This window comes from Chenopodium album, chromosome 22, assembly GCF_948465745.1.
Source record: "Chenopodium album chromosome 22, dcCheAlbu1.1, whole genome shotgun sequence".
Taxonomy (NCBI): Eukaryota; Viridiplantae; Streptophyta; class Magnoliopsida; order Caryophyllales; family Amaranthaceae; genus Chenopodium; species Chenopodium album.
In genome coordinates this window covers 30,761,731-30,832,047 of record NC_137855.1, presented here as the reverse complement: position 1 = coordinate 30,832,047, position 70,317 = coordinate 30,761,731, and the positions used below count along the sequence as shown (strand labels likewise).

The window sequence follows — 70,317 nt, the reverse complement described above, 5'->3', positions numbered from 1 at the left end:
ATAATTCATAATTTAACATAGTAAACAAAGAAAATTTAATCAATAAGTAATTTTCCAATGTGCATAAGTGTAAATAAAACTCCAATATACTATGTTGCTTTGCATTTGGAGGTTTACACTATATTTCATAAACATCACTCCTTCCGTCCCTAAATTACATTCCTCTTTTCTATTTTTGATATTCCAAAATTACATTCCTCGTTTCTATTTTTGGTAAATTTTTTTAGTAAATCAACTCTGTTTTTCTGTTTTATATTTAATGCTTTCTCACTCATCCTTATCTAATCTCACTCATAATCCTTGTGCCAAATTACAATGAATATTATTGGTTAAAAATTTTCAACTAGGAGCATGTGATTGGTATTTTTTTTTGCAAAGGATTGATGACATGTCATGAGTAATAACTAATCTATCTTTGTACTTCCCATTGCATTATCTGATTATTGTTATTTCTTCCCTCCTTAATTCCCGCATAAATTTCCAAACAAGAATGTAATTTAGGGACGGAGGGAGTAAATACTTTTGTTGACAAGAAAAACAATGCACCAATAGCATTAATTGAACAAACATTGCACCCGATATAAATCAAATAAATGAGGATTAATAACATTTACAAAGTATTATTTTTTTTTAAAGTGTGATGAATGATTCATAAATAAAAAGTCATATAACATCTACAAAGAGATTTATATCTAATAAATGTATGACAATTGAATCAAATAAAAATATCATTTCTGCAAAGTTATGATCGTTGTTGCAAGTCGTACATTTTTTTAAAACCTCTTTATATATATATAGTTGTGATTTTCGACGAGGGGTGTATCGATTGGTTGTAGCTATGAAGAACATTTTCGTTTGATTCATCTGTTTGTAATTTAAATATTAACCTCTTTTTCGATCTTGCACAAATCTTTACTCATGAAACAACTAAACTTGAACAAAACCACCATATGAACATTTACTACACTAAACCCACTATAGGGTACTTTTGACAATTAAATGTAATTTTATTGAATTTAGTAACAATTAAATAAAGTAATTAAAGGGAAAGGGAAGGATAATAGCCAAATTTCCGGAAAAAAATTGGCTATTTTTGGCACATACATCAAACACTTATTTTGAAGAACCCTTAAAAGAAAGAAAGAAAAAAAAAAAAAAAAAAGAGAGAGAGAAGAGACGACTAGGTGTATTTATTTATTTATTTTTTAAATTTTTTTTTTTCTTTTACCTACAAGTCTACAACACATTTACGGAGTAAATATTAACATTTCACGCAAACATATTATTTTGAATATCCCTAGAGGAAAATGATTAAGATTTACTGTAAAATAGATATGCACGTAGCTTATTGCTTATTCATATGAAAAGTTGGTGGCAAGATGCCAACATCAAGAATCCAGGGAACAATCTTGCAAACTCAGTTTGACAGTACTTTGTGTTGCTGCTTTCCTTTGTTAATTTTTTTTACTAAATTAAACAACACTAGCTTATCTAAACACCCACTTTTGTGGGACCTTACAGTTTGAGTTTATCTCAAAAATTAAAGTTAGGCCCTGTTTGATTCACCTTAATTTAGCTGAAGTGAAATTATTTTTACTGAACTGAACTTAATTTTACTGAATTGAAATTATTTTTAGTGAAATTAAATTATTTTTATTGAACTGAAATTATTTTTACTGATTTTCTATTATAATTCTTATTTAAGACAACTGAATTTTACTGAACTGAACTTATTTTTACTGAACTGAAATTATTTTTACTGAACTGAAATTAAATTTACTGAACTGAACTTATTTTTACTGAACTAAAATTATTTTTACTTAATATTATTTTTTTAAGGTGAAAAGAACAGGACCTTACAATTAATCTACGCTAATTTGGCATGTGTAACACGATGAGTGGACCACTATATCATTACCCTGTCTTAAATGGAAATTGATTTTGACACACTCTTTATTGATATTGGCACACCTTCATGTTAGGCCCTGTTTGATTCACCTTAATTTTGCTGAACTGAACTTATTTTTACTGAACTGAACTTATTTTTACTGAACTCTTCATTTTACTGAACTGAAATTATTTTTACTAAAATTAAATTATTTTTACTGAACTGAAATTATTTTTACTGATTTTCTATTATAATTCTTCTTTAAGAAAACTGAATTTTATTGAACTAAACTTATTTTTACTAAACTGAAATTATTTTTACTGAACTGAAATTAATTTTGCTGAACTGAACTTATTTTTCTAGAACTGAAATTATTTTTATTTAATATTATTTTTTAAGGTGAAAAGAACAGGGCCTAAGAGGAACATAAAATACTTTGCTCTCACATAGGGTGTGCACAAATCAACTTATGGTGTGCCATTATCAATTACCTCTTAATTTAATAACCTAAGACAAAAGAAGTAGGCAATAATCTTCTTTTTTGGTTGGTAAGATGAAAGAGCGAAGGATCCTAGTAAATCAACGCTCTCTTACAGATTAAGTCAATTTTACTATATAGGTCGACGCTTGATAATAGAGGGGGAGGTAAGGAAATCCCGCATACTCCTAAGTCCTATGCAAATGTACTCAGTGGGAAACTTACTTAATAAAATATAAAAACAGCTACGCAGTATATCATAAAAAAAATCACTTTTTATCCCTTTTTGTTTGTTTCATATTTTTTTTATTTATTGAAAATTATTCTATTACTCATATTCAATTTGGTAACCTTTACCACTTTCAATCTCACTTATTCTCTCATCAGTCATCAGACTTATCAACAATCAACCCTGATTGCAACTCCGCCTGCACAATCTTATTTTATTCCTTGAAATGTGAATTTTACTTTTATGTGATTAATTAAAAAGATGTGGAGAGAGTAATACTTTAATTTTAAATTGGGTCTATTACTTTATTATTGTATTTTGTGTTTGTATTTTACAACATACAACAGACAACATACAAGTACCTTTCAATTGAAAAGTTTTTTTTTTTTTAATTTTTTTTTTTTTTTTTTTTTTTTTTTACAAAAGATTTCAATTGAAAAGTTATGTTAAGCAACATGCATTCGCTTGGCACATGAGTGATGGACAAAAATAAATAAATAAATAATAACCCTTTGATTTGTTGAACCCCACAAATAATTGAATTAGTGGGATTTACTTTATGAAAATAAAGCTTAACAATTTCATGGTGCTATAAGATTAATCCACAATCACACTCCCTTTTATTAGCTCTCTTCCTCCTTGGCTCACGCAATCTATCTTCCAAAGATTTTGGCCACTCTAAACCCTTGTAGAATTAAAATATCACATGAAAGTTATTCAACATGTTAAAAATGTTTGATAAAGTGTTTAATATTAAATTATAGATTAAAGTTTAAGGATGAATGTGTAATGTGTAATCTTGCCAATGTCCTTCATTAAATAGTGTCAAAAGTGCAAATGATGCAATATTTAGAAAACAAAGGACCGGTTATGTAACTATGTAAGTATTGATACACCTGTACTCAAAGTTCATTTGTTTCATCACAAAAGTCATCATATTGTTGCACTATTAAAAAAAACGGGAGATTAATTTAAAGGTATCAATTCAGATGATCGGATCGGGTATGAGGAGGTCGGGTCGGGTCAATTTTTAAAGTTGAGTCATGCTAAATTATTGTATTCACACGAGTCCAAATCTGAATTGGATATTTTTCGGGTCGATTTCAGATCGGATCGGATTAGGTCGGGTGTGGTTTTGACACCTTTAGATTAATTGTGATGGTTAAAGACTTGACTAGACATTTTAACATGTACAATGTATCATGTCAAGTTCTAACACCTTCAACCAAATTCAAACATACAACCAACTTATCTAACTATTTTACATTAACCAATTAACCAACAACAAATTTTATTGTCAAATTTTAGTTTATTTGAGAAAAACCACCGCCAAAGTAAAAATAGTACTTCCTCCGTTTTCTTAGTGTTTGACTTTACATTTTTTGTGATTTATAAATACGATGAAATATAATCATGTGTGATCTTTTTTGAATCGTATACACTTTTTATAATTTTACAATGTTGATAATTGAAGTTATTAAGCTTTAAAAACATGCGGTGACAAGCGTGATAATAGAAAGGTGTCAACTAAAAGAAACAGAGGAAGTATAACAAAATGATCAATTTACTTGCACAAATTCCCTAATAATCAAACATAGGATACAAAATTATAAATAAATCTAATTCACATTATTTTATTGTGGACCTTATTAAGTTGTAATAAAATCTCTAAATCAACACCAATGAAGGATGAGAGTAATCAGAATATACTTTAGTTAAAAATTCTCTTATACGAAGTACTATATTTTTTTTTAAAAAAAAGTACTCATTCACTACAAGCAAATGAATCAAATTTTGGCGCTTTTTGATTGACGTTCTTGGACTTCTTGCCAATTACTCCATTTTATTTTATTTTATTTTTAAGCCAACGGATAAATTTAACAATTACATCTCTAATTATCATTAATAAACACAATTAATAAAAATTTATTTGATGAATGTACTGATTACATTGAAACAAATATTACAAAATTCAACCTAATTATATTTTAATAATCATTTATCACATAACATAGAGTATCTATCTATACTAATATATAAAGTGAAAGGGGGTTTTGGGTGATAAATTTTTCTTTCCTAAAATACCCCTCTCTTCTATTATTTTCTTAAAAAAAAAACAAAAAAAAAACCCCTACATTTTCTTTTTGAAATAACTACCATCAATAAAAAAATAAATAAATAAAAACAACCATTTTATTAAAAAGTAAAAGCTAACTATTCTTTTTATTTTTCATTTGTAGGGAAGTCATATCCATGATTTCATCAATTTATAAAGTCACTAATATATACGTCCTCCGTTTTCTTTTACTTGCAACACTTTTCTAAAAAGGAAATGTCACAATATTTGCAACAAACTATAAAAGGAAAGTTACTTTAGGGAAAAACTATACTATATCCCTTATTTAAAGCACACGGCCCACTAAATTACACTCCTAACAACCACTCATCCTCTTTTAAAGTTTATTACTACCTCCGTTAATGGTTATATACAACTTTAGAAAATTTTATACCTCACAAATAATACCTCAAAGTTGCAGATAACAATTAACGGAGGTATTATATCATGTAAACCCCACATTTTTTAATTACCGCGTTAAAGGGTGTGTTGCATGAAAAAGAAAACGAAGGAAATATATATTTTTTTTAATAGAATTAGGTATATAATATTTCATTAAAAAAAATAAAAAAAAATTGAGCCATATTGATTTCTTATATTGCACACGCAATTTTGCATGTGTCTCATACCTTATATGAATAATGTCAAAACTCAAAACGTGTCTGCTAAAGAAATAAACTACCAGTATATATGGTCTTGGACCGACAAAATAAGAGCCCTTTTCGTCGTAGCTAGCTAGTGGTCCTTGGTGGATAAATGAAAAGAAGGCACGACAAAATCAGATAAGCAAGTGCTCCAATTGCAATCTATAGTAATGAAGGACAACATATCAATATATATAAAAACTTTGTCCTTTGGTGTTGACGACGAGGTGCAATGAAACTACTCGTACTTAATTATTTTAATTAAGTATCTTTAATTACGTAAGCTTCAAATTATTGAGTTAGATATGAGATTATGAGATGAGATGGTTCATACTTCATATCCTTTAACAAGTCCCCATCCTACTAATTCCACTACAATCGATCTTGTACGTAGACAACGTACATGTGTATGGATATACTTTTTCGATTCTTTAATTATTGCACAAAATTATAATTTGGATTTTGTAGAATTATTGATATATGTACTTTATTACTAATTTTGACCCTAAGGGTCTGTTCATATTTATTTAATTTCAGTTCAGTTCAGTTCAGTTCCAATCAGTTCAGTTCCAATCAGTTCAGTTCAGTTCAGCTCTTAATTTCCCTCTCACATTAAATATTCATTTCAGCTCAGTTCAGTTCAGTTCAGTTCCAATCAGTTCAATTCAGTTCAGTTCAGTTCCAATCAGTTCAGTTCAGTTCAGTTCATTTCAGCTCAATTCAGTAAATATGAACAGACCCTAAGTTCTTTTAACCAAAATACAATATTTGATTAGTTTAAAAGTGTATTTTTCAATATTTATTTTATTCTTATTCAACGTCAATTTTTTGTATATTGAACTATGACCAATGTACGGAATAATTACCAAGTCTAGTGGAAAGAGACCGAGTCAGGTGGTTAGAGTTTTCCACCCGATTATAGGAGATTATGGGTTCGATTCTCACACATTCCCCCCGTCCTTGTGGTTCTCTATTCACTAGAAATTTAAAACCAAGTTTTAGTGGAAAATATTGCACCTTTAAACCTTTAGATTGGGGTTTCAATCCCGATTAAGAACACATCAAAATAAATTAGGGATCTCTTACCTATCCCCCCTTCCCCTCCACTCTCAAAGTATTTAATCCATAAATATCAAACCAAAAAATTGTAAAAATTAAGATTTAGGGCCTGTTATCTTCAGATTATTTTCAGTTCAGTTCAGCTTAGTTCAGCTCCAATAAGTTCAGTTTAATTTTTAATTTCCTTCTCTTATAAAATATTCAGTTCAGTTCAGTTCAGTCAATCAAAACAGTCCCTTAGTCAGTGTTCATCGCCAAACCAAAAATGAAAATATACGAAAATAACAAATCACCTCAAATACAAATTAAAGGTGGATATACATGGGGGGTGGGCATGTGTTCCCTCTTGAGTAATTTAAAATAACTTGATAAGTACAGCTAATTGTACCTTACATGATTGATGATTGCATGTGGCTTGATAATTGAGATGAAAAAGTTTAACTTGTAGGTCATAAATATAATCTTTGATGACCTCAATTACAATCTTACTCATTTTAACACACAATCGCTTGGCACAATTAAAACATTCATATTATTGAAATCGCATACAAATCTTCTTTTTAAAGAATTGACTTATACATGATTTCGACTAATCTAATATATATATATAGAGAGGAAGGCTCATGTAAGAACCCTCCTCTATATAAGAACCCAATCTTATATAAGAACCAATCTCAGCCCTTTATTAGTTTTGATCTAACCATCTAAAATGATCCTTTAGTAATGACATTTCTGTAATTTTGAGAATTTCGTATTTAGAACATAAGAACATAGAAAAAAAATTTAGAACATAAGTAGAAAAAGTTTAGAACATAAGCAGAAAATTTTAGAACATAAGAAAAATAATTTGAAAGATAGCAAAAATTTAGAACATAAACAACCAAAAAAGTTAGAACATAAGAAAAAATAATTTAGAACATAAGTTGAAAAAAATAATCATAGCATAGGTAAAAATTGATAACATAATCTGAAAAAAATAATTTAGAACATAGAAAATATTTAGAACATAAGCTGAAAAAATAATTTAGAACATAGGAACAAATTTAGAACATAATCTAAAAACAATTTAGAACATTAAAAATAATGGAACATAAGTAGAAAAAATTAAGAATATAGGAAAAACTTTAGAACATAAGCTGAAAAAATAATTTAGAACATAGAAAAAAAAATTAGAACATAAGCTGAAAAAAATAATTTAGAACATAGGAACAAATTTAAAACATAATCTAAAAAACAATTTAGAACATTGAAAAAATTTTGGAACATAAGTAAGAAAATTTTTCGAATATAGGAAAAACTTTAGAACATAAGTTGAAAAAAATTTAGAACATAGGAAAAAGTTTAGAACATAATTAGGGTTCTTACATAAGAAAGCGTTCTTATATAAGGTGGGGTTCTTACCGGATCCCTCCCCTATATATATATGTATATATATATATATGTATATATATATATATATATGTATATATATATATATATATATATATATATATATATGTGTATATATATGTATATATATATATATATGTGTGTGTATATATATATATATATATGTATATATATATGTATATATATATATATATATGTGTATATATATATATATATGTATATATATATGTATATATATATGTATATATATATATTTGGGAGTTTTCCCGAGATTTTAGAGCGCCACGTAGGATTTTTAATTTTAAAAAATTATTAGAGCGCCACATAGGATTAATATTTTTAAAACGCTACAATAGAATTATGGCACCTAATATAAGATTGGTTTAAAAAAAAAATCCTAATATTAGATTAGTTAACGTGCCACGTAGGATTATAAATTATAGTTTATCCAATAAATAATTCAAGTGCCACATAAGCATAATTGACCAATGAGATTTTAATGGTTACATCAATTAAATACGAAATATTATCTTTTGAAATTATGAATTTTATCCAATATTTTAAAACAAATACGGAGAAAATGATATATTGCGTACAACTAATCTAATATATGTATATCACAAAGTCTTATATGTGGCTGGCCACACCGTATGACAAGTTTTACTTTATTAGTTTAATAGGGGTTACTTGATCAGTGTTAAAGGGGTTACTTCGTCAGTGCTATAGGGTTACTCAGTTAGTGTTATAGGGGTTACTTAATTAGTAGTAGAGGGGTTACTTAGTCATTTTTATATGGGTTACTTTGTTATTTTATAAGTGGTAACACGGTGTGGCCGGCCACACACAAGACGGGCTGTATATATATAGGGGAGTTTTTTCCCGAGATTTTAAAGCGCCACGTAGGATTTTTATTTTTAAAAAATTATTAGAGTGCCACATAGGATTTATATTTTTAAAATGCTATAATAGGATATTATCTTTTGAGATTATGAATTTTATCTAATATTTTTAAACAAATACGGAGAAAATGATATATTACGTACAACTAATAAAATAACAAATGTAATCACATAAATATGAAAAATATTTTTTTTAAAATAAAAGATCGACCCGTGCATCGCACGGGCTTCATCTAGTTAATTCTATTATAATATATACTTCCTCCGTTTTCTTTTACTTGCAACACACCTTTTAAGCACGCAGTTTTAGGAGATGATTAGTGAGGGTAAACGAGCAATTTTATCAATATAATTTTTACACGAAAATTAGAATAGGGTTAAGTATCATTTGTAAAAATTATAATGAAAAATTTGTCCGTTTACATTACATAAACCCGACCTCAAAACACGTGCCACAAGGTTGTGTTGCAAGTAAAAGAAAACGGAGGAAGTATAAATTACAATAATATATCCGTTGTATGCAAGTTTTGCCATTTTTTCTCCAAGCCATGATGTAACGCTCTATGCATGTAACATGCTACATGGGATACCTTTGGTCCTACGTTCCGTTGCAAAGAAATGGCCGACAAAATACAAAAGAGTTAAACTAGTTGATTACCTCATTATTGGTACAAATAACAATTGGACATGTTGTAATTATGCATCATTTAATTGGACAATTAACAACGGTATATAATCTTTTGTTGAAATTGTGATGGGGAGAGTCAAAGCTCTTCCTCAAAAAACAAGATTAATTAATAAGATATTACGAATACTTTTATTTATATTTTTTAATCTCACCGCCTACATGTTTGTTGAAAGGAACTGATTTTTTTTTTTTTATTTTTTTTTTTATTTTTTTTTTTTTGAAATTTGATTAATTAATATAAGATATTACGAGTATTTGAAGAAAATTCTAGCTCTTAGGCGCCATTTAGGTATTGCCCAAGTCAAAATGAGATGTTAAAAGATCATATTATTTGTATAATATAAATGGATGATTAGTAAGTCCTACCACTCCTACGGAGTATTTATTTATTATTAAATGGTTCATGGTTGTGCTAAGGTTCCCATTGTTCTTGATGTTATGTTGTTGCTGTGATTCTTGTAAGGGTATGAGGTTAGTAAGGGCCTGTTCACTTCAACCTAATTTCAGTTCAATACAGCTCTAATTAGATCAGTTCAGTTTCTAATTTCCTTCTCTCATAAAATATTTATTTCAGATCTATTCAGTTCAGTTCAACTCCAATCAGTTCAATTCAGTAAATGTTAACAAAACCTAAGTTTAGATTAGGGTTGTGATGATAATGAAGTATGAAATTATGAATTATCGAAGAAAATGCGAAAGATTGCAAACAAATGCAATGAGAAAAAAAAAACTTCGTATGATGTAGCACACCATTTGATAGGATAAGGCATGATATTGTGATAAGTAAGAACATGATAATTGACTTATAAAAATTTTTTAAAAAAAAAAGTTGTCCGGAATAGTCCCACCTTTGGGTCGTCCGCTAAAAATAATCCCACCTTTGAGTTATTTTTAAATAATACTACCTTTACCCTCCGATCTTTTTTAATGGTCCCAATCGGTCACTTAACTTGCTATAGCAAGTTACTTGACACGTGTCGGCACTCGATTAGTACAAAATAAAGTTACTTGACACGTGTCGGCACTCAATTAGTCCAAAATAATAAAATTTTAAAAAAATTAAAAAAAAGTTTTAAAAAAACAAATAATAAATATTAGAAACCACCCACCAGCCAAACCCTCTCCCCTGCCACCGATCCCGCGGCGCCGACCTCCCCAGCCACCAATTCCGGCGCGCCGACATCCCATGTCTCAAGAATCCGGTTGTCCCACGAATCCGACCACCCCATCGCCCTATTCTGGCCTCGCTGACCTCCCCCCATGGCCCCATCCCCCAATTTCGACTTTGCTGACATCCCCCGCCCCCTGCTGCCGCGTCGAGATCACCCGTCCCCCTCCGGACGCACCGACCTCCCCCATTCCAGCCACGTCGAATTCCCCTGCCCGATTCCATGTTGAACCTTGCCCAGATTCAAGCCGCGTCGGAATTGGTTTGGTGGGTTTTGGCCTCCCTCTCCTTTTCCTGGCTGGAATTTGGCCTCCCTGATGGTTGCTTTTATTCGGCGAGCTCCGATCTAATATTTGCAAGCTCCGATCTTATGGTTGTTGCAAATCGGTGACCGAGTGCGATGCTAGGGCTGGTGGTGGGGTGGCTGGCCAACTTTTTATTTTTTTCAATTTTTTTATTAAAAATTTTGGACAAATTGTACAGTGGCATGTGTACGTCAAACCCCATAAAAAATTACTCCCTCTGTTCCACAATAATGTTCTTGTTTTGAATTTTTGACTTTTTTAAGAAAGAGAGAATCTTCTAAATTTCTCTTAATCTATAAGAATAAATATAGTCATGTGGGATCTAGTTTGATTCGTCTTAGTGAGTAGATTATTAATATCTAACTTTTATAATTTTTGCAAGTGTGAGATTAAAGATATTTACGGTCAAAGTTGGGTCAAAATTTGCATCGATTTACGAAACAGGAACATCATTATGAAACGGAGGGAGTACCTTTTTAACAGGTTGTTGGGTCACCTGGAACCATTGGGAGCAGATTAGGGGTAAAGATGAAATTATTTAAAAATAACCCAAAGGTGAGAGTATTTTTAGCGGATGACCTAAAGGTGGAATTGTTACGGAATATTTTTCCAATAAAAAATCCTATTGTATACATAGTACGAGTACATAAGAGATTATTATAAGAACTTGGAAAAAGATTTGGAAATTGATAATATCCTTGTATGAAAAAAAGACTAGCGACAAGCTTAGATAGTCTACCGTAACAGGACAATGATGCTTTAAAACAAGCAACGACCCTAATTATAAAGACCTACAAGCTACAACATAACACATCTATCAAACCAAGAGAAAGATAAGATACTTTTGAGTTTAGCTCTCATTCATTGACACCCCAAAGAGGAGGAGCTGGAAATAGAAGAAAGTTAGACATTTACAAATGCATAACAAGGGGTATTTATGTAATTATTCATATGTATAAACGAATGCATATTATGGTATCATTGGATGATCAAATAGTACCACTGAATATAAAGTGATACTATATAAGCACAAATTGGTATTATATATGCATTCAGTTGTATAAAATTCATGCATAAATAGTATCACTGAGGATTCAATGGTACTATATAAACTTTCAGTGGAACAATCAACATGTGGTCCCCCATCACGTGATACAATCCGACCAAAAAAAAGGTGGGGTCTACCTACAGACCTCTCTCTTCCTATCTTTCTCCTCTTTTTTCTCTCTATCATGTGTTTTAAAAATATTTTAATTAATGTTATACATTTACAAATGCCTAATTTTCCTCCCTTTAAATTCCTCCCCTAAAGAGTTTAATTTAGAAAGTCCATTGTTTTCGACTTTTCCCAGTGCACATATTTAGGGTTGTCTTCTGCCTTTTCTCTTTCACTTATCCTTTCATTTGCTCAAGGCATAGCTAGGAGATTTGAATAAATACAAAGACACTAGAATGTGGTTTAATTGATTAAAATTGAATAAAAATAAAAGAAAGTTAGATTTAATTGATAGTCAACCAAAAAAATAAAATGATACAGATTGAAATTCGAAGTAAATTAAACCGTTCGAATAACATACTACTTCCTTCGTTAACTATTATTTGTAACATATACTATAAATGGATGCTAACTTTTATGTGCAACAAATGTTTTCTTTCTTTTTTAGGTAATCATTTCTCTCTATCTCTCTCCTCATCACATGCACTAACTTTTTCTTTCTGCATTTTACTCTAACAAACAAATTTTACCTAGAAGTCCGCAAACACCCCCCTTTGTTGCAAATAATAGTTAACGGAGGAAGTATTAGAAATCATTGCGACCTACTCTAGAGAACATCCAGAGCATATAATCAGAAATGCAAGGACACAATAGTGCTACCATTCTACAATTTTTCCGCTACAAAAACAATGTTCAAGTGCAAAAGAGAGCAACATGCATGCCATTTTCACTGGTGCAGTATTGCAGATAGCTTACCACCAGCGGTTTTCAGGATCAAGATTATTGCACAAAAAAATCATCAAAACAAACCCATTTAAATCAAGCATCTTCGGATTTATGGAGTCAATGTAAGGAGCAGTCTTCTGAATGTTCTGATTACGTAGTATCACAGGTACACGCTCATTAAACCGACACCAGCATTCCAGTACCAAACGTAATTCACTGGCCAGTATACAAGGAAAGATTTTGGTGATTGTCCTTACCCTTTCCAATCTGTGAGCAGTGCAGGGGCCTGGTTAAGGGTTATGTGCATTCTACAGCTCGAGTAAGACAGAATTTATAGTTGATCTACTAAAAAGGCTCTGGCTTTATAATCTTCCAGTAGGGTAAGTAGACTAGGACAATCTCAAAATCCTGATTTCAAGCTGTACGTTCGTTATAAATCAGTTTGAGCGCCGATAATAAGTTCCCATCTGTGCAAAAGTACAAACCTACAATCTCTGTATTATATTCTGAAATGAACAAAATAAAACCTTCTTATCTCCAGAAATAATTTTGTAAAGATGGTGTTGGCGGTGTTATGAGGAATTAAGTACTGTATAATGTTGAAGGTGATACAGTTTCAAATAGGGCGATAAAGAAACCACACACAAGGGTTGCATAAAAATTATGGCGTCAATTATGACGTCAGTCAATTAACTTCCTACGAAGCTTACATGCTCGTTGATCCACAAAATAATGCAAAGCTTGCATGCTCACTGACCCATGATAACCCTAATTAAACAGCTTTCTACCAAGCTTATTTCTAATCCTTTCGATGCCTGAATATTATTGTGGCAGCCTTTAGAGAATTGGAGTGTCCACTGGTACCATCCATCACTCAGCCACCCTGATGATTTATTTCTTATAAATAGAGAAAAAAGAAAGACAAGAAATATAAAAGAAACGAAAATAACAAACACCCTCTATGTGCAAGTTGCTGTAATGAAATTGGTACACTAAGAAGACCCGAGAAGCTTCAATACAGAATCACGATCAGGCATGCTTGGAATTGCTCCTTTGACTTGAACACAAAGAGATGCGGCCGCAGCTGAACAAAGGTGTTCAAGAATATTTGTTCACATTTTTTCCAATAGCATGAATAATAATGACAAGAAAAAAGGGGTGCGACTATGTGAGGCAAGTGTCTTACCAGCAAATCTCAAACATTCTTGCTTTGATTGACCCTCAACGAGGGCTACAGCAAAAGCAGCTGTGAAAGTATCACCAGCTCCAGTTGTATCAAGTACCTTTGGAGCTGATATGATGGGCTGCTTGACCGGTTCTTCACCTTCCACAAATAAGGCTGAACCTTTATCCCCAAGTTTGACCAATACCTTTTTTACACCCTGCAAACAACGGCAGCCAATAAAAGTATAAAACAGCTTTTTTTTATCTCTGCAATTAGTTTCATAAGTAATGACTCATAGTTATACATTAAGGGTTGTGGTACAGTTGCATATGAAATAAGTAGCTGCTCCTCAGCTTCAATGAATATGGAAAAATGGACATCAAACATCAGAACAAAAATGGCAAGATAGTAAAAAAGAAATTGAGCTCACCATTCCATAACACTTTGTCACAGCTTGACTAACTTGCTCGAAACTTTCAGTTGGCATCCCTGTCAAACGAGAAAGTTCACTTTCATTGGGACTCAGAATATCAACAAAATTTAGCAGCTCTGGTGGAAAAGGAGAATCCATTCCCCCAGCATCCAAAATAATAGGAACCCCTGCAATTCTTGCAGCCTGGAAAAATTCAGCCAGCAAGAATATTTACAAGTTTGCATAGAAAAATTGTAAATGTAAAATAGGGTTAATATTAAAGGATGAGCCAGCTGAACAGGAAAACACCCAAACACACAATTATTAAATGAAGCTAATTTGAATCTTGCGGAATTGGAATGAGCAGAACATTTCTTGTAAGTTATTGTAAAGGTAGATAGGATATTAAAGGAAGAGCCACAGCTGACAGGAAAAGATCCAAACACACAATAATTCAACGAAGCTAATTTGAATCCTGCGGGTCAATAAGAATGAGCAACATATTTCTTCTACATTTTATGTAAGCATTATATAAAGTCAGTGCCCTGTCCATAGTTAAAAAAGTCTTTGTTGGACCACATTGGTGCAGAAAGGATGTACTTGAATACGGTCTCTTGAGTGGTTAAATTGACATTGCACATACACAATGTTACCTAGCTTGCTTTTACCAGCATCAACAATGTATAATGCACAAACGCAGGTCAAAAGAAATAACTTAAGGAAATTTTTTTTCAAATCTTTTTCAATGTATTTTGCTCACCATGCTTGAAACACACAAACCATATTGTAAGTATAAAAAGGATCAACAAATTATTGAACAAATGGGAAGAAAGAAAAAAATACAAAAACAAACATATAATATAATAACAAGAAGTGTTTCAGAAAATTCCATGAAAAAACACTTCTTGAAAAAATAATTACACCATCTGACCATTGAACTAAGTAACCCTTTAGAATTTGGAATCAAAATAGCCAAAACTACTTGCACCACCAAGACAGATCATCTTATAAACTATATTCTGCACTTCTACGGTTCTACCAGCACTAGGCAAACTACATAGAAAAAACAAAACCCACACTTTCCCCTTTAGTATTAAATTGAAGTGACCCAAATTTCCTTATATTTATCAACACCATTCCATTGTGATCTTTGCTTTCACCTCACCCACGCTTTTAAGCGCACTTAAAATGCATTAATCACAACAAAAGAACTAGGTAACTTTTAGACGCCTCTCTTTGCTAAGGCCTTCCAAAATCCTGATGAGCTCCTGACTCTTGAGATTTTCTTATTCATTGGTACTTACATTTTCTTAAAGAATTCATCTTCATTTGCACCATCTAGAAGGTCTCAAGTGTCAAACAGCCACATCCTCGCCAGATAAGCCTTACATATTTTGATGCCTAGGTATAGAATACCTCTTCATCCCTTGAGGTAACTTATCGCATAATGAAAGGGAGTGGATGGAAAAACTGCGTCACACTCATATTAAATTGCCAAGTGGAACCATCACACTATGATCTTAAGCCAGTTCTTAAACAAGGTTGAAACTATTCAAGAACAAGTGAGAAAATACTAAAAACATTCTCCTCGTTACATATGTTAATACAAAAGTGATGTACTCCATATTAAGAAAAGGGGTACAGCATTATTACTTTATTATGAACCTAAATGGCTATATGTCATTTTCAATATTCCTTTAAGGTAGGGTATACCGGTATAGCAGAAACTTCTATCTTGGTTAGCTTATCATGATTGGATGAGCAGGATTAATTTGGAGAAAACTGCGATGCATAAGCTACATTGCTTCACTGTTTTGCATGTTATACATACGAAATTATGAAAAGCTATGCATCATTTTTGTTAAAGACAGACCAGTTTAAAGTTCTAGGATGAATAGCAGAAGCTCTAGCAGTCTTGGATTTATATTTTTCCTCATGATTTTGCAGATATAACTAAAAAAACGGGGAAGCTAGATATAGTACGTAAGCTGTATTTTTAATACACTGAATTGTTGCTTCTAGATCTGAAGCACATGTGGCTGCCAGTGGCTGGTCTAAGGTGATCATATTGTTACATGTTTATCAAAGTATTCTTCACTTTCCAACCATTGAGCTGCCAAACAAGATGTTCTCACATCCCCTCTCAGGTTGCAAATTTCTTTACACCTTCGTAGTTTTCATCTAAATCTAAAAGCTTACCTATGAAGCGAATAGGATCACGTAACACTGAGGAATTCAGAATAAACCAGAGGGTCTAAACTCTCAAGGAGATACTGTACCAATTTTAGCAATGGACAAAGTTTGATCACTCTTTGATCTGATAAGTGTAGGAAACTCTTCTAAGATAAAACCGAAACAGTTTAATTATTTATTACTCATATACCGCTGATGATTAATAGCGTTGGGATGCCTTGAATCAGCCTAGTTCAGAGTCTATGTTAGGCTACAGGAGAAGCATTGAAACCTGTAGTTCCTCTGCAAGGTAACACCTAGTAATTCTATATAGAACTTTCAACTACTCAAAAATCCTAATATATCATACTCCCCTCTACCAATGGACCGGCATTGTTAATAAATCGATAGTGAACCACATGAAATCTGTGTCATTATTCGATTGTTAAGTTCATTATGTTTCTAGCACCCATAATAACATCACACATATCCATATCATCAAATCAAATCAGTTTCACACACACACAAAATGCACAACATCAAGATCAAAACCCTTAAAAACACAACTTTAAAATCATAATACCAAAAAACAAATAAAAACAGACCTTAGCAACTTGAATATTGACAGAATCTGGAATTTCCCTTTGAAGAAGAACAATCCCAGCATTCCTAACAATCTCCAAATCAGCATCATCAATCACTTCCGGCCAACAGCTCATATTAGCACCACCAACAATGATGATCGAGTTTTCGCCATTCGATTGAAGCATAACAACAGCATGACCAGTAGGAGCACCATTAACATTCCTAAGATGATCAAGAGAAACCCCACCATTTTTCAATTCCTCAGAAATCAATCTACCATTAGCATCTTCACCAATTTGCCCAAAAAAGTAAGTTGGGTATAAAAGTTTACCCCCACAAACTGCTTGATTTGCTCCTTTTCCACCTGCTAAAGTTTGGCCTGATTTTGCTGAGATTGTTTCTCCTTCTTTTGGGAGTCTGTCGATTTCGACGTATATGTCTGCATTTGCTGATCCTACTACTACTAATGGTGGGAGATTTTCTGGGGTTGGATTTTGAGATGAATTTAGGGATAATGAGGGGAAATTAGGGGTTTTTGGGGGGAATTGAACTGGGTTTTGATTGAATTTGAAGATGGATTCATCTTTATTAGGAATTGGGGTGATTTGAGAGGAGGAAAAAAGGGAGTGTTTTGAGTGTGAGAAGCATGAAAAGGCCTTCATCTTTGTGTTTCTTGCTTTTGATCTAGAACTCTAGAAGAAGACTTGTGCTAAATTAATTGACCGAATTTGAAGTGCGTGTTTCTTTCTATGGTCGTTTTATAGATCATGATAAAGACTAATCTAATCTATTTAATCTAATCTAATATTGGTTTTTTTTTTTTTTTTTTTTTTTTTTTTTGGTGTTTAGAGAGTCACAAGGGCGGGGGTGAGAATCGATCTCAGGATCTCCTGAAAACCGGGAGGTAGCTCTAGCCACTTGAGCTATCCCCTCACTCTCAATATTGAGTATTATTACATATATTTAATCTGATTTGGTTTGATCCGCTGAAGTAACAAAGCAATTATACGAGCGCACATATGGTGTCTAATAAGCAAAATTTATACTCTTATTCCAGAGTAACTAACACAGTCAAGTTGGTATACAAGCCAATTCAATAGTTTGATTTAGATTTATAAAATTAAATATTAACAAAAATATACAAAATTATATTATAAACTTTATAATAAATATTAATATTTATTTTATAATTAAATTATATTTTATGATTAAATTTGTTTTTTTTATATGCTAAAAAAAATGATGGGCAAAGTTAATATATTAATAGTGAAAAAAAAAATTCAAACATTATTTAGGACTCTAATGATTATAATTTTTTAATGGTAAAGTTGTAATTTTAAAGCTCTTTAGGTACATATTAATTGTAACTTTAATTTTTTTTTGAAAGACGGTTAGTGCATTATTATATTAAAGTAAGATTGTCAACAAGTACATACGACGAAACCTCGCTTGGGACGTGGTTTACCCAACATTGTTCACGACCTAGAGGCACTAACCTAGCTAAGTGGTGGGCAACAAATTCCCATCACATTTAACAAAAGACCAACAAATGGAAGAAAAAAGAGAACTAGAGAACATAATATCATCAATAATACTATCCAAAACAAAGAGATGTAGAGAGCTTTTCTTGAGCCTTGAGATTAGAATTTCAGAATCTGACTCAATTATCACATCCATAAACCCGAACTCCTTTGCCTTTTGAAGACCGAATAGAGCAGCTCTTCCTTCAGCAGCAAGAGGATCCCATCTTGCTTGGACACGCTTGACAGCAGCAAATAACACCTTGCTAGTGTTATCACGGCCAACAGCACCCATGCCTATCCATCCTTCATCCTTAGTTGAAGCATCAACGTTGATTTTTACAGCACCAATAGGGGGAGGAGACCACACCGTCCTGCAAAGGGGTTGGGATTGGGTGCCTTTCCCATAAATCTTCTCAGTGTACAAGTTGAAATCAACTACGTATTTGCTATGTCGAGCCAAAATAACACTATCATCTTCACTTGTATTCTCAAAAATTAGCTTATTTCGTCTGGACCACAGCAACCAGGTAAGAAACATGCACCTTTGAAAGACCTCCTTACTGGGATTTTTGAACCAATTAAAGAATATTTCACCAAAGGTACTTGCTGCCCCAAAATTAAGAGCATCAGCACAACCACTTCGCACCCAAAATGTATGAGCATTTGGACAAGTTATGGTAGCATGTATGATAGACTCTTTTTCCACATTACACCAGGGGCATAAAGGATTATCAATCAAGTGACACTGCTCAAGCACACCACGAGTGGGGAGAGAATTAGAAAAACACTTCCAAAGAAAATGACGAACCTTTGGAGTTACATTCGTCTTCCATATTACATCCCAAAATTGTTCAAAATGCTCTAGCTCATATGACTGACCGAGGATATAAGCAGACTTCACTTCATAACTCCCATCTTTAGACCACGCCCAAATTAAAGGGTCATCAGGCTGCCTAACACTAATGGGAATTGCAAGAATAAGGCGTTTATCACGCTCGTTAAACAGTTTGTCTAGCTTGCTCATATCCCAATTGTTCTCTGTTGCATTAATCAAATCAGACACATAGATATCCTCAGTCGAAGTCACCTCACTGGTAACAAACCTGCCAGCATCGTCCAGGAGCCATGGATCACCCACAATCTTTATCTTTCGACCATCTCCAACTCTCCATAACATTCCTTCAAGAACAAGAGCCTTCGAACCCCACAAGCTTTGCCACGCATAGCTGGAACACGGCCCAAGAGCAGCATCCAAGACACTACTGTTGGGATAGTATTTTGCCTTGAAAACTCGACCAAGCAGAGATTGATCATTAGTGGCCAGCCTCCAGATTTGCTTTCCCAAGAGAGCGTCATTGAAAACTCTCAAGTCCCTAAGCCCCATTCCTCCAAGCCACTTTGGTTGACACAATAAATCCCAGCTTTTCCAGTGAATCTTTCTCTCCCTTACATTAGACCCCCACCAAAACCGGGCCATAGCAGCATGAATTTCTTGAATGAGAGTTGACGGGAACTTATAAACTCCCATAAGATAGGTTGGGATCGCTTGGATAACTGATTTCAATAGCACCTCGTTCCCGGCTCTTGATAGAAGCTTCTCTTTCCATCCCTGAATCTTCTTCCATATTCGGTCCTTCACAAAAGCAAAAACGGCTTTCTTTGATCTTCCCACAACAGTTGGCAAACCGAGATATTTCACATGGTCATCAACCATCTCCATACTAAGGATCGAGCTAAGGGTAACTCTCGAAGAGAAATTGACACCTTTACTAAATGACACCTACGACTTCTCCATATTAATTTTTTTCCCGGAAGTAGCTTCATATTCGTCAAGTATATAAACAATGATTGAACATTCCTGTCGGGTAGCTCTCGTAAAGAGTAGACTGTCATCTGCAAAAAACAAGTGAGTAATTTCAGGACCATTCCTACTAGCCCGAGCACCATGAATCCGCTTCCTCTCCAAAGCCAACTGTAACATTCTAGAAAGCACGTCAGCAACCAGAATAAAAAGGTAAGGTGAGATAGGATCACCTTGACGAAGACCTCTCGTAGGAATCAAAGTATCCGAGGGCTCTCCGTTTATGATGAAAGAATATTGGACAGTAGATACAAATGTCATAATAGAATCAACCCAGGCTCCAGCAAAACCCAATTTAGTCAATAGCCTCCGGAGAAACTCCCATTCCACCCTATCGTAAGCTTTGCTCATATCTAGCTTCATAGCAATATAGCCACGAAGACTAGTAGATCTCTTCTTCATAGTATGAAAAAGCTCAAGAGCAATCAGAGCATTATCTGTAATTAGTCTCTTCGGGACAAAAGCACTCTGATTTTCTGTCACAATCCCTTGAAGGAGAGGTTTGAGACGATTTGAAACAAATTTCGAGGCTAACTTATATAGAACATTACAGAGAGCAATAGGTCTAAATTGGGATATATATACAAGTAGGATCTTTCACTTTCGGAATAAGAGCCACATTTGTCCTATTAACATGATCAGGAGAAACTCTACCGGAAATAATATTGTTCACAAAATTTGTCACATCATCACCCACAATATGCCAGTATTTTTGGTAAAATATAGCATGTAACCCATTCGACCCTGGAGCTTTACAAGGACTCATTTGAGACAGAGCTGTGAAAATTTCATCTTTTGAATAAGGACGACAAAGAGAAATATTCATACCTTCCGAGACTAAACTCGGCACACTTGAAAGGACTTCTTCCACCAACTGTTCATTGAAATCCCCTGCCGCAAATAAGGAGCTATAATAACTCAGAATGATTTTTTCCACCTGCTTTTTCTCTTCTCTCCAAACACCTTCAGAATCAGTTAGACCCTTGATGTAGTTTCTTTTCTTTTGATGAGAGGCTTTGTGGTGAAAATACTTTGTATTTCGGCCCCCATCTTTAATCTCGGACACTCCTGAACGAAGATACCAATATGCTTCATTTTTCTCGTGAAGATCATCCAAGATACCCTCGAGCCGCTTACATTCAGAAAAATTCGGAGTAGCTCCTCCAAGATTTTGAGCAAATTTGAGAGCCCACTCTACATCCGCTATTTTTTGACCCAGATTATCAAACGTGTCTCTACTCCATGAAGTGAGTTTGGCAGCTACTGTATCAAGCTTTTGAGGCATATTTAAGTGTCTAGAGCTGGCCCACGCTTCCTTGATGACATCTTCAATACCTTCCTTGAGCATCCAACAAGTCTCAAAGTGGAATCTGCGCTTTCGGCCTGATTTTTTTGTTTTTACCCGAGCTTCAGTGTGTAGTAAAATTGTAACATGGACAGACTTGTATTTTGTCAAATGCTGTACATGTGCCTCTTTAAACCAAGAAATCCAACTATCACAAGCCACAAAGCGATCTAGTCTCTCCCGCACAAGAGTTTCCGGAGTAGTTCCTATTTCCCAAGTCACCCAAGACCCATCATGCCCCAAATCTCTGAGGCTACAAGCATCAAGTACCCCTCGGAAAGCATCCATAGCTCTTTTCTCTCTAATCACACCTCCCGACATCTCATCCCCACTAACAATCTCATTAAAGTCACCTCCAAAAACTATAGGGTACGGAGAGTCAATGTAAATCTCATGAATAAGCTTCCAAGTATTCACCTTGAGAGTTTTGTCAGCCCACCCATAAATACCCACAAACCTCCACTTTCTACCACCAACTTCAGTCACATCCCCACATATATGGTGATCCGAGAAAGATACCATAGAAAAATTAACTCCCTCCCTCCAATAAACACATAAACCACCAGATTTTCCCCTACTATCTACTCCTACTGCCATAGTGAAACCAAATTTTGTTTCAAATTTTCTGACCTTCTACTACCAATCATTGTCTCGGATAGAAAAACGATATCGGGGCTCAAAGTGCGGCTCTAATAGCGGAGAGCACGTGCTGTCCGGGGGTTGCCAGCTCTCCGGCAGTTCCAGCACAGTAGTTTCATTTTTGTTCGAGGGGTTGGTGTCTCCCAACTCCCTCTACTCGATTTGCCCCGTCTCCGGCATTTGTACCACAATCAAGCTTTTGTTTTTTCTGCTGTGGGTCATCAATCACTTCATCATCTCTAAGCAAAACATCAAGAGTTCTTTTTTGAGCAGTCCCTGCAGGTGAAGGAACCTCATTAGTGTTGTCTAGCCCCTTCCTCTTAACTCTCCTTTTTCCTTTCGCCAAAGGACTTGTCTCTGGAATAAGATCATGCTCCATATCTGCCACTTCGCTGTAAAAAATGGGCTGCTCTCAACTCTCCCTTTGCATTGATTCCCCACCCATAGTTTGAGAGACATCACCCTCTACTACCTGTTTCAGATGAAGAACTTCTCTGGAATTTGCTTCATCTAAAACCCGTACAAGAACAACTTCTCTGGCTTGAGGAGTAATAGCCATAGATTTTGAGAGAGGCAAAGAAAAAGACAGTTTACAAGCTGCTCCAGGAGGCCCCATCTTAATAGAGCTAGAGTCATGATAACTCGGCTTTCTAGTTCTACGAGAGGATAGCAAACCCTCCTTCACCTTCTTCTCCTTCTCAAAATCTGCCAAGGACTGCCGAGAAATTTTCTTTGGAGAAGACCTAAGCCAAGGGCCATAGTGATATACAATATCTTTGTTGTCTTCCGAAGCCTCATCTTTGAATTTGCATCCATTTTCAGTATGGTCCAAACTTCCACAAAAGAAACAAGACTCCGCAAGACGTTCATATTTCATGGTGACCCATTTCGAAGAAGAATTCCCGGTTGCCAAGAATAGACCTCTTCTTAGGGGTTTCTCAATATCAACTGCAACCTTAATGCGCATAAACTCCCTCCAACCCAAAGGATCTGACTCGTCCAATTCAATGAATCCACCAAGGTAATCTCCAACCTCCTTCATCACTCTCGCATTTCGTTTATTGAAAGGGACGTCAAACAATCTAACCCACATAGGCGATTGCTTAAAATCAATTTCAGAAGGTTGTTCGTTACCAGCAACATCCTTCAGTATAAGTAATTTTTCATCAAAAAACCATGGACAGCCCTCAATTACTGTCTCCTTATCCTCCTCGCACATGAATTGAAAAGCAAACAGGTTTGTATCCACGGTTTTAATAACTACTCTGTCATGTGATCTCCATACATTCGTCAATGTTCATTTCATTGCCTCAACATTAAAGGTTTTTGTAGTCTATAATTTCCCAATCAAGGATAAGGAAATCCGAGTTTGGTTACCCTCCACTTCTCCTCTTCGATCCCTCCACCAATAACCTTCACTTCGTCCTCTGTTAAACAGAACTTCTCGAACTCGTTCAGCAGACACTCTTCCATGGAAGAAAAAATAGGGAAATAGCACAAAACGACAAGAAAATTGGGAATCACAGCAATTGATAGAGAGAAAAAGCATTAAGAAAACTAGGAATCAAGAAATCAAGAAGTAGTGACAAACCCTAGACGAGAGACATACAAACCCTAGACGAGGGACTTTACCTCACAAATATTCCATACTAGAATCCTATTAATTGTAACTTTAATAAATGTGTTGGGAGTGAGAGATTTACAGTTTACTCCAATTCCAAACTCGCTTGTGCACTTACTACCACGAATAATGGTAATTATAAAAATCATAATAGTAAAATTATTAAACATTAAGAGGTTTTTCACTTATTTTCTTTAGTTAATGTGTGTTATGTGTAACCTTGTCTCACAAAAATAAAAAGATATAGAACAACTTGAAGATATTGGATTATTGAAATACTTCGATAATGAAGACTTAACAATGTTATTAGTACACAATCATCATTTGTCAATGATATACTTTTCATTAATACTTTTCAGGGTTACATAATACATTTTTAATTCCCATTTTTTGAAATAAACACATATGACACTAAATTTTATTTATTACAAGTAATAGAAAAACAAATATTTGATTTCATTTTTGATCTTGTTATAAGGATAATTGAGTACTTATCGTTAAATACCAACGGTAAATCAATTTTTTTTTATATATTGATGAGTCTATATATTATATATATATATATATATATATATATATATATATATATATATATATATATATATATATATATATATATATATATATATATATATATATATATATATATATATATATTCCCCGTCCCATGGTCATATTTGTGGTTATTTGAGCTCTACGGAGCTTTTTTTATTACTAATATACGTTTTCTAGTGTTTTTGTAGAGTTGGTATTATTTTGTAGGAATTTGCAGATTAATGTCAATTCCCGAGCTTATTGAGCCACTATAAAGATATTAGAGTCAGATCGTATTTTATGACCGTACTATAAGCCCAAGGTTGAGCTACATAAATTTAGTTTGGTGATTAAGGGCTCGATTAAATAAGCAAGCTACAAAGTTCATGTTACTAGTACGAACCAAACAAGTATCACGATATTTTACTAGATGAGGCAAGTAGTGAATAGAGAGAGGTTTGGGCCTAAAGAAAACAGAAGCCCAACCCCTAGAAAAGTCAGCTGTTGGGCTCGATTGGGCGACCCAATGCTCGATCGAGCGAGCTTGTTGCTGCGAGATTGAGCTGATTTGATTCATCAGTGGGCTTCGTTGTTAAAAGCCCAATTAATGGCAGCCTATGGAGATTGTTGGATAGGCCTTGAAATAAGCTTTCCAACGGTGTCACGACAAAATATCTTCTTCGTTTTAAATTTTAGCACCGTGTCACGACACACAAGCCGCCCGTGATGCGGCATTTAATTAGGGTTTTTTGCGGATCCTTTTCACTTTTAGGTTTCCGTGCTTCACCCTACTCTTTTTTCTCTATAAATACGAACTTGATTTCCTCAGTTTCGGGGCACCAAATATCATTCTCTTTCTCCTTGTACCAAAAATCATTCTATTTCTCCTTATACCAAAATTCATTCTCTCTTCCTCTCTCATGCACCAAATCATTCTCTATTCTCTCTCTCATATTCTGTTGGGAAAAATATTACCGGGTCACAAAAAACCGCAACGAACTTGAACAAATTTCACTTCGAGGCCTGAACAAAATCAGTTCCCCAAAGTAATATTTCGACCCTGATTAAACACACCGGGTATTACGAAATTACCAGGAGATACAACGAAGACAACCACAATAGTGTGTAGTATATTTGTGGTCAAATGTAAAACAAAATTTGTGTAATTATGATGACGACAAAAGTAATCTTGCAATCGTAAATCTCAAGAAAGAAAATGAGAAAACAAGTTTTTCTTCTTGAAAAGTCTCTAACAACATATGTTCCTTTAGAACATATTTATATTAAATGCAAAATAACCAACATTCATGAAGAAACTGTTCAACCTCGATGAAACCAACCGTCACAAATACGAATAGCCCAGATTCGCGCCAGATCGGGCTACCATCACCCGATCGGGCTAATCTGAATGACGATTAATGGTGGCTCTCGCGCCCGATCGGGCAAAATCCAGCGAGATAACTTTTATCATTCTCGTGTTTATCGAGCGAGACTCCATGAAAGACAACTACAAAGCTTCTCTAAACCGAGAATCATGTTTCTCGTTGTTTCTTTGTACTTTCTTCAAAACATTATTTGCTTTTAATAATATTTATTAATTAATTCACAACACCATATCCTAAGTAAATTAATTAATTAACATGTATATTGTCTAAATTCTCAAAATTATTTAACAATCCTCCCCCATTTTGAGAATTAAACTAGACACATTGCAAAACATCATCATCATAAAAAACAATCTCGTGCATAAATGAAAGTGTACAAAGACTTGAACTTCCACTTATTGCAATACACATTCCAAGAATCCGTATCCATTCGGTGTCGTAAAACGATTGAACCAAAAGCAATACATATTGAATTCATGAAGATATTACACACACAAGATAAATTACTTGATTACATTTATACTTGACATGTAAAGCCATGTGTCCCTATCTTTTCATAAGTACTTCAAAACTATGCCCAAATAGCTTCTTGAAGCGGCTAAACTCCGTACTTATATAGGTAGACTTCCAACATGCTCCTGTGACAAAGCATTTAATCAGGATTTCTATTAAGTTTAAAAACAACCTCTTTTCATCACAGTAAACCGGAACTTTACCTTGGATGATTAAACAAGTTCCCAATTACCAAATAAGAAAGTTAATCTTATTGAACTTAAGACCCAACGTCTTATTGGGCGTTAAGTTAAGACTCCCTCATTGGTAATTAACTAGGGCTCCAATCCCAAACTGATTGCCATCCTTTTATTCACATCTCTAGCCAACGACTTGGTGAAACAATCGGCTAGATTGAAATTTGTTCGAACATAATCAATAGTGATCACACTATTCTTGATAAGCCCTTGGATGTAGCTATGCCGCACTCCAATACGCCTTGATTTACCATTATACACTTGGCTATATGCCTTAGCCAAAGTAGCATTATTATCGCAATGTATCACAATTGGCAATATTGGCTTTTGCAACAAAGGTATCTCATGCATTAAATCCCTTAACCATTCTGCTTCTTTACCACCAGAATGTAATGCAATAAATTCCGATGTCATTATTGTAGAGTCAGCAATGCAAGTTTGTTTCTTAGATGCCCATGAAATGGCACCTCCCCCATATAGGAATACCCATCCACTTGTGGATGAATGATCTCTATTTGAGATCCAACTTGCATCCGAATAACCTTCAACAACCGAAGGGTATCCACTATAGCACAAACCATAATCCATGGTTTTCTTCAAGTATTTCAACAAACGACGAATCGCTTGCCAATGGAGCATGCTAGGATTACTAGTGAACCTGCTCAATTGACCAACCGCATAAGCGATATCCGGCCTAGTACTTGTCATGGCATACATCAAACATCCTATATATAACTCTAGCATATTCCAGTTGTGAAACTGCATTACCTTCATTAGGTACCAACTTTATACTAGGATCCATAGGTGTTGAATAAAGAAAAACCGAACTTTCACTAACATTAAACTTCTTGAGCACTTTCTCAATGTAATGAGATTGTGACAAGATCAACTTCCCTTATTCTCTCTTTATTCTTATGCCCAAGATGACATCCGCTTCTCCCATGTCTTTCATGGAAAATTGAGAACTAAGAAAGGATTTTGTCATCTCAACTTGTGACAAATCCGTTCCAAAGATCAACATGTCATCTACATATAGACAAATTATGACACCTTGACCGTTGTCATCAAATTTGCTATATACACATTTGTTAGAATTATTCAACTTAAATCCATTAGACAACACAACCTCATCAAACTTTTGATGCCATTGCTTAGGTGCTTGTTTTAGCCCATACAGTGATTTAATTAACTTGCAAACCTTTGTCTCTTGGCCTTCCACAACAAACCCTTCCGGTTGTCGCATATAAACCTCTTCTTCCAAATCTCCATTCACGAAAGCAGTCTTGACATCCATTTGATGGATCACTAGATTTTTAATTGCCGCAAGTGCAATTAACAATCTAATAGTTGAGATTCTAGCTACCGGTGCATATGTATCAAAATAATCAATACCAGGTTTTTGTGTAAAACCTTGTGCCACTAACCGGGCCTTGAACTTTTCAACAGTTCCATCAATCCTCAATTTCTTTTTGAAGATCCACTTGCACCCTATTGGTTTAAAATTAGGTGGTAGATTAGCTAAAACCCAAGTGTTATTTCCCATGATAGAATCCATCTCATCATTAATTGCTTCCTTCCAAAATGGAGCATCCCGAGACTTCATAGCCTCTTCATATGTTAAAGGATCATCTTCCACATTAAAAATGTATGGATGTTGTATTGAAACTTCATCCCTTGATCCTTTAACCAAGTACACATGAAAATCCGGGCCAAAAGATTTTTCTTTCCTTGCCCTCTTACTTCTCCTAGGTTGTGATGATGATGTAGATGCCTCCTCTAAATGAGTTTGGTCATCCACCTCTTGATCAATGACAACTTGATCAAAACTTTGAGCATTGGTACTTGGAGTTATATCCTTTGGTCTAGGAATTGAAGAAAATCGATTTTCATCAAACAAAGCATCCCTTGACTTTATGGTGGTGTGAACCGACCAAAAGTCATTTTGCTCTATTACATAGAACCTATAGGATTTTCTATGATCCGCATATCCTATAAAAATGCATTCAACTCCTCTTTCACCTAACTTTTTACGTTTAGGTTCCGGCACTTTTACAATTGCCCTACAACCCCAAACTTTGAGATGACTCATGTTTGGTTTCCTTTTATACCATAGCTCATATGGGGTAACATCTTTCCCTTTCATGGGAACACGGTTTAACACGTAACAAGCCGTTAAAACGGCTTCACCCCAAAATCCATCACTTAAACCTGAATATGACAACATAGAATTTACCATTTCTTCTAGTGTCCTATCCTTCCTTTCCGCTACACCATTTTGTTGTGGTGTATATGCCGCGGTAGTTTCATGTACTAAACCTAAAGATTGGAAATAACTTGGGTCATAGTATTCACCTCCTTTATCGGTTCTTAGCTTTTTAATCTTTTCATTGGTTTGCAATTCTACTTCACTTTTGTAGATTTTAAATTTGTCAAGGGCTTCATCTTTTGAGAATAACAAATAAATGTAACAAAACCTTGAATAATCATCAATAAAAGTTACCAAATATTTTTTATTCCCTAAAGAAGGTGTGTTGTGAAAATCACACAAGTCACTATGCACTAAATCAAGCAATGAAGTATTTTTCTCAACAACTTTAGGATATGGTTTCTTTGTGATTTTGGTTAACATGCATGTCTTACACTTCTCTATTCTTTGATGAAACATGGGTATCAAATCATGCTTAGACATAAAATATAACTTTTTATAATTAACATGACCAAGTCGCAAATGCCATAGAAAAGAATTATCATTAATAACATACAAAAAATCATTCAAAGTATTTGAAATACTTAACTTAAACATACCATTACACAAATAACCAAGTCCTACAAATTGACCTCCTTTAGACAAAATAAATTTATCTGACTCAAACACCATTTTAAAACACCATCTTAAAACCTAATCGATTCAAGATCGCACCGGATACAAGACTCCTCCTAAGTTTGGGAGCAAACAACATATCTCTTAAAATAAGAGACTTTCTCGAACTAAAGACTAGCTCCACTTGTCCTTTGCCAAGCACCTTAGCTATAGAGTCATTGCCCATATAGAGAATTTCTCCATCATCAACCTCCAAGAAGGTCTTGAACAATGATCTATCCTTGCACACGTGCCTCGATGCGCCCGAATCGATATACCACGAACAATCAGCCTGTACACAATTGATTTCAGAAATCATACACACATAATCCATAAATGAATTAAATGAAATTTGTGTACAAGATTTACCTTGTTTGTCTTGGGATTGGCTAGCATTGCCATCCCCACCTTGAGCCTTCTTCTTGCTCAATTTTTTCTTCCAGATTGTGCAATCTTTCTTGAAATGTCCGGGTTTTCCACAAACCCAACATGCACGTGACTTGGAACCATCACCGCTAATTTTAGGCTTCTTGCCCTTATTTTTGTTTGAGTCATTACCCCTTTTCCTCTCTTTTGGCTTGGTATCCTCCACTACATTTACCGTAGTAGAACTAGGATTTGCATCCTTATTTCCCTCTTGCACCTGGATTTCTTCCTCAATCCGGATGTGAGTAGCCAAACCTTCAAGGTTTACATCATCTTTTCTATGCTTTAAACCATTCTTAAAATCTTTCCAAGAGGAAGGCAACTTGTCTATAATAGATGACACTATAAAGGTCTCATCAAGAATTATGTCATGTTGTCTAAGACTTCCTAATATTCTTTGAACTTCATGAAACTGTTCCATAATTGGCCTAGTATCAACAAGCTTGTAATTGTTAAATTTACTAACAAGAAATTTCTTGCTAGAAGCATCTTCAGCCATATATTTAGCCTCTAATTCATCCCATAGAGACTTAGCAGAATCATTAAACTGATAAACATCAAAGAGTTCATTAGACATACCATTGAGAATATGGCCACAACAAATATAATTGTCATTCTCCCACTTGTTGCGTTTCCTTGCATCATCCAAAGTTTCCTCCTCCTTCTCCTCGGGTTTCGGAGTAGTAAGAACATAAGCCACCCCAATTGTAGTCAAGAAGAAATGCATCTTTTTCTGCCATCTACGAAAATCAACTCCCTCAAATTTGTCCAACTTTTGAATATTTGACATCAATTCTTTCACCGTTGCCATTTTTGCTGAAATTATTACTTTGGATTGTTGGGAAAAATATTACCGGGTCACAAAAAACCACAACGAACTTGAACAAATTTCACTTCGAGGCCTGAACAAAATCAGTTTCCCAAAGTAATATTTCGACCCTGATTAAACACACCGGGTATCACGAAATTACCAGGAGATACAACGAAGACAACCACAATAGTGTGTAGTATATTTGTGGTCAAATGTAAAACAAAATTTGTGTAATTATGATGATGACAAAAGTAATCTTGTAATCGTAAATCTCAAGAAAGAAAATGAGAAAACAAATTTTTCTTCTTGAAAAGTCTCTGACAACATATGTTCCTTTAGAACATATTTATATTAAATGCAAAATAACCAACATTCATGAAGAAACTGTTCAACCTCGATGAAACCAACCGTCACAAATACGAATAGCCCAGATTCGCGCCCGATCGGGCTATCATCACCCGATCGGGCTAATCTGAATGACGATTAATGGTGGCTCTCGCGCCCGATCGGGCGGTGGTGGCCTGATCGGGCAAAATCCAGCGAGATAACTTTCATCATTCTCGTGTTTATCGAGCGAGACTCCATGAAAGACAACTACAAAGCTTCTCTAAACCGAGAATCATGTTTCTCGTTGTTTCTTTGTACTTTCTTCAAAACATTATTTGCTTTTAATAATCTTTATTAATTAATTCACAACACCATATCCTAAGTAAATTAATTAATTAACATGTATATTGTCTAAATTCTCAAAATTATTTAACATATTCTAAGTCTTAACCTATTATCCCAACTACACTATTCCATCCCTAAGCACTCCAAGGAGTCCATATAGCACCCAAAGTTCTATACTTAAATCAAGGCATAAAAGGTTTGGACCAAATCTACTCTATTTTTATTTAATTTAATTTCAATTTGATTTATATTTTTTATTGAAGTTACTAACAATTTATTCATGATGTAGCAATTTAAAGAAGCGCGGAACGTGAGTAATTAATCCACTTAATTACTGTTATTATTATTAGGGCTTATATCATGATTAGGGCTAATATTATGATTTGATTAGACTAACGATATATGGTTAAATTGCTTCCAATATTGATGTTTATTCTATTATTATTTATGATCACCATATTGCATGTTTAAAGGGAATATGTAATTGAAAATCACGACTAATAAGATAATTTGGACGTCCGATTTACTGATTTAGGTTCCTTAATCTTGTTGTTTAATCAAGTGATCACAATATTTTAGAATTATATGTTGCGTTAATATTCAATAAATTTAGCCTAATATTAGTTTAGAGAAAATTGAATCTTTGTTTCATGCCTTTGATATTGCAAGAAATACTTTTCATATTAAGAATCGAGTAGAGGCCAATAAATACGGGCGAATGTGACTCCATGACTCACTTCGTACCATCACCCCCGATCCTCCTTTCATGGTTCCGAAACATATGGAGTTAGTAATCTCATGGATTATGAATGGGGTGTAATCTTCACGGGTCAATCGTTGTTGCCTTTTGTTGTCCCTTAATCGTGGTTGCCTTAAATGATCCGTGAACGATTTACATGTTCCTTAAAAACTTGTTGGCCTAGCGGCTCCCTACATTCCTTGTCCCTAATCGTTGTCACTGATCGTATATGTCAAATCCCGCTTCCTATGAGTGCCAAACATATTCATAACATGCTTAACGTAAGCTCGCTTCAAAAGACGCTTACAATGAGAATTTTATATTTAGGGTTTTGGTAATAATTGGGAAAGTGATTTAGATTAATAAGGATTTAGGGTTTGTCATCAACTCTATGATCGAAACATCAGCGTGGAATGCGAAGGTCTCTACTTGGAAAGATGCAAATACATCGAAAATCACTACTCACGTCAAGCTTGAAGCGGTGGGGTGTGAGCTATGCTAAATTTGCAAATTAGTTATGATTTTGATTATAAAAATTATGTTAATTTCTCTAAATTTGTGGTTTACAAGTCTATTATTAATATTTCAAATGCTGTATGGCTATTCATTGATGAAATTATTTCTTTTTGTCAAAAAAAAAAAAAAATCTTCATATTTTGCATTATCATTCTCTCTTCTCCTTCATCATCAAATTTCTTCAATTTCTTCATCTTCTCTTTTCCCATTATCTTTCTCTCTCTCCCTCCAACCCCATTCTCATGAATCAAAGAAGAAGGCCTCCCTTTTATTGTTTCGATCCCATATATGGAGATAAGCACTTGTGGGTTTTCGTTGGGGTTGGTTTCGTGGGTGGTTTGTGTGGGTTTTTCATTGGGGTGGGAATCCGAGGGTTTTGTGGGTTCGTTGGGTGGGTTTCATGGGTCGTTCGTGGGTTTTCGTAGGGATGGGTTTCGTGGGTGGTTTGTGGGTTTTCGTTGGTGTGGGTTTCATGGGTTTTTGTTGGGATGGGTTCGTGGGTGCTTAGCTGGTTTTCGTTAGGATGGTTTCATGGGGGTAGGGTGGGTTTGTTGGTAGTTTCTTGTGTGGTTTTCAGGCTGGGTTAGTGGGTGATGGTGAAGGTGGTGCGGGTGGTTGTTGGTGGGTCCTTGAGGTGACGGTGCCTTAGATTGGTTTGTTTAATTATCCAATTTCTATCCTCTAACTAATTAATCACCCTTTAGAAATTTTGCTTTGGGATATGTGCTCACTCCTTTGTTGCAAATAATAGTTGACGGAGTAAGTATATAAATAACTAAGTCACTAAAAAATTGAGAAAAAAACATGATAAGACCCATTTAGAATCCATTTTTAGACCCTAGACCCGCTAAACTTCGAGTTTAAATAGTTTACACTCATTAGATTTGGATCCACTCCAAAAATTTTGGGTTTGAGCCTGAATCTTCTCGGACTCAATCTTGATCCAACACATTTCCATCCCTAGTCAAATTTGACCCGAATAAAACCCGATTTAAATATTAAATTTGTATCAACAATAATTTTACATGATTTAAATTTGAAATAGACCCAACTTTCTTAACGGCGGCTCAACCCGACCTCATCTAACGCGATCCAAATAGCCGGAATTTTCACATCTATATACAAGAAATCACATAAATAATGAGCAACTTAGAGAGACGTGGCAATGTTATAACCAGTATTAAATCAATTCCATTCATATATTTCACCCTTACATTTTCGTTTTCTATAAAAAAAACAAGAAAATTAAATTTATTAATTGACTAGTTTGTTCTTAAGAGGGTGGCAAACTAGCAATGGCTTCTCATAGTTTAAGTAGTTTAAGCTTGAATACGCTAGTATCCTCAAAACCCCAATTAAGATTTCTTCCAAAATCAACCAATTTATTAACTTCCAATTTAATAAACAAATTTTCTGGAAAAACATTAGCAATTCGTGCAATGGGTTCTTCTGCTTCTTCTCCAAAACCAGACAGTATTCAAGGTTTGATTCTTTCCACATTTATTTTGTCCTGTAATTTTTAACATAATATTCTTTTGTGTTATTGTTTTTGTTTGACAAGATTATAAGTTAGAAAGACACTACTGAAAATTTTGAATTAGGATTAGCATAGTTATTAATGTATATTGAGTTGAAGATTTGATTTTTGTTATTTTTTGATGTATATATATTTTAATTAGGATTTTCCCTATTTTATTGTATTGTTATATTCTTGAGATTGCTGTAAAATAATTTGGGAATGATTGATTTTGTGATCATGATATATTGCTGTGTTATTAACTTATTAAGATTGCTGTACAATCCGTTAATCAGTTGGTAATTTTGTAACACTACAGTGAAGATACAGAACACATGACCTCTATGACTCTATGAGAGTTACATGCTACATACTCTTTTGTCGCGCTTTTAGATATAAACTACTTCTTCAATGTCTTGATAGCTGATTTATTAATTTGGATCGTGCACATTTTTTTTGAAAATATAGAGTATTGATTCTATTGTTTCTGTATTATTGGAACATAACAATTGGTAGCTATAGTTAAAAGCTGAACTAGTGAATACTTTGATATATAGACAATGACGAATGATGCCTTTAAACTCGAAAAAGATGCTTCCTACAAGTATATGTTTTTGAAGGGACTCTTATATAGAAATGGATTTAGACAGCCGTAAAAGTGCATAAACCATTACTTCCAGTAATCTAGATAGTCTTAACCATTATTGTTAGTTACTAGGTGTGGAGACTGAAAAAGAACTTGGAGCAGCTATATATATCGCCATTTACTTTAACAATCTTATATGATTATCTAAATTAGGAGTTGTTTTGGAATTTTCTCAAAATGTTGCTTGGCAGCATGGTTTCAAGAGATATCTATAAGAATCTGAACTTGGTTATTCAAAATTCATTTAATTATTTCTGCTGATTACAATCATACTGCTTTTATAGCCTACCATATGGTGGCCTATGGAATATGCAATTACTTTTATGCTTGACATGCCTCTCTATTCTCTACTGCTGTCTTTGATTGGGTTTTGATGTATTAACCATGTTTCATGTGTTTGGTTAGCATTTACATAGTAAAGGGAAGGGAGTGAGAGAGGGAATTCGAAAAGGCAAAGGAGAGGGAGAGGAGGAGTGGCCTGACCTTTCCTTCCAAATCTTTCTAACATTTGAAGGATTTTGGTTTATTAGAATGCCAAAGTATATGGATTTTGCCATTTTCCTCACTTTCCCAATCCCATTTAATATGCAAATCACAGAAGATGGATCCCTTAGCCTCCCTCCCCAGTTCTATACTTTCGATTTTCTTGTCTAAACACAGCTTAAATATTACATCATGGGTTTCTGATAAGTAATTGCATTTGTTGGGTTTCTTTTCCAGAGACAGGCCAAAAAGACTATTCTTCTTTAACTGAAGAAGACTGGAAAAAGCGCCTAACCCCAGAGCAGTTCTATATATGTCGTCAAAAGGGCACTGAACGTGCTTTTTCAGGGTAAGGTTCATTTGAAGATAAGACTACTGTTTTCAGCTGACACTTAAAATTGCCAAACTTAACTTTCTCATTTAAATCAGGGAATACTGGAGCACAAAAACACCCGGAACTTATCATTGTGTGTGCTGTGACACCCCTTTGTTCGAGTAAGTGCTTGCTCTCTAATTCTCTATGAGGTTTCTGTAGATATAATTGGCTGCTGAATGATCATATCACTCATAATTTATAATGTATAATTGTTGTGTGTAGATCATCTACCAAATTTGACAGCGGGACTGGTTGGCCATCCTATTACGCACCTGTAGGAAACAATGTTAAGAAAAAGATGGATTTGTCAATCATCTTCATGCCCCGAGAGGAAGTACTATGTGCAGCTTGTGATGCTCACCTTGGACATGTGTTTGATGATGGTCCTCCTCCAACAGGAAAACGTTATTGCATCAACAGGTATGGTTTATCTATGTTTAAGCGTGTTTCTTTCTGGCTGAACCTGGCTAACAAGATGGTCAGTTTGCTCAATTCATTATGAGTTTCAGGTCATGGAATCTTTTAATAAACCAATTATTTTCCGGCATTGTGTTAAATTTTGGGTTAGGTTTATTTTATTTAGGATAGGTGAAGTTATCTTTGATTTCTGACTGTAAAGCTTTATTAGATGTCTAGTTTTGCGTGGTCTTTCAGTGACATCAGTCCGTTGGATGACTTTTAATTAATTCTGTGCTCAATGATTTCATCATGCAGTGCTGCACTGAAGCTTAAACCGAAGAACACCTCCGAATGAGGCATTGAGCTGATTCAGAACTGAGAAAGTGGCTTGTACACTTGAGCTTGTTTAAGTCTGCTTTGTATATCCTCGGGTTGTTGGATTCAAATCGAGTACAGCTTTGTAGATATAAGACTGTTGAGAAGCATGTTTTATAGAAAAACAATGATTTTTTTCTTTTTGGAAGGCATAGAAAAACAATGTTTATTTACCCATAAATTTGTGAAATTGCTGTAAAGCTCTGAATTAGAGTGTGTTGGCTGATTGTGAAAGTATGGAACATAGGATTTTTTGTTGAATTTAGGTTGAATCAAATCGTACTGAAAAAAAAAAATGCTAAAAGATGTTATGCTCCTTTAGTTTTAATACAACATTCTGAATGCCGGATAATTTCTGAAAAATATTCTACTAACATATTCACCAAGGCAAAACTAGATTACTTTGAGCTGAAAAAAAAAAAAACACTGTACTGAAATCACAGGTTTGTCTGGAGCTCTAGCTTCGCAAATGTGCATTTCTTTTATCATCTGCCCTTTGCTTTGTACCAATGTCAAGAAACTGCAATTAAATTTAACCTAGAAACGAAGAAATTGGAGAAACCCTCTTGAAAGAAGTGCACTGTAACATCTGCTCGTATTGCTTTAATAGTTAATGACAATAAATCTGGATGGGTGATGGAATTCGTCCTATATTCCTGTACTAAGAACTCATATCTGCGACATAATTAACTGATGTTAGAAAACTAAAGTAATGAACTTGGACAGATTCAAAACAAACTAATTAGAAAACTGAAGCGCATCACAGTGTATCAAAACCCTCTAATCCGCCCAAGAAAACAAGAACTACTCGTGACCATGTACAAGGGGAAAAAACAACAAATATAATGAAATCCTTATCGAAGGCCTTAGTGCAAAGAATACACATAAAAAGGAATAATTTCCCAGAGAAAGGCAGGTTGTTATGTGTGCAACAACGCATGTACTTGATATATATGACATTTTAGAAACTTAGAAAGTTCGAAGATTTCATATAATGGATAAAAATGATTAATGGCAGATGTGAGATAAATGAGCATAGTCAACATACAAAGCAAGGTGATGGGAAAAGTAGAGGATTCTGCTCCTTATCCTGTCTATTCTCATGTTCCAATTAAAAAGAGCCAAGTCCATCTATCATCACCACGGTTTCTTTCTTAAGCGTGTAAAACCCGGCTTTAGGGAGCCTCACACAGTTGTCATTGCTGCAAGCACTAACTACAGAGGTTGAGCTGTGGCGAATGGCAGCAAGCCAAAACCCACCAAAGAAGAGAGGGAGTCCATCAAATATTTACGAAACAATTCTTTAGACAAAAATATTCAAACAACAGGGTCTATTGACTAAGATCCAACTTATTTACAGGCCCCCAACTGCCAGACCACAATTCTATAACAAAATTGTGACCACTTCCATTCTGACACAAGCTTTAGGCCAATAGTGTCATTGCTGATTTATGGTTTTCTTTTTGTGTTTTTTTACTTTAGATTACTGTGTTTTTCTTGTGAAGGGAGGGGAGAAGAGAAGAATCTCTCAAATTACATTGCAATGTGCTCCATTGAAACTAATTGACCTGAAAAGACAGAAGAAAGTTGAGACACTACAGACACTATATCATTTTAAGGACAATAGATTTAGAATAATTACACCTGAGGTGGGACATTCCAAAGAACATCAAGTAATGTGGTCTAATCATTCTAATGTACAGAAGTCCCAATTATTTTATGTAGTTCTCTACAGCTGATGCTTAACTCAAAAAACCCTTCATCCCATTTATGTAGTTGTTACATAAGAAACAATACATTGTTAGTGGATAGAAAGGGAATAAAGAGTATAAGGTATTGTTGGGATGCAGAGAGAACAAGATACGACGGATAAAGGAGAGAAAAGGGAAAATTAGTATTCAAATCATCGACTTTTATTTTAAAAGTTAGTGTGAAGTTTATTATGGGATGGACTGATGGAGGAGTGCCACGCAAATAAAACCTCATATTTTATTTTGCTAAATCACAATCAGCATAAAGCCAAAAGGGGTGTATGTTAGTTTTTTCTACTAGAAATAATCAATAATTACACTTAAGAAACAATACTGCATTACAAAAAGTCACAAGTGCACATAAGAAGTTTAATGCAGAAACTAAAAGTAGGAACAAGAGGCTTACTCCAAATGAAATGTGTCTGTAAAGCTGGGAAATATTTACACAAGTATAGTGACAATTTAAATGGTCAAATCACTCCTCGTTATCCTGGATCACACATGCCCATACAGGTCATCATCATAATAAATAAAATCTAGCCTCAGAGAATATGAATAGACATAAATGTCAGGGGAAAGATCATATACCTTCCTACTCGAGATAGCTCCGGTTCAGACAAAAGCAACTCCTGAAGTGGCTTTTGATTTGTGTCAAAAATATCAGAACTGTTGCAAAATAAAAAAAAAAAAAAAAAAACTATAAAAATTGGAAGTCCAGGTCACCTTCAAATATTTTAAAGTAAAAAAAAAGAGAAAGAAAGAAGATGATATCAATCCAAGAAGTCTTATAAGTAGCAATATCCCAGACAGTTTTAGGAGAAAGGCCGTCTTCATATATATTACTCTTGACAATTATTTGTAGACTAGTGGAATATATCATACTAATCGAAATGGACTGATTCAAAATGGCCATCTGTTCAACAAGTGGAGATAGTCATGATTTTCCATTTTTTTTAAAAAAGGAATTATCTCATGGTGAAAATAATAGGAGAGTCATCGTCTTGCTAGTCGCACACACAAGCATATGACATTTAACTTCTTGATTGATGCACAGGACAGTTTATTTTTTTTTAATTTTTAGTTTTAATTTTAATTATGTTTTTGTTTTTTGTTAATTTTATTGAATAAAGGAGTATGCAAGCAAACAGCATTGTTCAGACATAGAGAAAAGAGGATGACAAAGGTAGATGATAGTAAATTACCAGAAATACCTGTAGTCCAAAGATAGCTGCCTATGGTGCAAAGAGAAATCTCTGCCAACATAGGATGCAACTAAACTACCTGCATCTGGATGAGGCCAACTTCTGGTTGTTGGAAATCTCAAGATGAATGTTCCAGGCTCTTGAAGTCCCTGCGGACTCTGAAGGGCATACTCCACTTCTTCCTTTGTAACAAATCCTTCAATCCACTTTGGTGAGATAGAAGCCCACAGTGCATTGATCCCATGTCTTGATATTGTAAATGCCACTGGATACAACCAACGCCACAATTTATCAAAGTCATCTTTGGTGAGATACTCATTGCCTCCCGAAATTCTCCTCAGAAAATTCAAGTCCTGCCATGCCAATTTATGCTAATAAGTGATCTAGTGTTATATGAACCAATTGTTGCTTATGGCTAGAAGCCAAAAAAAATGGTAAAAAAAAATAATCATAAAACATACAACAAAACACTCAAAACAAACTATAACTTATCTTTACAAGCATAAAAATGTTTCCGTAGAGACGTTCATTCTGCTTTCATTTAGGAAGGAGCAGACAGTTAGCAATAAATAGTTTTTGTAACTTACACATTGTACATAATCTGGAGCAGCATTCTGGGGACTAATGGCTTCAGTTTGATAAGTTTGTGAGTAGCTATATAAGTGTATCTAGTTGGAGCAAGAAAGTTTAAGGAACATACTATAGGAATTTCTGCTTAAAATCTATATATCTCCTCAGCAAGAAACGAAGTTCATGTTAGCGCACAACAGTTAAAAAAAAAAAGTTCATGCCAAAGAAGACATCATCCACAGGGTGTTCAGAATCTTCAGATATCTTTTTGATAATATTAAGGGGTCGTTTGGTTCATTAGGGAAGTGTAAATTCCCATGAAATTTCAATTTGTGAGAAATAAATTCTATCATCAAAATCATGGGAATTCAATATATTTGTTTGGTTAAGAATGGAGGAAGTAAATTCCCATGGGAATTTCAACTTACCAAGGCGGGGTAAGTGAATTCCCATGTTTTGTGGGAAGTCAAAATTCCGATGAATTTTCATTGCCCCCAATTTCACTTTTTTGTGTCAACCAAACAAGAGGGTGAAAATGAAATTCATGGGAATTTTGACTTCCCACAAAATATTTAGCCAACTAAACAAGGCCTAAGATGCATGAGCAGATTTTCTCTTGGTAACATAACATAGGCAAAAATTTTGTATATTTATAGTTTATCATATGTCCTTGTACATATTTGGAGGCTATAGCTAGGTGACAAAACTTAGTGTAGCAAAGAACTCAAACATGTCAAAAATAGGAATTACCTGTTGAGTGAGAGATCTTGTGCTGCAGCTAGCAATCCTCATGAACTGTTCTTCTATCTCAAAAACAACATTGTCCCATTGAACTCGATGACTATTTTGTGAAATCAAATTCCAAGCTCTTTCTCCTTCCTCCAGCAGTTTTTTGGCAATCATAATTTGGTGCCTAAGGGGAAATGGAAACAACTTTAAGTACCAATGGCTGATTACAAAGATAGCTTTTTCATCCATCAAACAACTAATCTAATTATTACCTATGGTGATCACATCCAGAAAAGAATGAGACCTTTTCAGCCATTTCTACCATTTCTTGCTCAGAAGCATATAACGAGGACTCCTTAAGCATGATTGACCTTTCAGATAATCCTCCAAGGCAATATCTGAAAATTGTCAAATCTGAAGTGAGGTCTATGTTGCAAGTAAAGCTCTTTGACTCTGTATTTCCTGCGCCAGCGCTATCTGAATCTGATGCAGAGCTATCTATTTCTCCATAGTTTTCTTGGATACTCTCCAAACTGGTCCCTACTACATTCTGCACATTGTATTGGAAAATAAAGAAGAAGTTAGTGGATGGAAGACCCCACCCATATGAGAAATAGGGCTTTTATATAGAAACAAAATTTTTGGAGAATCAGGGTTTTTATTAAGGGTGAAAGGAGTCACCATTAGTAGTATAAAGAACTCTAGCTTTGTGGATACGTATTGGTAACAAACACCAGTATGAATAACACATAATGGACCTTAATATGAGGCATTATAAATGAGATTATAGATACCATGAATAAGCATATCGAGAGGAATTGTATGATTTGTATCTCATAAATTCAACAGTAGTGATAATGAAAGGGATGATCAAGCTATCATGATTGTCCAGGAGACATATTACGTTATGCTGATAAATATGCTTTAAGATTGTCTGAACTCAGAAAAATAATATGTATTTCAAGGAAAATCCAAGGACCTTAGTTGCAGACACGTTGAATGAGTTGCCTTCTTCATCAAATCTTTGCACCGTAGACTCAGCCTTAGTGTGTGGCAATGGAGTATCTTGTCCTGATTTCTTTCTCTTTAATGGAGGATTGGGTATTGCTTCACATACAGGCTTCTGATGTAGCTCTGAATGCCCAATACCATTTTGAGGTAAGCTGGATCTATTAAATAGATGAAAGCCTGATGACAACTTTTTCCATGTGATAGTAGATACCTTGGTGTTGCACGACTTTAGGATGCTGCGAATTGGTGGAGTAAATGCCTCGAAAAATGGAAATTTTCCCAATTTCAGGAGATGAAACTTAACACAGAACAGTTTATTATCACATTCGGATGACAGCTGCAGAGAAGATAAGGACAGTCAAATGAATCAATTGAACTTCAGAAAAATCAAGATCGGATTCAGTCCTAGAAATAATTATAGAAAATATAAAAAATTAAGAATACTCAACATAAAACCAACAAAAGATGTTCATTGTGGAATGTATAGATTAAACAAAATAATAATAATAGTAATAATAATAGATGTCTACACATTGTGCAATTACCACTGGATACATTCAAGGGAAATTATCACTGATACACCCCATGTTTGGGCTTTTATCAATGATACACCTTTTAAAGTTTTAATTATTAACGGTACACCTGTACTTTCATCTAATTAACTTAAGTAAGCAATCCGTTAATTAAACGTTAGTAATAGGTTAATGACTTGCAATCTTGACCAATTTCAACTCCCTCCATTTTTTTCCCCTCCTTAGTTTCCCTCCTATAATTAAAGTAACTCACCCTCCTTTGTCATTATATAAACGAAGCCCCCTCATTTGCTCTGATTTATGAAGCTTCTTCTTCATTTGGCAAATTTAAGTACCAAATAAAGAAGGAGCTGCATAAATAAGAGCAAATGAGGTGGCTTCATTTATATAATGACAAAGGTGGGTGGGTTACTTTAAATATAGGAGGAATATTAAAAAGGGAGTTAAAATTGGTTAAAATTGCAAGTCATTAACCTATTACTAACGTTCAATTAACGGAATGCTAAATCGCTTATTGTAGTTAATTAGTTGAAAGTATAGGTGTACCACTAATAATTATAACTTAAGGAGGTATATCATTGATAAAAGCCCAAACTTGGGGTGTACCAACGATAATTTCCCTTGTTTAATATCTTGCTCATATGGAGCATTAATTTACTGAGGAATGGCTTTGGCAGAAGTGTGTAGCAAGTCTATTCCAAGGAAAATGATAACCTCAACTATCAAAACTTCATTGTCTAATCTTTCTCAGATTTTTAGAAAAACATTAAATTAAGTGCAACAGTCTGAAAGATTATGCACAAAACTCAATTTTGTGTGATACTACCTTCTAAAGCACTTATTAGAACCTAACAAGGATATAGACATAAGCCTAAATAAAAAGCAACTCCCCTGTTATAAATCTAAAAAAAATAACTTTGGTAACCTCAAAAGTTCACTCTTAAATGCACGACACATTCAAATGGCAAGATAGTATATTTCAGAATATCATACTCGAGTTAGGTTCAGTTGAAAAGATGCACGTCCCCGCAATAGTTTGCTGGGTTTATCATCAGATGGAAATTCAAGTCCATTGCAAGTTGTCAAAAGGGGAGCTTCACCATCTTTTGATTTCTCAATAGGGGCCCGATTATTAGCATAGATAAGCGATGCAACAACCTGAAAAGATTATAATATGTAAATGCCAAGTCACAATATGCAAAATGGAGCTTTTCTAATTGTACATTGAAAAGGGGCTAATATAACATAGAAGAAAGAAAATATCGGAGTCATATATTAAGTGGGCCTCTTATTTGCATATACACATTGATGTAAATAGACTAGCAAAGATTTTCTTTTGTTTCTATGTAAGTTGTTAACTAAATACATTATATAAAAAATGCAGAGAACCACGCACAAAGATTTTTTCTGTTTCTATGTAAGGTATTAAACTGTTAACTAAATACGTTATATCAAAAACGCAGAGAGCCACGCACCTCCAAATCCTTGTCCACAAGCTCACCAAAGGCATCTAATAGTACGACATCTGATGAAAACATTTTGCGACAAGAACCCTGTCATAACACATGATAGATATTAAAAGTTGGATAAAATTTTGGAAACAAAATAAAAAGCGATGTGATCATAAATCATTCAATTTAAGAGTCATCTCGTTTCCACTCTCTTTCTCCTTGTCCCTGTCCTCATACCACACTCTCTCTGACATAGGAACCTTAAATCAATGCCACCATGGTACACGATTTGACATACGATAAGGTGAGGGAGCACAGAGCCACAGAATGCTACCTCAGACCAATTAGGAGGCTGGGTCCTACACAGACAAATAATCATGTATATGTACATGTATGAGATAGTATAGACATACATGCATATAAACAAACATGCTGGGATCAAAAAGCATCGCTTTTAGCGCTTGGTGCTTTGAAAAAATGCGCAGCAAAAGCACTGAATTGCATGCTTCTTGGACCCCCCGGCACGTTTTGCTGGCGCTTCGCTTCACGTAGCACTTCAAACGCGCCTAGGCACGCTTTGTAAAACTAAGCAAACATGTGTGCAAACATATGTATATTTACATACAAGTATAAGTACAACATGCATGAATGCGTGTGTGCATGCTGATAAATGATTAAATGAATGTCTATTATTTCTGGTCATCTTAAAATAGACTACAAAACACTAATCCTTTGTATAAATAATAACGCGTGTCCGTCCTCCCCCCCCCCCCCCAAAAAAAAAAAAATGTCATTTAGGCCCTTTTTGGTTGGGAGGAAATGGGAGGAAAAGAAAAGAAAGGAAAAGAAAAATAAGACTTCCTATCTTTGGTTCTAAGAATTAAATGATAGGAAATGAAGGGAAATGGAAGGAAACTCCCTTCACAAAATCTTCCCTTTCCTTTCCTCCCAAACTGGAGGAATTTGAGAGGAAAGAAAGAAATTACATCTATGAAGCTTAAAATTAGCTTTCCCTTCCCTTTCCTTCCTTACTAATGACATACCAAACAATAGACTCCTCTCTTTTCCCTTCCTTTACTAATATCAAACCAAACATTAGATAAGATAGTTTCTTTCCTTTCCCTTCTCTTCCTTTCTTTTCCCTTCCCTTTCTTTCCTTTACTAATATTGAACCAAACAATCTAATAAATTGTAAAACCTGCTGCTAGATTCGGTTATATGCTTATATTTAATATACGAAATCTGAGTACTATACTTCAATTAATGCATTAGTATGTAGACATAGCATTTCCCAACTGATCGTTCCTACTATCCATATATTTTGGTGTTTCTAATACAAAGATTTATCAAGGTAGTGTAGAAAAAGGACGGAAGGACATGAGCAATATGGTGCTGGGTTTCCCTGACAAAATTGTGCCCCCAACATAACCCAGGTCAAGAAAAAACTGTGACTTGGAACATGTAAACTAGTTAATAATACAAGAAGCCAAGCCACAAGCAAGGTAACATTGTGTTACACTCTATAGGACTTTACGATGGTGAAATCTAGAAGATCCAGAACAACAGACAGACAGTTTCATCGATTAAGGACAGGATGACAAAGTACTGCAAATAATCTCATCATGTCAAGCCTCTTTTTAGTTATTAGTTATTACTAACTGCCAAGATGTCAAGTGATGAAGCTATCCTGCACAAAAATAAGAAACAAGCTTGCTTCTTTGGATCAAAAATATGGCTTATATAGAAGATATTATCAATGAAAATTACTCCATGTAAGAGGAGAGGGAAAAAAAGACCTTTCTTGGTTTACTGGAGCTATATACTCTTTTACTTATTTGTCTACTTTACACACACTAATATAGCAACATGATTGTCTCTCTCTTTTTTTTTTTTTTTTTTTTTTTCCCGGTCTCCGTAAATTATTCTATTTATTATAAGTGTCCTCAATTTCATTTTACATTTTACTATTTGAATTTGCAATTGCAAGTCCAAGCGTGTGCACTCTACACTTGCATACATTAGAATGATCACGTTCTATTAAAAATGAACTCTTTTCATTACATAAGTAATTTAGTGCACACAAACATCACCACTTACAACCTTATGTAGGTTTTACAACATTGCAAAGAACATTATCTTTGTTTTCATGTGCAAGGAATAGGGGACTAACAAGTAATGAAAGAACCCCATCTTACCACAACTTCCCAATCCCCGTCAAAAGCAAAAATAAAAAATAACGCAGAGTCATAGAGAATAAACTCAAATGAGTACAATAACCAAAAGAGGAAATCGAGAAGGATGTTAGTCAACCTTGCCGCCAAATATTTTCCATATGCCGTCACCTTCCAATTCGACATCAGAAACAGATGAACTATCAATACATAGACACAAAGGAGGATCCTGCAGCATGTAAACTTGATAAATAAGTTTTACGTAGGTCTTGGACCCATAATAAATGCAAAATTAAAGATACAAACCTTAGCATGATGGTCCTCAATAGAATTTGTAGAAGGCAAAACAACTGCATTGTATACATAGCCATCAAGATCCTTAAATCCTTTGCGCACACCAGATAGAGTCACCTTCTTGAAACTCCGAAGATCAGCCTGCCTGGCCATTAATGAATCTAAAGGCCTTTCACCCACTACCTTTCCTTGAAGATAAATGCGTATAATGCTGCTATACACCTAAGATTGTAGACAAAGAAGACAAGAATATTAGCTGGAAATCACATATCATATTAAGTGGACAAACACAAAGAAGACATAAAACAAATCCAAATCAATGTGACTATTGGATACGAATGAGTAATAAAAGGAAACCGATCTATTAACCAAACTATGTACAGAAACCAAACGGCCAAACAAACTGCCAAATCACAAGAATATAGGCAAAGAATATTAAATTGTCTCAAGAATTTACTAAAAGCTAGACATCAGATGTATAAATCTCAACCAGAGAGAAATCTGCATCAAACAAAAAGTCGAAGCTAAATTTAAGTAACTTCTCCCCTTACCTGCAGCAATTGCCTGACATTATCAAAACATTTTACACAGGAGAGCTCAAGCAGCTCTTTATAGTCTAACAAAAAAAAGACTTGGTTTACACATTAGCAGTTTACTAGGTAATATATGATTTGTCACATACCTGGCATCCAATATGTACCCATTGTCCTAGAGGAAGCTCCACGTTAGAAATAGCAACTTCAGTGGATGATGCAGTTTCCCCTGACTCGGAAGATTCTTTTCGCAACAAAAGTGAAGGAGAGAATATTAACCTTTTGTCTTCACTCAAAGAAAGAAAAGGAATTTCAGAGTGTGACTGCACATAAAAAGCAAATTGCTTCAGTCGGTGTTATCGTCTACTACAACTCCATTGAAGACAAGTCATGAACAGAAGCACCATGAAATCTTTAACATTGGAACAACCAGCACTTTAAAGTTCTAACCTAGTTGTGGAGAAACCTTTTGTACTTAGAGAATGATATCCTTCTTTCTCAGGAAGCATGAACTCATAAAACTAACTCTTGTTCAACTCAGTTTAATAATTGATTTACTCGATAAGAATCAGTTTTTACAGCCCAAATTAGTTTTGGTAAGTTAAAATAAGTAATTGCATAGAGAAAAAACACAGATAAATCAGCTGTACTAATTATAAATCAGTTTCAACTAGTAAGAATGAGCAGGTTCATACAACAAAAGCACTAAAAAATCACTCAAAATAGATTACTGAGTAGTTCATTAAAAAAAAGTGAACATAACAGTACGTAAAAACTTATGAACGACTTAATGAACTATCTCAACCGTCAAATTTTCAGTTCCAAACTATCCTCATTAGGGTCGTACAATATAGAACCTCTTCTTATTGGTGTAGAAAATATTACAAAATATTAGTAATTGAACTCTCAAAACTATGTCGCATTTATAAATCCAAAGTCAATTTAATATTTTCACATTATCTATCACTTACAGTTCAACACATTGTCGCTTGTCATTTTAAACTACCTATGCAACTATTATGTGTGCATTACTGTAATAAAAACACGTTAATGAATAAACGAATAATTTTTTTTTCCAAAGGGAAGAACTCTGCAAAAAGCCAAAAAGAGAAAAAGAAAAGAAAAAAATTGACACAGAGGACCAGCAATTTTGATAGTGCAAAATGACATCAAGGATAATAGAAAGTAAAAATAAGGCATGCTCATGAACAAATGCAAAGCGATCAAAATAAGTACAGATTCGAATGTACACATGCATGTATCACCAAAAAGTTTCACCGCCTCCATGGCATATCTCAGCCAAGGTGTCAACCTTTCATCCCGATGTTTGCATGCATAACCCTCCCTAATGTAGAATGGAAATTGTACTATGTATAAACTAAGCCTATGCAACATCATGATTTTCTCAATAAAGCAAGCAGCAAATAAATAAAACTCTCAAGTAGTCAAGAACTCAAGATAACTAATAAAGACAAGACACAGTCAAAATAATTATATTGGACAACACATAACAGAAATTAACAAGCCAAAAATCACAATCAAGGCATCACAAAGTTGTCTTTAAAATTCCTCTAGTGATTATAATCAACAATGTGGAGTTGTGTCCATCAAACTATTCATCATTATTATAATCCAAAACACAAACAACTACTTTGATGACATTAAGTTGTGAAGAGAGCCCAAAATTGCACTAATGTAGCCGAGATCAACCCCGGGTCTTGGATACCACCTCGACTTTAACCAACTAAACTAATTCGCATTCATTTATTTAATCACAACAATAAAGTTAGAAATACTCACAAAATTAAACTACTAAAGAGTAAACTAAATTGTCCAATAACACCTAAAATGAGGATTATGCATATACATATAAAGGTTAATCATAAATATCGTTCACTATCATTTCAATCAAGAGCAAAATATAAACCAAAATGCCCCAAAAATAACAAGAATAGGCTACAAAAGTTACAGAATTTCACCTGGTAAAGAATTGTGGAAGGAAAAGGAGTAGAACTGTGAAGAAAAACCCAGAAACAGAGATTAAAACAAGTCTCATTTTCACCAATTTCAAAGCTTAGATCTTTCAACAACGAGTAACCCAGATTATCAACTGTTTCTTCAGAACCCATCGGTTAAGTTTGATTTTATTTTTTTCCTCTTTGTTTTCAGTCGATCAGAATTCAAAACCCCAAAAAACTTTAATTTTTGAGGGTTTTACAAATTTGAAAAAAAAAACCCACAAAAATTGAAACCCCAAAGTTTAGAACTTTGGCAATTGGCCGGTAAAAGAAGGGAGCAAAAGTGTTGGTTTCTCTCTCTTTGGGAGGCAGCTTCATTCAGGGCTGTTAAAAACGGTTGTTGGGTCCTTGTTTTTGTTTTATTTTGTTGTTGTTGGAAACTTGGCTTGGACTAGGAGCCCCCAGCTAACAAACTTTCAGTCTGTTTTGAGTGTTATTATATACCGACCGGAGTACTAACACTCCCTCCGTTTATAAATACTTGCTCCACTTTTATTTTCAGTCATTTTTAAATCTTTGCTTTGTTTTCATATTTGGAAAACTTTAACAATATTAAATACATTCTCCTAATTAGTCAACTTAACATAAATCATATTTTATTAATTTCACATTCTCTCTCCTCCAATTCTCTTAGGGGGCGTTTGGTTCAAACAATGGTATGGGTTTAGAATGAGGAATGAAACCTAGGTGGTATGGGGTTGGAACTTGATACTTGATTTCATGTGTTTGGTTTTTATCTAGGAATTGTAGTTTTCCTTTTAATTTTAAACATAAAGGTATAAATATGAGCCATACCCACCTCCCCCCTTGGGTTTCAAAAACCTATACTTTGGGGGTTTGAGGTATGGGTTTAAAAAATGAAATTTCAAGAAACAAACACAAGGTATGGTTTTGGTCATTCCAAACCCATACCTTATACCTAATATGCTTGAACCAAACACCCCTTTATTGTTTTTTACAATTTTTTTATTCTTCTACTTACCCAACTGCCTTCATACTCCCTCCGTCCCATAATACATGGGATGTTAGGTTGCATATGTAGTGTAAGAAAACCACAAATGGGTTTATTTAAAATATTTGTTTATTGTATAAAAGATTCTCTTTTGTATTTTTATATTTTAAGAAAACAACAAGTAGGGTGGGACTGGGGTAGGTGATGATTAGTGATCTCATTCCATAAATAGTAACGTGTGAAGTATTGTGGGACGGACGAAAATGAGAACTTTGTCAAGTATTATGAGACGTAGGAAGTATTTTATTATTTTCTTTAATTTCTCCTAAAACTCCGCATATGGAAAAATGAAGCAGGTATTTAAAAACAGAGAGAGTATATTCCGCAAACAATGTGAAACATTGAAAGTAAATATTTTTTAAGGTAAGATGAAAGAACCCATAGAATCGGCCTAATTTATGGTCAACATTTGAGAGTAGAGGAGCAAGGATCGAAAGGTGTAAATCCTCTATTCGGTTTCATTGGCGGATCCAGGATTTCCGAGGTGATGAGTCACCAACAATTATTGATCACTTGTGAAAAGTAAAAATTCTTTTTCCAGATCTACAAATTCTTTTTCCAGATCTTGTTCATAATAAATTTCAATTCAAAATTTATACTATGTATAAAAAAAAAATTATATTTCGCCAAATTGATTTCAATCCAAAAATAGGACACAAAAATCTATATTACAACCAAATAGTACTTAAAAGTTCAATCTTACAAGTCGTATTACAAATAACTTACAAACAAATAGTACTATAAAATTATTACATTAACTTTATGATTTTTTCCTTATTGATAAGTTTTGGGGAAAATATTAAAATTAGTTGCACACATATAGGATATAAATATAAGCAAAATTATTAATTAAAAAATTAAGATAAATTAAGAGACTGGTTATTAAATATAACCGCTCTCTAAAATTATAAAATATCTTTGTAAAAAAAAAAAACTTATAAATATCATGAAAATGCAATAGCAGCATCAAAGGTATTTTTTTTTTTAAAAAAAAAAAACAATAATAATACTGACATCATTAAAGGTCTTGATAGCATCAAAGAGACATGTTATTTTAATAACGGTTCTCTTTATTTAATTAAAAAAAATGAATATCAATTTTATTTAATTTTTTTTTAACTGGTGAGTCATGTGCACATGAATAAGTCCTCCCATGTTCGGCTACTCCTAAGGAAATGTAGTTGGTGGGGCTCGAACTTGTGACCTCAAAGTCACAAAATGGTTTCCCCACCAACTCCACCAAGCTTGCTTGGTACGTACTCAAATACTAACTTTGACCAACACTTTTTGAAAATGGTTAAAAACAAATTTTATCATGAAATTTTGTTAAATATTTTCTCCGTTCCAGATTAGATTTTAATACGATTCAAAAACTCTACTTTGACTCACTTTTGGGATTTATAAATAAGAAAAAAAAAAACATAATTATATGAGATTTTGTTGGAATCCTTTTAATATGTATTTTCAAAATATCAACTTTTTTTCATTTTAATTGATTTATGCGGTTGAATTTATGCATTGACAAATGTGATTAAAGAAACGAGCCATCTAAATTGGAAGTAGGTATTAATATAAAATTTTATAATATCAATTGGAGTAAGTATGTATTAATATAAAATTTCATAATATCAATTTTCTTAATTTTTTTTTTTACAAATATTTAATCATATATATCTAAGGTCAAACTAGTGTATTGACATGTGTGTCAAGTTTGACTGTGTCAATTATTCAGGAACTGATGGAGTGCATGTATCTTTTGTTTTTTGTATTTTCTTAGAAAAAAATTGGTTGATTTCCTTTCAATAATCCCAACTTTGGATTATTATATTTATTATGGAACAAATGCGTCACGTTTGATTGTGTCAATTATCTAGGAATGCAGGGAGTGCATCCTTTGTTTCTTTATTTTCTTAGTTTAGAGATTGGTTGATTTTCTTTTTATAAACCTAACTTTAGATTAAAATAATCCCAAATTTAGGGGTTCTTATATTTATTATTAAAACCTCAATTTTGACTTTGTTTGAATAAGAGCTCATGTGATTTTTATAACTTTTTAGATTCATGTTTAGAATGGGGCCGACTTATGTTGATTGTTGGCCAAGTTTAGTGTTTGATTACAAAATATAAATTTGAAATCAACCCCATTTGATTGAGCATACTTTATTGAGTTGGTTTGTTTTAACAATTTTAGAGAACAGGGTTTTAAAGTGGGCACTTCATATTTAATCCAATATAGATGCAATGGTCAAGACTTGCAAGTAGAGGATAGAGAAAGAGAGATACGTGAAATGCTTAATTACTAGGAAATTTTGCCAAGAATAATACCACCTTTCAGCCATCTTCCAAAATAGAACAACCTTTAGGACATCTCAAAATAACACAACCTTTGACATAAATCTTCTTTAAATGGAACAAAAAAATTGGTAACCTATTTTATTGGTTCCATTGACCAAGTGTCACATAGTGATTGATTAATAATTTTTCTTTCAATTTTAGCATTTTAATTTCTTAAATAATAATGATTTTTTTCTTTTTTTAGAATAAACTTAATTTCTTTTATTAAAATCCCCTGCTCCCTTGTTGCTGTTTCAAACCAGCCACCAACTCTAACCATCAACCGCTTAGCCTGCTGTCACCACCGTCATTATCTCCTCTAACAGTGGCGTCGGACCACCGCAACACTCGCAAGCAGCTGCCACAACATTCCTGCTCGTACCACGATCAGCAGCAGAACCGCATCAATCTCCCCCTCCTAAATCGCTGCCCTTCCACAAGACTACACCATCACCAAGGCTGTGAACTACCGCAACCACCTCTCCACCAATTCTCATACCGACAACAGCCACCAATTTGAGCGGCCACACACAACATTATCCACCAATTCAGCCCCAAATTGAATACCCTTCAAAGCGGGCGCTTAATATCTCGAACTAGTTGGGCCGCGCGAATCGAAAGTCTGAGCGCATTTTTTAAGGAATCGAGGGAGCAGATGAGATTAAATGCGAGTTTTTTTTATAGACGACGGAAGGGGGGTAAGAGATGATTTCTTCGACGGAGGTTTTTGCGAACAGGATATCCATTGTTATTGATGATGGTATGACAATGAGTGAGGAAGTTATGGAAGAGTCATTGAAATTAATGTAGAAGCATTGCTAGGTGGGGACTAGGGAGTGCTAAAATCTGGTATGGATAAAGGAGGGGTGGTTGAGATCGGGGAGGGGAGGTGGGGCCAAAATTGGGGACAGGGAAGGGATGGGTGTCGGAAACAGGGACGGTGGTCGGACGTTGGTGGTTTTTGGTGGGGGAGGGTGGTCTGGGTATAGGCATTTATTTAAGGTTTTTTTTTTATTATTACTTAAGTTTTTTAAAGGATTTTTTTTTAGTTTTTTTTTTAAAAAAATAATTGTAAAAAAAGTTAACCTATTATATTGTGATGCGTGTCGAGAGTTGACCTATTAATTGTAAGAAAAGTTGACCTAAAAAAAGATCGAGAGTTGAAGATTAATAAGGTTTCAGACTCGATTCTTCTATGGTGGTTGTTGAGGTTAGAGTTCTTCATAATTGGAGAGAATTACCATTGTTCTAAGATTTTGAGGAGAGAGCGAGAGAGAGCAATTCTTGGTTTTTTATTTTTTGTGAAGAACATGAAAAGAAATAAAGGAACAGTGATAAAAGGGGTACTAAGCCTATAAGGGCTTGATCGGAGTATAATAAGGCGTTCAAAATTTTGGGAAAAAAAATTAGAAGGAAGCAGTGAATTTTCAACGCGTTATTATTTTTTTGTTGGGTCGTTGCATTAGCCAATTTACCCATGGCATTAGCTGATCTAATGTAACGGTTCTTAACAACCGATGTATTATTAGCTCTTCCCATTGAAGTTTAAAAGAAGGATCTATCACATTAGCCTAATCTATTGCGACGGAGATAAAAATGGTGTATGTTGCATTAGCCTGTCATTGACTATTACATTTGATAAAAAAAATGTAGAAGTGATGATGACAATTATAGGCTTAAGAAAAAGACGAAGTCTAACACCTTAGAAATTTTCTCCTTTTGAAATACATGTTTTGCGCTTTTAACAATACGAATAGGAAAAAACTAAGACATTACTTTCACCATAATAACGGCTAAGACATTTTATCAAAGACACACAACCGAAGACTTTTCAAAACCTTAGCTTTCAAACCAAGTCAAAGTCCATGTAAAAATAAACACTAAGTCTAATTAAGAGCCTGTTCATATTTACTGAACTGAGCTGAACTGAACTGAACTGAACTGATTGGAGCTGAACTGAACTAAACTGAAAAGTTAAAATGCATAAAAATATATGAAAATGTTTATGAAAATTAATGATAACTCTGTATTTTAAATTATTATATTTTAAATTATTATATTATTAAATTTTTATGTATTATATTTCAAATATATATATATATATATATATATATATATATATATATATATATATATATATAGATAAAAAGAATTTTTCAATATTTTACTGTAGTCTTATGCTACGGTTTCTCAAACAAAAAAAAAAAAAAACCCTACTTTCTTTAATTATAAAAAAAATCGTTTCTTTAAATTTTCTCTTGAGTAACCAATTTCAGCGATCCCTCCTCTCAAGTCTCAACTATCAAGGAGCAAGGTTTCTTTCAAATTTCTCGAGCGAATTACTAAATTTTTCTGCTAAACAAGGTTTGATCTAATCCCTTTAATTTCCATGCCGAATTATATTTTTGTGGTCTAAGTTTGTTGTGATTTGTTGTGGATTTTAACATTGAATTAACTTTAATTGTCAAATTTTGCTAAACCCATACCCAATGTCGTTTTTTTGTTCTTGAATATTAATGGAAGCCATGAAAAAATTATGAATGTAGCCATGAAAAAATAAGTATAGATCCATTAGTATTTGCATTTGGTGTTGTGTTGCCATCGTTGCATGTTCCACCTTAAAATTCAATATGCTACTGTTGAAATTCACATGCTCTGCTTCATGAGAAAATTGGGGAACGTATCAAATCACAACATGGCTAAAAGTATTTGTGCTCTGCTTCATGTAATACGGAGCATTAGTATCAAATTCAGTAACAGTGAAAGAATTAGTGAAATTGAAAATCGAAAAATTACATAGCATAATGATCATTATCGGTATACTTGGGTAAACCTTCGACTTCTTCAATCTGCAATCCTTCATCTATTGCAGATTTGGTATGATCTTTCTCTCTCCAAAATGTTGTCTTCGTCCATTGAAATTAGGGTTTTGGAGCTTGAATTTGTGATTTCGTTCACCGCGAAATTGCCTTAACAGAACCCCTTCCATTTGCAAAACCACCCCACTCGCAAAACCACTCTCTCAACCTCTTGTATTGCTCGCGAAAAGAAGGCATACGAATTCCCTTAATATTCATCTGCTATTCTTGTATTATTGCTTGATGATATATGCATTTTTTTGGGTTGATTGAATTTTGGTTTATTGTTGAGAAATTTGGAGGTGGTTTTAGGGAAGAGGGATCGGAATGGATGGTGGTTTAGAGGGAAGGGGCTGCTATTTGGGGTTTTTTTTTTTTAATTCTTATTAACTTTTTTTTTAATATTTTTTTCAATAGAAATGCGACACATTTAATTAAAAATGTACTTCTTCCGTTTCTATTTAGTTGTAGCGTTTAATTTAGGTACATACTAGCCTTCTTTCAAAAAATAAAAGGTACATACTAGCCTACTAGGTAGGTGCCGTGCCATGCACGGTAATTTTTAATAGAGTTTATATTTTTATATTAGCATTAGATTTAATTATAAATAGTGAAGAAAAAAAATGTCAAATAAACAAATAACTGCCTTTGGGTACACTAACAAATATAAAAGGTCTTGATTGACCAGACATGTATTTAAAAATTAAAATATACATTTGTTAATATGCATATTTTTTTATTAATTTGACTTTCACTTTGGATGTTGTTTAGCCATATCTTGTTTGCAATGAGTACCGAACGGGCATCTTTCACTTCGGATATTGTGACCATACTTTTGGGAATTCTGCCGGACCATGTCTCCCCAGCTGGTGGGAAAACTGATTGGGATGTTGTTGCTAGAACTTTAAACACCCGAACTGGAAAGAACTTTACACCCGTTTCTATTATGAATTGGTTCACGAATATGAAAAAGAAACACAAAGCTTGGAATGAATTAAAGAACTGGACTGGTATTGGATGGAGCAATAATAATTGCCCTGAAGTTGATGTTCATTCTGAAAAATGGCAAGCCTTTGTTAAGGTATTTGTTAACTATTCTTATTATTTAATTTGTATATTATAGACATATATTTTTCCCTTCAACTAATATACTTCTGTAAAACGTTATCTTTTTTCAGCGATATAGATCCATAGCAAATACTTTTCTTAAGATTCCATTAGAGAATGAGGCGGAATGGGATAACATTTTGATTAGTGGGTATGCAAAGGGTGATAGATCTTTTACACCAGCATCACTTGGGATGAAACTGAAACAGAAGGAAGTTTTGAGTGTTGAAGCTAAAGCATCTTGTGACTCTGATAATGATCATGAAATCGGAACCCACAACAATGACATCCAGGCTTGTATCGTTCCTAGTGAAACAAAAAAGCGTAAAGACCTTGACAATCAGCCCTCTAGGATATCTAGTAAAAGGTCCAGGGAAGAGGATATTGATGCATGTCTTGATCAATTGAAGCGATCCTCTCTAAGTCAATCTTCTAAACCCAAAAACCCTTTTGATGAAGTTCTCAATATCTTGGAGTCTATGGGGATTGTTGAAAAGTATGGGGAAGCCTTTGTTGTGGATATTCTTGATAGCTTTCGTAGTACTCCCGGTGCTATCGATCTTTTCACTCTTTGCGTTTTGATGGAGGGAGACTTCATTTCTTAAGGAAATTGTAAACTTGAAGATGATGCGTATAAGCCAGACACTTCATTTACTTCATTGCTTGAGGAAGGATTCTATGAAAACTAGTATTTTAAGTTGAAATAATTGTGTAACTTTATGGCTAGTTTTATGTTTATGATCATATTTTCATTATGGATTTCAGTTATAACTTATGTTTGTGTAATATGATCGGATGATTTCGTCTAAATTATTTATACGGTTTTTTCACCAAATGCCCTTGAACTTTTCAAAAATTCACCAAATACCCTCAAGTTTTTCAAAATTCACCAAATACCACCGACGTTTGTTAATATTCACACCGTGACCTCCTGACGTTAAAGTTCCGTTAGCAATAAAATTTAATTCACCAAATGCCCTAAATTTGTTAAATAATTACACAAAATACCCTTATTTTTAGAAGTACAACGTCTAGTTTGAAATTTAAGGAAACTAGCCGTTAGTTTTGATTCTCAACCTTTTTTTGCATAAATACTCGATACTAAGAATCCCTCTTATTTTCTTAATCACAAATTTTTAACACCATGAGTTATTAATCTAAATCCCCCTCCTTAATGTATGAGTACTTTTGTGTAAGAGTTGCAAATAAATCATGTTGAGAATCAAGATTGAAAACTCATACATTGAGGAGGATGTTTGCAACTCTTACATAAAGTACTCATATATTGAGGAGGATGATTTAGATTGATAACTCATGGTGTTAAAAATTTGTAGTTAAGCAAATAAGAGGGATGTTTTGTATCGAGTATTTATGCAAAAAAAGGTTGAGAATCAAAACTAACGGCTAGTTTCCTTAAATTTCAAACTAGACGTTGTACTTTTAAAAATAAGGGTATTTTGTGTAATTATTTAACAAATTTAGGGCATTTGGTGAATTAAATTTTATTGCTAATGGAACTTTAACGTCAGGAGGTCACGGTGTGAATATTAACAAACGTCAGTGGTATTTGGTGAATTTTGAAAAACTTAAGGGTATTTGGTGAATTTTTGAAAAGTTCAAGGGCATTTGGTGAAAAAACCGTTATTTATATTATGTGTGTTTGTATTAACTTTTGTTACCATTATGAGTCCAAGTTATTTCTTTTCAATTCCTCGTTTTTTTAAGCTTGTCTAAAGCAATTTGCAATAAATGTTTTGTCGGTTATGTAGAATATGATGATTTGGTAGAAGAAAGTTTGACACGTATAACATTGCATGAGCTAAGGAGATTGACGTCCCAAGTTGAACGGATACCTTTGCATGTTGGTGGGGAAACTGGAAGTCAATGGATACATAGGATGCTGACAGGCCATCATAATTTGTGCAAAGAACAACTTCGGCTTAGTAGAGAAATATTTATAAGTCTTGCTAATACTCTTAGAGAACAACAATTGTTGAGAGATGGTAATGGTAAACATGTAGGCATTGAGGAGCAACTGGGGATATGTTTGTACATGCTTGCCAAACCTGCTTCCGTTCGTGATGCTGCTAAAAGATTTCAACACAGTATAGCTACTATTTCGAAGTATTTCCACGAGGTATTAGAGGCATTGCAGACATTGTCAACTCAAATAATTCGACCATATCAAAGTTTGAATGAAACACCTCCTGAAATTCAAAATAACAACAAATACTGGCTTTTCTTTAAGGTACTTATTCACATTAAATTTACCTACATGTATAATGTCCATGTAATGACCATATACTTTTGTTCGTAGGATTGTGTTGGTTCCATAGACGGCACCCTTATACATGCAGTTGTTGCAGATGCTGTAGGCAAGGCCTTTAGAGATCGAAAAGGGGGCAAATCATGGAATCTGATGGCTGTGTGTTCACATAACATGTTGTTTACTCACATCAATGTAGGTTATAAAGGCAGTGCACATGATACAACTGTTTGGAGGCGAAGTTTAGAAGATGCAGTAATGGGATTCCCTCATCCACCGTCTGGTACAAACTAAGTTACATTGCGATGAATAAGATAGAAAAATGCATTACTTTGGTTAACTAACATTATGATTGTTGTACAGGAAAATACTATGTGGTCGATTCAGCGTATCCTAATACACTCGGGTACTTGAGTCCACATGGAGGACCTGATGTGAGGTATCATTTGCCTGATTTCAAGAGAACAGGTCCTCCACGAGGAAAGATTGAGCAATTCAATTACTTACAGTCTTCTTGTCGAAATGTAATTGAGAGGATTTTTGCGGTTCTGAAAAATAGGTGGAAGGTTCTACAACCTAATTCGATGCCGCAAATGGACTTTTGTTATCAGTTGCAAATAATCGTTGCTTGTTGTACTCTACACAATTTTGTTCGTTTACATGAACTAGGGATTCCATTCACGCACCAAGTTGAAGTCATGGGACCAACAGACGATCATACTATGTACGATGATAACAGAAAAGCAATTATGGATATTGTACGAAACCAAATAACTGATCAAATATGGGAGTCAATTCAGAGGAATGCTGAGGTAATGGAGCAACTTAATGAAGAAGAAGAAGACGAAGAACTAACTGATTATGAAAGCTAGTAACTGTTGTGTAGTACTCTCATTTTGTCAATAAGTTCAACTATAAAAAAAACATGTGACCATTTTGAACGACGAATATAATTTAAAATCTAATAAATGAAGTGAAAAATTGCATACCCACTAATCAAAATGTTATCCCAAGTGAAAAATAGAAGTAATTAAGTTAATGGAGCAATAATAACATTATTATTGTTATTATTATTGTTATTATTGTTGTTGTTATTATTATTATTATTATTATTATTATTATTATTATTATTATTATTATTATTGTTATTGTCGTTGTAATATGCTAAAACATCTAAAACAAAAAAAATAAGAATTGAGCTGAACTGAACTGAACTGAACTGATTAGAGCTGAACTGAACTGAACTGATTGGAGCTGAACTGAACTGAACTGAACTGAAAATAAGTAAATATGAACAGGCCCTAAGTCAAACCAAGTAAAGTAAAGTCAAACCAAAAGTGAAACAAAGTCAAACCTACAACTTGAATCCATTACAGGCCCTTTTAAAACCAAACCAATTTTGAAAAAACAATGTTAGTCCCAATAATAAGCAATACTTATTCAATAACTGAAGATAAATCACATGTACAAGTAGACAAGATAAACATGATTCTCTCTTCGCTCAATCCCCAACATGAATATGATGCATCTTCTCTTTAAATTGTCCCTACTACTCATTATAGGGCCAAGATAAAGACAAGACCAAACACATACACATTACAAAATTAGCAAAGTTTAGTACATAAATGTAAAGGAAACACACTAGCATTAATACATCATATCATCATCAAAAATTACCTTTAGCCCCTGAGCTCAACACACATTCAATAGCCACAACGACATAACAATTTATTTATTTTGGTTATGCATCGAACGAGTTCCTTTGCTCAACTGCTCTATAAAAGGGGACTAGCAACTAGTGGCGGAGCCACGTTGGAACACGGGGGGATAGCTGTCCCCCTATTTTTTTTTTTTTTTTTAAAAAAATCGATTTACTCTAACTTAAACTGATGTGATGCAGTAAATAAGAAAAAAAAATAGTACATATACAACATGTATCACAAAGGTAAAATATGGTCTAGTGGTTGGTGGGCTTTAAATTTAGGCTTGCTTCCATATTAGCTCCCAGGTTCGATTCTTTACCCATTCAAACTCTTTTTTAGTTCTTTTTTTTTTTTTTGGACATTATTTTTATTTCATTTTATAGTTTATATACAAAGTGCTCCCATTTAACTTTTTTTTTTTTTTTTTTTTTTTTTTTTTTTTTTTTTTTTAACCAGTTTTGGATTTCATTTTATAGTATATAATTTATATATACAAAGTATTATAAGCTTCAAACTTCTAACTACTCTCATTTAACTATTTAATCAAGTACCTCCGTGTTGATAGTGATTACTAATGTGTTATTCAACTATTTGTAATGAATACACATCTCCGTATTTTTTTTAATCTCTTTAATGATGTGTGCCTACATTCTATATTTTTTTAATTGTTTGGAACTAAGTTTCAAATATTATTTTTATTAAATACATTGTAATAATTTCATTAGTCAAAGAAAGTTGTGTTTATTTTTTTTTTCAAATGTAACCCAAATCCCTTTGCATTTATAATCAATTTGTTTAAATTCTTAGTATTTGGTGAATCCCATTTTTTGATTATTGGGGATTACATAACTTAAAATTGGGGTTTTTCGACAACAATTTCTTTTTTCAGTTGATAAAATTTTTTTAAGGCAAGATTGGTGTCAAAACTCTAAACTATGGCTTGGGTGCACCCAGCACCCTGTGCTTTATTTAGTAGTCATAACACCACAAACTAATGACTTGGATGCAAAGTGCACCTTTAGCATAGTGAGTTTTTTTGGCTACCATTCTTGCCAGAGCCGGTGAATTTTTTCGATTTGCGTGCCGAAAAATATCCTGTAAAGGTTTTGGGGGTCAATTGACTCTTAAGAGTCCAAATTGAGCTCGAAACAAGCAAAAAATTTGCATAAATGTCTCAATTCGGTTTAAAAAACAATGACATGCTAATCGAGATATTTATAACACGCTAAACAAATCATGTATGCTATTTTTTTTGCTTGTTTCGAGCTCAATTTAGATCCTTTAGGGTCAAAATGACTCCCAAAACCTGTACAGGACATTTTTCGGCATGCAAATAAAAAAAACTCACCGGCTCAAGCAAGAAAGGTGGCCGGAAAACTCACTAAAGGTGCACTTTGCACCCGAGTTATTGGTTCGTGGTGTTTTGGCCACTAAGTAAAGTACAGGGTGGTGGGTGCACCCAAGCCATATTTCAGAGTGTTGATGCCAATTTAGCCTTTTTTTAATATGCAATGAAAGTTTTAAGAACTCCTCTTTTACCATATTAGAATAATTATCATATCTCATATGCGATTTCAAATATATAAATTAAACAATTTATTTTTCTTAAAATTTTTGTCGATTTACAAAACATCTGAAATTTGTCCCCCCGACTTACATATCCTGGCTTCGCCACTGCTAGCAACGAAAGCTAGTCGTGCTAGTATCAAGCTAACCAATTATAATTAAAGTCACGGATGTCCCTACCCATAATAAAAAGGAAAGTACAATGTTTTGTACCCCTAGTAGAAGACATTGTCAAATATAAAACCCTATAACTCTTCCCATATGTTCATACTCCTATCTCAATCTCCAGGTGTATACGTACAGTCCAAGAGTTATTTTAGACTTGGTAATGACTCTCATACAACAAAATAACCAATCAATACAATAATCGTCCAATTCAAGCATTCAACAATTTTGAGTTAATTCTTGAATTATTAGTGATTAGGCCTGTACACAGTTTGGTCCGAACCGTAACAAAACCGTATTTTAGCAGTTTGATTTGGTTTACGGTTTATAAAATTATGGTTTGGTTACGATTTTTTTGTAAATATGGTTTATGGTTTGGTTTTGCAAAAATTATTAACCAAACCAAACCGTAAACCAATAAACCGTATTTTAATATTTATATAATTTTTAAATTAAAAAAATTTAATTAATATATATTAAAAAAATAAAAAAATAAATAAAAAAACATGAAAAATAGATAAAAACTATACGGTGAATACTACTCCATTATTAATGATTATAATGTAGTACTCCATATGAATATATTTTTTTTACGAATGTATTATGAATTCATGATTGTTTTGTACAAGTATTATTTTTATTATTTGTTAGCACTTGATTAGTTTATTGTTATTTTTTTATTGTAACTTTGTAGTACAATTTAATTAGTTTGGGCTAATTATTTAAACTTTATTATAAATAATGAAGTATTTGACATTTTTGAACAAAAAATGTAATCTTATCATAAACCGCAAACCAAACCGCACCAAACCGTATTATTACGGTTTGGTTTGGTTTGGTTTGGTTTGGTTTCAATACTAATATGGTTTGGTTTGAAAAATTGACCAAACCGTATTATTACGGTTTGGTATGAACTCAAACCGCACCAAACCAAACCATGTTCACCCTTATTAGTGATCATCAATATTTAATGTTGAACCCATTTAAAGGTACCTCGGTGTATAAACACCTTGTGTTTATAAAACACTCAATATCCTAACATCGTGTCGGAGGTACTTATATAAAATAGCTCAATAATTGTGCATAAGCACTTTCTTCAATTTAGCTCAATCCCTCATGCAGATGCACTAATAAATAAAATATGAACCATGCTACAATTCTTTTTCTACAAACCCAATTAAACAATTAGTTTTATTAAACATGCTCATAATCATGCTAATAATAATTTCATGTTTTAATAAATAAATCGTTAAGTACCAAATGTAATAAGAAGATCATGTCTCAAAATGCCGCCACATTCCTCTTTTTTATTTTTTTTTATTTTCTCTCTCTTACACTTACACCATCTCTTTCTCTAGATTTCTCTCTCCTTATTTTCCATGAAACAGATTTACTCATTCTTCCATAACGTGATTAACTTCCCTCATTTCTCGTGAATAAAATTCCAACAAATGGGCTTCTACTCTTTGATTTACTCACCCACACATGCATTACCAGTCATACAATTAGAATCAATATATGAAGTATTCACCAGAGATACCAAAGACTCAAATATCAAAGCCTACACTTAGTCTTGATCTAGATTTTTATGTAAATAGTTTGTACTTCAAATATGAATTTCGTATGTATTCTTTTTTTTTTTGAATCATATATGTGATATGTATAAATTTAACAAATTGAATTACAAGTTATTTCAGGCTCTTTTCATTTTACCTTTATTTTTCATGTTTATTTAAGCACAATTTTCTTTTACTGGATTAAACCTTCAGAGGTACTAGGAAAAAATCGCCAAATCGGATGATTTAATTGAAATTTGTCGGATTCAAATCTGAATTCGGAGGTCCAAGACTCCGATTGGAGTGGATTCGGATGTGGTTGGTTCGGATTCGGAGGCGGACTCGGAGCTCACTATAGGGTCCGGTTATCAATCGGGTCGAATTTGGACCTTGTAAGATCCGACCCGAATCCGACCCGTTGCCATTCCTATCGATATCTACCAAATAAAACCTAGCACGCTTCCACACGCTTAAATTATTCCTTGTACGCGTACGTACCTCGAATATGAACACAAGATCGCCACTACTGCATGAGATTAATCACTCCATTCGCATTATCTTACAACTAATAAATACTGAAGTGCAATAATTCCCATTCTTAAACAATTTGTGGCAATATAAACTTGTTTAAAAAAACCTTTAAATCCCTTTAAAGATGCTGTAAATTAGTTTAGAACCCTTAGTTATACACCCAATTAATGTGTGATTAAAATTCCTTCTTTAAAACAAAAAAATTAGCTTATTCAATAAATTTCCCGCATAAATAAAAAAATTTGTTGTAGTTTGTTATAAAATCATTAATTTAGTAATCTAAACCAACAATGTTAATTTCCCATCATTACTCGATCATCAATTTCACAAACTAGGGTTTCATAGTTTGAGGTTTTTTACTCTAAAATAAAATTTGAAAAGCATAATCTATCATAAATTCATAAAGAAATATATTTTTTTTGACACAATGCAAATAAAGAAATGTATTAAACATCCTAAAATTAATAATCCTAAAGCTGAAGTCAAATTTAAGAATAGATAATTTTTTTTATAATCAACACAACACCCACGTAAGAAGAGGGGAGTGGAAAGGATGTCCGGCCGAGGCTGTGCTACAGGTGGTGGTCGGCCACTCGTGTGGGTGTGCGTGTGTGAGGTGAGTGAAAGGGAGGGGAAAAATAAGAGAGAAATTGAGAGGAGGAGATCGAGAGATAGTTTACCTTGGATTTGATTCACCTTTGGCAAAGTTTGATTTTTGTCTTTAGGTGGGTACTAGGTTATAAACCCATGCAATGCATGGTTCTTAAATATTTTTTTACAATAATATTACAAAATACTACATAAAGTAGCTAGTAACCAAAAGATATATATTAAAAATTATTTCATTTGGGTATATATGTAATATGATTGTCAAACTGGAAAGAAAATATCATAACGTATAATAGTTTAATTTACTTATAGATTTTGTCAAAAGAAAATATAAGTGAAAAAGGCGGGAAATTTTTTCACAAGATAATGACAAGTGTCATGGAATGATTCGCTTTTAGTATAGGTTAATAGAAGATTTATACCTCTTCACCCTAAACCCTTCATCCCACTCTTTCCTAATTTAACCTTAATGACTCCTCACCATACTCAAATTAGAATTGTTGACTTTCAAAGTAGCTTTATTGAATCGCATTGACTTTAAATTGCTTTTTTAATTAATTAAAGTTGCCTTAAAATTTAGTTATTAAATCAAAATGTTCCAAAGTTACTTATAAAAAATAATTGATGGGAAATGATGCATAACTACCTTTATAATAATAATTAACCATGAATGTCTCAAACTTAGCTTTACAATTTATTTAATTAATTTATAAAACGTTTAAATATACATGGATTACAAGAAGTCTATGAAAAAGGCAAAAATAATCAGAAAGATTCTTGGTAGTCAAGTTCATGCGATGCAAGTTGAGTTGGACGAAGAAGTATTATAGGGGGGAGGGGAGTGTTGAAAACCATTCCTTCATGGTTGTGCAACTAGAAGATGATCTTCGAGTTGAACAATCAGTAGGGGTGCATCATCCAGTGATCTACCTAGCAATAATATTCAAATCGTGTGATAATATAGGAGTTTTTGAAGCTAGGTAATTCTAGAAGAACATAATTTAGAGAAAAATAGGAAAGAAAACTTAAGCGATGATTCCATGTCGACCGATCAATCTCCACGAATCATCGCCAGGTCTTGAGCTAGTAGACTAAGGTCTGGAGGGTTTGGATTTGGAAGTGTCAAAGTCTTACCTCATTCTTTTAGAAAATTATTCTAAAGAAGAGTGTGAGATAGAGTGTCATGTCATTACTATTCTTTGACTAGAGTTTAAAGATCAAGTGGTAAACCCTGGAACCAGCTCGTGGGATGTGAGGTAAATTAGGATGAAGCCGAAGGTAAGTATAAGCTCTCTACTATATCAACGAAGTTGAAAAAAGAAATAACTAGTTCGCCTACTAAAGAAATAGTACCTCATGATCAAGAGCAATTAGTCCTACAACATTTGCTAATTTACTACAATGTTTTTAATGCACATAATAACAAGCTTTTGTTTAACACAATTAATTTTGAAGGAGTTAAACAGGGTTGTCTCCGGTAATTTAGACACCCTGTGCTAACTACAAAAATTAGGCCCTAAAAATTTGTAAAGGACAATTATAAGACTGTAAAAAAAATTGTTAATTTTTAGCTCCTCTTTGAGATTTCAACCCTTGTATTCTCTTTCTCTTTTTCCTTTTAACGTTTTTCATATCCAGAATTGACAATTTTATTTTAAATATCAACAATTTTAGATTAAAATAAATAAAAAAGAGAAATACAACCTCCTCTTGTATCACCTTTTTCTTCGCTTTATCTTTCATACGAATAGTCATAACAAATAGCCGATGTTGGGTGGCCACACTCTCCCTTGGGATGACCTTGCAGCTTATGCAACTTTTCCTATCCGTGCTCTTTGTGAGTAGGATATCTTATTGTGTTGCATTTGCTCCACTCCGGAAAGTTATCAAGTGGAAATCCCGCTTCTTAAACCACGCCAAAATTAAGTCATATGACTGGGCAAAATCAATATTAGGGTCTCACCACCTGCGTCTCTCTTCCCATACCCAAAGCCTCCATGGACAGATTGGACACTTTCGAAGCCATCTCGACTTACCCCAACATACCCATTTAAATCACCTCCAATATATTTAATTTCTTTGTGTAGGGTACACCTTGTACCACCTCATCCAAGTCCTCCCAAAATTGTCGTTGTTCTTCTGCATCCAAACCAACTTGAGGAGTATAAGCAGGGTCGTCTTGAACAATTTTGATGCCTTGTTCTAGTCTGAAAAATGGGGCCCTAATACTCATATAAAAAAATTTATTTATATTGTATTAAAAAAAACAACGTATATATATATATATATATATATATATATATCTCTTTTATTAAACAAACTTATCAATATATATATTAAAACTCATGGAAAGACATGATGTTTTGCCATGTGTCAACAATTTTGCCATTTGGCATATGATGTGTCGTCGCCAAATCATACCATAGCATTAAATATTGAAAAACTATATGCATTAACTTTCATGTATTAATGTTAAGTTTAATTGATAAACTCTTCATATGCATGACAATTTCCCTTGGACTGTAACTCCTTTATAATTACATAATAATAAAGTTACTAAGAAATTTAAAATTACTCCATTTTTATTTTGTGCATTAACTCATAAAATTGTAATCATAGAGTAAAATATTTTTGTGCATTATGGAGTAGTATATATTTTGACATCAAATTTAAAAAGATTTGATTTATCATATTTTTATGATTTATGTAATAAAATTATTCTTATAATCAAATTAAACTCATACAAGCAACAAGCTACTTAAGCTATTATATTAAATAATTAAATAAATAAAACCACCACTTAAGCTCTTAATGGCAAACAAGCCAAAATATATATATTTGATTAAAGTAATAAATTTATAATGACCCGGGGCATCGCCCGGGCCAATAACTAGTTAAAGTATTTAAACTCCTTTACTAAACTACTACATCTTAGTATCAGACTATTACATCTTAGTATCAAACTACTACTTAAAAAGAGCCATCCTTCTAACACTCTTTGAAGCAAATTCATCCACCAAATCTTCATATTGTATAGTCTCCAAAATATCATTTTCAATTGCTATCATTGCTAATCCATTAAGTCTTTCTTGTAACATCGTAGACCGTAAGTAGGATTTCAACAACTTCAATTTCGAAAAACTTCGTTCTGCAGAAGCAACGGTCACGGGAATAGTTAATAAAATTCTATATGCAATATTTGTATTGGTAAAACAATCAAAATCTTTCAGAAACATTAATATATCAATTGCTCCCATTCTTCTATTTGGAAGAACATCTCTTAGTAGCTTCAATTCCACAAATAATTCATGCCCATCAATATCAGATTTCTCATTATGTTTCAATGCATTTTCAAAATGACTACAACAAGACTTTAAGCATGCATCATCTAAAGATTGCAACTTATCAGAATTGAACCAAAAATACGTTCATATTCTTGATATTGCTCAAATCTCTTATTAAGAGAAACAATGACTTGATTAACAAGGTAAAGAAAATAATTGATTCTAAATGATTCTTCCTCAGATAACACAACTGATGGGGTACTAGAATTCTCATCAAACTGTCTTTTCCTTTTAATTTTACGCCTTTGGGGGAAATATTGGATCAATATCCATTTCAATATCAATTTCCTTGGCTTTATTCAACGCATTAGAAAAACCAGATTCTCTATAACTCTCAAAAAAGGAAATCAGCCCCTTTATTTTTTCCATAGCAACATCAATAAGCATATCTTTTGATTGTAAAAGCTTACTAACCAAATTAATTGCAGATAATATTTCAAACCAAATAATAATTGCAATCAAAAACTCAAAATCACCAAGCTCGTTTGTTGCTAAGGATTTAGCTTCGTTTCTTATATTTGATTTAAATTCATTATTGTCCGACACTTCAAGTAGAGCTTCACTAAAATCAGACATTTGAAATCTTATAGCTTTGACACTATCCACACGACTCTCCCAATGAGTAGATGACAATGATTTTGGAGTCAAACCTTTTACATTATCTTTCAAGATTTGCCATTTTTTGTAGATTTGGAAAAAATTGTATAAATGCGTTGAATAACTCTAAAAAAATCTCTAGCTTTACTACATGATTCAGCCATATCACACAATGCCAGATTAAGACTATGACAACCACAAGGTGTATAAAAAGCTCTCGAATTTACATCTAAAAATTTCTTTTGTACACCTTGATGTTTTCCTTTCATATTTGACCCATTATCATAACCTTGTCCACGCACATCAAATATGTCAAGGTCAAGATTTTTTAATTCCTTTTGTAGTACATCAAAAAGTCCTTGGCAGTTTTCAAAAATCCTAAAAAAGATTCTTCGATACTAATTGTATTTGAAGAAACATCCACATATCTTATAATCAAGGACATTTGCTCTTGATGACTAACATCGGGAGTACAATAAAGTATCACAGAGAAATACTTTGCTAACTTTATTTTTTTTTAATAATTTCAGTTTTAATTGCAGAAGCAAGCAAAAGTATTAGCTCATTTTGGATGTTATGTCCAAGATAATGAACGTGAATATCATCATTTGTTATACTTCTAACATGTTCTTGGACAATAGGATCAAACTCTGCTAACATTTCAATTAAGCCTAAAAAATTGCCATTGCTATTTTGATACAATTTTTCATTAGAACCACGAAAGGCCAAATTATGCTTAGCAAGAAATTTAATAATTAAAATAATTCTTAGTAAAACCTTTTTCCAATGATCTTTTTCTTTCTCAATCATTCTTTGGGTCGTTTTGTCAATAGTTTCATTCTTTTGGAGCCTTAGACGGAATTCATACCAAGTGGTCGTATTCTTAACATGTTCCATACCCGTCTCATGCTCTCTAAGTTTTTCACCAATATGTGCCCAATCACTATAGCCCTCATTTGTTAATAAACCTCTACCAATCCCTTTTCTATAAACTTTACAACAAAAACAAAATACTCTATCATGCTCTTTTGAATAAACAAGCCAATCTCTATCACATTTCTCTCCATTCGATAAAACTCTAGTATACAAATTAGCGGTAAATCGTCTAGAGGATTTATCTTTGGGACCGGTAACAATAAAACAATCTCTTTTAGGACCTTTTGTGACTAAAAAATCAATCATTTTTGAATCAAGAGCATCCCAATTCCTTGGATCAAATATATCAAACAAATGCACAAATAGGGTAGTTTGTTCAGCATTGCCATTATCATCAATATCATCTTCATTATCAAGTGAATTATTCAAATTATCATCATTGCCATTTTTAGTGTCAACATTTTGATAATTCACATTTTCATTATGCACATTATCAAACTCCCTATTTTCAACATCAACATCTCTATTCTTAATACTAACATTCTCAGGAATTTCATTCATCATTAAAAGCCATATTCTCAGAAATTTCAACATCATCAACATTAATAGGCACATTCTCAGCAGGAATTTGAACATCATCAACATCATCATTAACAGACACATTCTCAGTAATTTCAACATCATTATTATCAACATTCTGATTTTCAACAGAAACTTGGGGTTCTTTGATAATAAATTTATCAAGAGATCCTAGTTGGGATTGAATTAGCTCTTCAATTTTTTTTTCTTTTTTTTTTTTATTACGCTTAGCATATCCAGACTCTTATTTTCTTTTAATAGGCATAATTTAACAATTAAAAGTCAATGGTATGCTATGATTTAATAAACAACAAGGCAAGAAACAACCTGGTTTTT

At 33.7% G+C, this 70,317-nt stretch overlaps 5 protein-coding genes and 1 pseudogene across 8 annotated transcripts; 3 read left to right on the top strand and 3 right to left on the bottom strand.

Annotated features, from left to right (window-relative positions):
* Nucleotides 1–13,358: 13,358 nt before the first annotated feature.
* LOC145605343 (ribokinase-like) lies at nucleotides 13,359–17,870 on the bottom strand. Its single transcript, XM_081661381.1, has 4 exons — nucleotides 17,160–17,870; nucleotides 14,401–14,586; nucleotides 13,992–14,187; nucleotides 13,359–13,889 (listed from the first exon to the last, which is right to left on the bottom strand). The coding sequence occupies exons 1-4, from the start codon at nucleotides 17,799–17,801 to the stop codon at nucleotides 13,798–13,800; spliced, it is 1,116 nt and encodes a 371-aa protein (XP_081517507.1). The 5' UTR covers nucleotides 17,802–17,870; the 3' UTR covers nucleotides 13,359–13,797.
* A 16,171-nt stretch (nucleotides 17,871–34,041) lies between these two features.
* LOC145603425 (peptide methionine sulfoxide reductase B1, chloroplastic-like) lies at nucleotides 34,042–36,876 on the top strand. The gene is made up of 5 exons (XM_081659320.1): nucleotides 34,042–34,302; nucleotides 35,703–35,814; nucleotides 35,895–35,960; nucleotides 36,064–36,261; nucleotides 36,556–36,876. The coding sequence occupies exons 1-5, from the start codon at nucleotides 34,116–34,118 to the stop codon at nucleotides 36,593–36,595; spliced, it is 603 nt and encodes a 200-aa protein (XP_081515446.1). The 5' UTR covers nucleotides 34,042–34,115; the 3' UTR covers nucleotides 36,596–36,876.
* Nucleotides 36,877–36,956: 80 nt separating this feature from the next.
* Nucleotides 36,957–49,256, bottom strand: LOC145603424 (SH2 domain-containing protein B-like). 4 transcript variants are annotated; one of them, XM_081659315.1, is made up of 13 exons: nucleotides 48,840–49,256; nucleotides 47,010–47,183; nucleotides 46,340–46,549; nucleotides 46,173–46,262; nucleotides 43,887–43,964; nucleotides 43,405–43,569; nucleotides 41,847–42,215; nucleotides 41,140–41,417; nucleotides 40,889–41,051; nucleotides 39,569–39,921; nucleotides 38,955–39,032; nucleotides 38,773–38,856; nucleotides 36,957–37,290 (listed from the first exon to the last, which is right to left on the bottom strand). In XM_081659315.1, exons 1-12 carry the CDS (start codon nucleotides 48,987–48,989, stop codon nucleotides 38,829–38,831), a joined length of 2,136 nt encoding a protein of 711 aa, XP_081515441.1. In that variant the 5' UTR covers nucleotides 48,990–49,256; the 3' UTR covers nucleotides 36,957–37,290; nucleotides 38,773–38,828. The 4 variants fall into 4 exon arrangements, with proteins under 4 accessions (XP_081515441.1, XP_081515442.1, XP_081515444.1 ...); XM_081659316.1 differs by having other exon boundaries at nucleotides 39,578–39,921; XM_081659318.1 differs by lacking the exons at nucleotides 36,957–37,290; nucleotides 38,773–38,856 and having other exon boundaries at nucleotides 39,569–39,833.
* Nucleotides 49,257–55,869: 6,613 nt separating this feature from the next.
* Nucleotides 55,870–56,794, top strand: LOC145604174 (uncharacterized). The gene is made up of 2 exons (XM_081660119.1): nucleotides 55,870–56,163; nucleotides 56,261–56,794. Exons 1-2 carry the CDS (start codon nucleotides 55,870–55,872, stop codon nucleotides 56,792–56,794), a joined length of 828 nt encoding a protein of 275 aa, XP_081516245.1.
* A 1,292-nt stretch (nucleotides 56,795–58,086) lies between these two features.
* On the top strand, nucleotides 58,087–59,327 carry LOC145604173 (uncharacterized). Its single transcript, XM_081660118.1, has 3 exons — nucleotides 58,087–58,437; nucleotides 58,507–58,738; nucleotides 58,819–59,327. Exons 1-3 carry the CDS (start codon nucleotides 58,087–58,089, stop codon nucleotides 59,325–59,327), a joined length of 1,092 nt encoding a protein of 363 aa, XP_081516244.1.
* An 8,208-nt stretch (nucleotides 59,328–67,535) lies between these two features.
* The window catches only part of LOC145604172 (uncharacterized), a 6,098-nt pseudogene continuing 3,316 nt past the window's right edge, over nucleotides 67,536–70,317 (bottom strand).

What these genes read in the sequence shown, in the direction of transcription:
- LOC145605343 (XM_081661381.1), bottom strand. Translation starts at nt 17,801, where the DNA reads ATGAAGGCCTTTTCATGCTTCTCACACTCAAAACACTCCCTTTTTTCC. An exon ending in TCAATATTCAAGTTGCTAAG is followed by an intron (nt 14,587 to 17,159) that starts GTCTGTTTTTAT and finishes GAATTTTTCCAG; the next exon opens with GCTGCAAGAATTGCAGGGGT. An exon ending in AGAATGTTTGAGATTTGCTG is followed by an intron (nt 13,890 to 13,991) that starts GTAAGACACTTG and finishes ACCTTTGTTCAG; the next exon opens with CTGCGGCCGCATCTCTTTGT.
- LOC145603425 (XM_081659320.1), top strand. Translation starts at nt 34,116, where the DNA reads ATGGCTTCTCATAGTTTAAGTAGTTTAAGCTTGAATACGCTAGTATCC. An exon ending in TGTGACACCCCTTTGTTCGA is followed by an intron (nt 35,961 to 36,063) that starts GTAAGTGCTTGC and finishes TGTTGTGTGTAG; the next exon opens with ATCATCTACCAAATTTGACA. An exon ending in AAACGTTATTGCATCAACAG is followed by an intron (nt 36,262 to 36,555) that starts GTATGGTTTATC and finishes TTCATCATGCAG; the next exon opens with TGCTGCACTGAAGCTTAAAC.
- LOC145603424 (XM_081659315.1), bottom strand. Translation starts at nt 48,989, where the DNA reads ATGGGTTCTGAAGAAACAGTTGATAATCTGGGTTACTCGTTGTTGAAA. An exon ending in CTTCCACAATTCTTTACCAG is followed by an intron (nt 47,184 to 48,839) that starts GTGAAATTCTGT and finishes TTTTATGTGCAG; the next exon opens with TCACACTCTGAAATTCCTTT. An exon ending in GGAAAATATTTGGCGGCAAG is followed by an intron (nt 43,965 to 46,172) that starts GTTGACTAACAT and finishes GTGTTATGACAG; the next exon opens with GGTTCTTGTCGCAAAATGTT.
- LOC145604174 (XM_081660119.1), top strand. Translation starts at nt 55,870, where the DNA reads ATGAGTACCGAACGGGCATCTTTCACTTCGGATATTGTGACCATACTT. An exon ending in AATGGCAAGCCTTTGTTAAG is followed by an intron (nt 56,164 to 56,260) that starts GTATTTGTTAAC and finishes ATCTTTTTTCAG; the next exon opens with CGATATAGATCCATAGCAAA.
- LOC145604173 (XM_081660118.1), top strand. Translation starts at nt 58,087, where the DNA reads ATGCTGACAGGCCATCATAATTTGTGCAAAGAACAACTTCGGCTTAGT. An exon ending in AATACTGGCTTTTCTTTAAG is followed by an intron (nt 58,438 to 58,506) that starts GTACTTATTCAC and finishes TTTTGTTCGTAG; the next exon opens with GATTGTGTTGGTTCCATAGA. An exon ending in ATTCCCTCATCCACCGTCTG is followed by an intron (nt 58,739 to 58,818) that starts GTACAAACTAAG and finishes ATTGTTGTACAG; the next exon opens with GAAAATACTATGTGGTCGAT.